At 34.7% G+C, this 72,089-nt stretch overlaps 1 protein-coding gene across 1 annotated transcript; it reads left to right on the forward strand.

The window, feature by feature from the left end:
* Nucleotides 1-19,291: 19,291 nt before the first annotated feature.
* Nucleotides 19,292-55,817, forward strand: LOC140448453 (uncharacterized). Its single transcript, XM_072541531.1, has 4 exons — nt 19,292-19,429; nt 34,682-34,730; nt 39,420-39,495; nt 55,598-55,817. Exons 1-4 carry the CDS (start codon nt 19,390-19,392, stop codon nt 55,775-55,777), a joined length of 345 nt encoding a protein of 114 aa, XP_072397632.1. The 5' UTR covers nt 19,292-19,389; the 3' UTR covers nt 55,778-55,817.
* Nucleotides 55,818-72,089: the final 16,272 nt, after the last annotated feature.

Raw genomic sequence — 72,089 nt, forward strand, 5'->3', positions numbered from 1 at the left:
TGCGTCGACGGCTAATATTTTGAAACTTTTTCCTTCATTTGACAAATAATATCAATATGTTCACCTAAAGGCCGGTTTTCACGCTACGTCAATCAAGCAAGCAAGCAATTTAATTAAACCCAGCCTGTGAGAAATGTTCACCCCTAAGAATTACGTTCGGGTGTAACAATTCATTGGAGCGAGGTGTATTAACTCGAGTAAAAACAGGAGTCACTCCACCGCGCTCGAATGCTCCAGACCATCCCTTTCCCCCCTATAGCACTCTGATGCGCGATAGGGGCACAACTATCAGCCAAATGCTCTTCATGTGGAGATCCTGGGTAATAGAACCCCAACATGGTTTCCTAACCGAATTCAAAACTCAGGACAGCGCATTGTCGCTATATTCCTGTTATCTTAATGTGGCTTATCCGCGAACTAAAATTGCTTACTTGGGCCTCAAGTCTCCGCTCTGAGCTAGGCTCAGTTCGGCGACTTGGTGCTCAAGGGGTTGGGCCCTACATGCCCGAGTTTTTAGTGGTTTTTGTTAATATTTTTTTGTGGCTTGCGCCGGTTTTTGTTAGTAGTTTTTGGATTTTTTTGATGGCCGAAGCCGTTTTTTTTTGTTGTTTTTTGGATTTTTTTTTGTAGGATGCCTTAAACATAAAATCAGAATTAGTGCATATTTATATAATAAATTATCTACATAAAATTTACTACGCTGTACTTTACTTACGCTTACTACTACTTTACGCTGTACGTTGCGATTGTCCACAAGGGTTATGAGCTACGAACTATCTTCATTGTGCGTTGTTGTTGTTTTTTGAAGTGTTTTCTCTCTGGTGTGATTGTTGATTTTCTCTCTAGTATTTTCTCTAGTACTTTCTCTCTAGTATGATTTTATTCTACTATTTGTTGTTTGGGTCTTTTGTGCTTCCATCTGTGGAAAGCGTCGTACCTCAATATCTCTCGCAATATGTGGTTGGGGTGGTTCTCTATCTCCGCGAACTTTGTCCTAGCTTTTTCTTTCATTGTGTCGGTCACTCTGATTTGTTGTAGTTCTCTAAAGAGGAATCTTTCTGCTACGTATCTCGGTACGTTGACTGCTTCTCTTAGGCTGTTGTTATGTGCCGCTTGTATTTTCTTTTTTGATGTATTGCATATGTGTCCCCATGCGAGAGATGCATATGTTAGTATAGGAAGAATTATACAATTTATTAATCTTATTTTTGTTTTCAATCTAAGTTTGCTTTTTCTTCCTGCTAGGCCTCTTATTGATGCTCTTGCCATGTTGGCTTTTTGTACTGTAGCTTCTACATGTTTGCTAAATGTTATAAAAATATTTTGGAATATAGTATGTTGTACATGAAAACTGATATTATGTTACTGACTTGCATTTTTGAAAATTTTCGACAAAAATGTCGAAGTACATACAGTCTTGATCCTGCATGGTACTATACCATGCCTGGATTTTCTTGGGATACAATGCTTAAATATACTGGATGTAAACTTGAACTGCTGAATGATATCGATAAAATCATGTTTATTGAGAAAGCTATCCGAGGTGGTATAAGTCAAGTAAGTAATCGGTATTCTGAGGCAAATAACAAATACATGCATAATTATGATCCATCAAAGCCTAGTAAATATGTGCTATATTTAGATGTCAACAATTTGTATGGTTGGGCAATGTCTCAATTCTTACCATATGGGGGTTTCGAGTGGGTCGATACCAATATTAATGTCTTGTCTATTCCTGACGATGGAGATACAGGATACATACTACAAGTGGATTTGGAATACCCAGAACACTTGCATGACTTACATCGAGATTTACCGTTTTGTTGCGAACATCGTGTGCCACCAAGAAGTAAGCTTCCAAAACTTATGACCACCTTGTACCATAAAAAAGAGTACACTTTGCATTATCGCAATCTAAAACAAGCTCTGAATGCAGGACTCAAACTAACAAAAATCCATAAAGTGTTGAAATTCAAACAGAGCGCTTGGCTTAAGCCATATATCGATCTTAATACAAAATTGCGAACTGCAGCAACTACAGCATTTGAAAAAGACTTGTACAAGTCAGCCAACAACGCCATATTTGGTAAAACGATGGAAAACATTAGGAAACATCGCATTGTAAAACTTGTATCAAAATGGGATGGAAGATATGGAGCGAAAAATTTGATTGCTAGTCCAAGATTTCATAATAGAACTGTGTTTAATGAAAATTTAATGGCAATCGAACTTAACAAAACAGAGCTCATTTTCAACAAACCATTGTACATCGGCATGTCAATTTTAGATATATCCAAAGTGTGTATGTACGATTTTCATTATAACTTTATGCTGCCATATATGGGAGTTGAAAATTGTAAGCTAATGTATGGGGACACTGATAGTTTTATCTATGAATTAAAATGTGATGACGTTTACAGAGATGTTATTAAAGCAAATTTATCCAAATTCGATACATCAGACTATTCTGAGAATAATATTTATGGAATACCTCAAGTCAACAAAAAAGTTCTCGGAATGATGAAAGATGAGGCAAACGGTCGCATTATGACTCATTTTGTCGGACTTAGATCTAAAATGTATTCGTTTAAGATTAGTACGACGGATGAGGATCGAAATGCATTGTGGGATAAATACAAGAATAATATGGATGATGCAAATATTGAAAGACTTGCAAATAATTTAGGCGTCACAAAAAAATCTAAGGGTGTAAAATATTCAACGGTAAAAAATGACATTACTTTCGATGATTATGTTAAGTGTTTAAACGAATTTACAACTAAAAGTGTTTCCCAATCAACGTTTCGTTCCTACGCCCATGATCTTTTTACAATAACACAAGAAAAAATTGCATTAAGTCCGTATGACGATAAACGTTACTTGCAACAAAATTCTCATGACACTTTACCTTGGGGTCATTATGAAACCACAATGATTGAGTAAAAACAAAAATTAATAAATGAAAACATAACCAATTTTTTTATAGCTTTATCAATCTCCACACGAAAATGGATTGGCTATTTGTTAAATGAATATGTAGAATGATAATTGTAATTTAGTGAAAATCAACATTTGTAATTATTATAAGTAGAAAATAAAAATTCTAAAAAATATACATTGTTTTCCTGTAATTTTAAGTCTCAGCTTATCTTTTCCAGCGTTGTGAGACATTCAACGTGAAAATAAAAAAGACATGTTTGCATAAATTGCATTTATTTTGATTATTACATAAAATCATTTACAACTTTCATTTTATAATAATATAAATATTCTCTTAAAGCATTACTTAACAAAGTGTCTGTGGAAATTTCGCAAAACGCAGTTAAAGCTTCAAGTGGTCCATATAAACTGCTTCTGCTGCAAAAGTTTGATTGTATCAAATCGATAACATTTCTATAATAAGCATGAAAGTGTAAATTATCCAATAACGATACACGATGACACACCAGACTGCTGTTTACTTCTAGGATTTGGTTGACATCCCTTTCATCTAGATAGTATTCCAGACTATGCTTTTCAATAACAAGGAACTTGGTTGAATCATACACTATTTGTTTAATTTTACAATAGTCTCCACACTGAAACTCGATAGGATTGTAATCATCTTGAGAGCAGCTGTTAAAGAAATCGCTAATCTTCTGCTTAAAAACTCCGATTATATCATCCCACTCGAACGTGTTTAAACTAATTCTTGCATTCTTGTTGTGCTGACACAAAATAATGGCTGATGAGAAATGACGAGCTGGAGAAAGGCCAACTTTGATTATACAGTTGTCAAGCGGAAAGGATGCTTCTAGTAAATAATATGGTTCATTGTTGGCTGCTTCTTCGAATTTCGCCAAAACTCTATCTAATTCAGCATCATAATCGATATCATCTGATGGTGAATCAGCAGCTACCACCATATCGTCTGATGAACTATAACCACTATCTTGAGAACTCATATTGATGAACTGGCAGGAACAACTGGGCATGAGCTTGCAGCATTTATGAAATTTATACTTTTTGTCACCCCCCACTCATTTAGTGTATATCTACGCGGTGTATGTAAAAGTAGATCCTAAATGATATCTTTAACGTTAATCCAACTATTATGGCTACTATCGAATCCCAACCATTGAACATACATCTTATTTCCACGTCTGCTCAGTACTTTCTCTACTAAATATATGTCTTTATTTTTTGTTTTCTGTAATTCTTCTTCGTAGAATGCTCCTTTGATAGGCGCTCCAGTCATATCTTCAATCAAGTATGTTGTGGGATTCGTTATTTTAATTTCAGTAATTTTAAACAGTTCTGTTGTCCAATTCGGTTTATATCCCTTATCGAAAATGTGTTTATTTTTACTAATGCGAACCACGTCACCAACTTTCAATTTTCTTGGACCGGCAATTTTCAAGTGAGTATAATATTTTCGTAGAATTTCCTTTTCGTTAGATTTATTAACATCAATAGGTCTAAGTCGAATTTTGCTGTGTTTCGTGTTGTTGTACTCTTTTGTAATTTGAGGCAAGATATCAATCCATTTGTAAGTTCCATTAAGACTGAAATACTTGTAAAGTTTTTCCTTCAATGTTCGAATAACTCGTTCACATATGGCTGCTTGTTTAACACTAAAGGTATTATAGTGATTAATACTATGCTTTTTCATGAGATTTTGAAACTTGGAATTGAAAAATTCTGTGCCTTGGTCTGTTTGTAAATTTTTCGGACATCGTCGAGTATGAGCGAGAATATCCGAAAATGTTCGAGTAATTTCCTCCCCTGTTTTCGTCTTTAATGGTCGAGTCCACACAAACTTTAAAAAACAATCAATTACAACAAGAATGATCTTGTAAGATTTATTTTGACTGGCATAAGGTCTCATCTCAGCAAGGTCCATTTGCCACAAATCGTCTAGTCCTTTAATGATTGTTCGTCGACGAGGATAATTTTTTCGTGCAGGCTTGTGTAGCTCGTTAACTAGTTGTATCTTCTCCTCGGTAAATGCCATGTCTAGCTTCCAACGATTCGATTCTTTGAACTAACGCTAATTCGTTGTTCCGTTGGCTTTATTATGTAAGAGGTAATCTTCCATTACATTAAGACGCTCATCTAAATCATGTGAATTAAGATCAGCCGTTTTAATCTTTTTTTCTATTTCCAACGTTTTCATCATAATTTGTGCATTTTGGTTGGCGGCATCTGTAATATTCTTCGTCATTTCTTGTTTAAATATATCAAGATCATTTTTAAATTCATGCATTTGTTTTGATAAATCAGATATTTTCGAAGCAGTCATTTTATTCTCATCAGCCAACTCGTTAACTTTTTTACTTAAATTAACTTCTATTTTACTAATGGAGTTTGAGATTTTTTGTTCGAGTTGAGTATCTTTTTGAATTCTATTTTTTTGTATCAAATTAATCTCTTTTCTTAGAAAAGTTTTCGCACGAACAATGCTGTCATCTACATATTTCTTATTGGAAAGATGATTACCTGCTACAGGAGGATCTCGTGTAATGTCTTTATGTACTTCATGTATCTGGTTTTGTAAATCCAAAATGGATTGCTTTAAGCCTTCACGTAGCTTTTTAACAACTTGTTCATTAGAACGGTAATGATGACGACCAAACTTGTCAACACTCATGTTGGAAATGATGTTCCAATAATCCAAACATTAATATATAATATCTGCTTCACGTAATTCGTTGATAATGGCAACAATTTCGTTATTGTGGGATGTGTTTCCTGCTTCTTGGGAAGCAACCAGCAATTTGAGTCTGTCGCATAGTTCGTTTGGATCATCCCAATATACATATTCAATAGGATTATCGTTGTAGATCAAATGAGAATTATCGACGAGCCCTGACCCTTTGGAGCTAGATGGTGAAGATAACGATGTTCGAGGAGACGTTGTCATCGATGATGAACGAGTCGTTTTTGCTAAACGAACAAGACCTTCGAAAGGTTGTCTCTTTAATGCAGTAGATCGAGTTTTCGGTGGCGATTTCTTTGTTGTTTCATCGGTAGGTTTAAATAGCGGTTTAATAATATGATGATATTTTTTCCCAGTTGCACCTTTAAGACGACCTTTGGAATCCAGATGAACTTCTGTACTATTTAATAAACTTTTATAGTGCTTTAAATCTGTATCATTATAATCTTCAGGGTTATCATAGAAAATTAGTTGGTATAGACCTGGCGTTCCCGGCACCCATCCTCCTTCCCCACTACCATCACTGATAACTTGTATACTACCTTTGTTTTTGTTAAAGTTTATTCGTCGTTTACCCAACATCCAGCCAATTTCATCATTGTAAATAGGTCCGTAGTTTTTATCAATTTTATTATCTTTCATCCAAAATTCTTTTATATACTTATGGCTCATTGGAGGATATTGCTTGATCTATTCATCAATAGCCTCTTTCGAAACATTATTAGGATCAAATATGTCATGTTCGTTAACTTGATCGATTGATACTGCATCGGAAAATACATCGTCATCTCTGGCTTCTTTTTTTATCTCTTCCTCCGTTTTCACCTCTTCTTTTTTAACGTGTCTAAGCTTGTTATTAATAGCATGATGCAACGTTTTTGACGATTGCGCAATATCTGTTAGAGGTTTAGCTATGGGCTTAAAGAGTTTATTTAGCGACTCATCTTGTTCTGTTTTACCTAACTTTAATGCCAAATACTTTTTGCGAATGACACGAGCTAGTTCGGCAACTTTACGCTTGCGCGCAGCTACCTCTTTGTCTGACATATTGTTATACAATGCGTGTTTTTCGATCATACCTACAGTTTTATAAACTTGTCGAAACCTTTAAGATATCGTCCGTTAGAAATATCGAAATCCTTAACAATGACGAATGTACCGTATTTGTCCTTCCAACATTCGGAACAAAATTGTTTAAATTGCTCAAATGTCATATCAGGTGATACGTGGTCATCAAAGACGTGTTTCAAATTGAGCTCATCTTGCTTAAACAATACAATAAGATTCGCATTATCACGTAAAAGTTGTTTGCCTGCTCGACTGTATGATTGACATAGGTATGCACAATCAATGTCTTTATGTCTACCCATACAGTAATATTCACGTATTGTTTGTTGTGGATCCGTTGATACGTCATCAAATATGAATATTGAGTTTGGTTTAGCTTTACTTGGGCTTATAACATCATCATTATCTTTAAATGGAAAATAACCTACTTCTTTCACAGACTCCAACACTTCCTTCAAAAATTGATACTTGGGCTGAAACAACGAATTTGAATAAACGTAAACATTTTTGAATTTAGCGCCATTCAGGTCAAAAAGTAATGCCAACATAACATTAGTTTTTCCACATCCGCTTGGACCACATATGATAGCACGAAATGAATGTGGTAGCAATGCACCATGTTTGCTGGTTCTTGTCACGTTGTCGACAAAATCCAAGTTTTCCACTGCTAGTGTCTTGTCTTGTTGAATGACCTTCATCTTGTGATTGAGATGTATTTTGTACACATGGTTATATAAAGACATTTTTCAAAAAGCGATTCATTTCAATGTTGATCGTTCAAGGTGAAGGAGTGTTGAATTCTCTGATCAATAGTCTACCGTTTGAATTGCATGCTCCTGGTTACCAATATCTAGGACCTGGAACTAAATTACAGAAACGTCTAGCTCGTGGAGATCCGGGGATAAATCCGTTAGATCGAGCTGCGGGAGATCACGATCTCGCATATTCCCAAAGTAATTCATTGAAAGATCGACATAAAGCAGATTGGGTGTTGGAAAATAAAGCGTGGGAACGAGTTAAAGCAAAAGACGCATCTTTGGGTGAAAAAACCGCTGCCTGGTTAACTACTACAGCAATGAAAGCTAAACGAAAACTGGGTATGGGTATGAAACGTGGTAAAGGTGTTGGTTCATTTAAGCGACATGTGTTACAGCCAATTATCAAAACATTGAAACGTGCTCCTCCGTCACCAAATCTGCGTAAATCCGCTCTACTTGCACTTGCAGCAGCTAGAACAGCCGTTAAGCATGTAGGTGGGAAGAAAAATGTACGTGTTCCAAGAATTATTCCATTTGAACCAAAATCTGGTGGGATTTTACCTTTAATCCCAATCTTTGCAGGCCTATCAGCTCTCGGAAGCCTCGCTGGGGGCGCAAGCACGATAGCGAAAACTGTTATCGATTCAAAGAATGCTCAAAAGAAACTAGAAGAAGATAAACGTCACAACAATGCAATGGAACATCTAGGCAAAGGATTATACCTGCGAAAAAACGCTAAAGGTGGCTTTGGATTATATTTAAAAAAGGCAAAAAACTTCCGCTGAAGCTACCTAATAGGCCTTTAACCAATGTGGATTTAAATAGATTTGTTAAACTACTTAAAATTTCAAATTTCCGCGGCGTGTTCATGCGAGATAATTTACCACGTAGCCCTCGTAAACATGAATGTGCTATTATTAATCTCGACATTTCCACAAACCCCGGTACACATTGGGTAGCTTACAGAAAGATAAACAACGATATAGAGTACTTTGATTCATATGGTTGCTTGAAACCACCGCGAGAACTAGTATCCTACTTGAACGGTGGAAGAATTTTCTACAATAACGACCAATATCAAAGTTATAACCAAATTAACTGTGGACATCTTTGTTTAAAGTTTCTCTACAATGGAACCATCTAACGATATATTGAGAAGTGCCATTTGCATTTTTATGAAAAATATAACGAGCGTTGTTTGGTATGAACTACCTCAATATATTCGTCGCGCACTAGAAGATTATTTACCCTGCAAGAAAGACTATGATAGACATGAATGGAGTGATGTTTGCGGCATGTATATGGAAAGTAGATGTGTATTTTGTAATGTGTCATATTATGAGAAAAATTTGTAACAGTATAAGAATAAATAAAGGAATTTTTAACATATTTTGCTATTTAATTTCATACACCTATTCAAATGTATCAGTCATGTCTCGATTGTTGACCTTGACAAGTACTTCCAACGAGTTTTCGTTTACTCCTCAAGTACCTCTTGTGCTTGACCCTAATCGACAGTATTATGTAGCAGTGTTGGGATTTCATACATTTAATTCGATTCCAAACATCGATGGCGAAAAGTTTTACTACTACGAGAAAAATGATCGAAAAAAGTTGTGTAGCATCGATATTCCGTCTGGATCTTATGAAATTACCGATATCGAAACGTATATTTATAACGCATTAATCAATAAATATAATTCGATTCGAGATAATGAGTTCATCTTAAGACCCAACAACAATACGCTCAAGTGTGAAATCTTTAGTCAAGATCATGCTGTTACTTTCGAGAAAGATGACAGTCTCGGCAAAATATTGGGTTTCTCATCAAACAGAATATTGGTGCCAGGAAAAATGCATTCTTCGGACCAACCTGTAAACATTATAAAAGTATCGAGCCTACTTTTTGAATGCAACATTACCGAAGGAGCCTTTTACGAGGACAGACCTGCGCACACCGTTCTACATTTTCCGATAAGTGTTGATCCTGGTTTCTCTATTGACGAACGTCCTCATAATCCTATATACATACCAGTAAGCAATAGCATACGTGAAATTGCCAACATTACCGTTAGCGTACTCGATCAAGATTTAAGACCAGTCAACTTTAGAGGAGAGAAAAGTACACTTCATTTGGATTTTAAGGAAACGATATAGATGGGTTTAATTATAAAACAAAGCTCTACGCATCAATATCCATTAGTCTCACGCAAATCTTACAAGCGACGTGACGTGTCTGCTGTCAATAAAGCCTTTCTTGTTTCCATTGGATTACAGCTAAAAGATGTCAAAACGTCAATACATTCGACGACAGGTTCAGGAACCTCAACCACCTATTTTAGATCTGTACTAGAAACCTCAGTTCGACGATACTATTAGAAAAGAAGAATTTCGTACATATACACCTTACATCAAGTCATTTAATAATAGCGACGTTGTCGAGTTTATCATCAATCAATCAGATGCATTTTTTGCCATACACGAAACACTTTTGGAAATTAAAGGAAGTATAAAGAAAGTGGGTACTGGAACTGTTTCGCTGGCACCGAATGCTGGAGCCTTCTTTTTTGATACATGTACATACATCCAAAGTTCACACGACATGGAAATAGTTCGAGATCCTGGTGTAGTTAGCACTATTCGCAGTTTGTTGTGTTACACTCCTGACGATTCCAAGTATCTCAGTACTGCAGGATGGAACTATCCCAATAATCCACATTTATCGGGAGACAGCTTTAGTTTACTGATTCCGATAAAACATATTTTCAACATTTTCAACGATTACAATAAATTAACCTATGGTCGTCAAGTGTTTCGATTTGTTCGAGCACGTAATGATAGGGACAGTATTTTAGTGGAAGAACCTAATGCCACAACAACAACAACAGTGTCTTTAACTGTTACCAGCAAGGAACTGAAGGTCAAACATGTCTTTCCGAATGACGATGTGAAAATTGACCTAATGACTCCGATTAAGAATAATACGCCGATAACCATACCTTTCCGTAAATGGGAACTTAATGAACTACCTTCACTTACGGCTGGATCCCGACGTGAGATATGGAGTGTAAAGACAACTTCAGCTGTTGAACGTCCACGCTATGTCATTGTAGCTTTTCAAACTTCTAAACGAGATGACATTCACGCCAATCCAACGTTATTCGATAACATTAAGGTGTCCAGCGTACGAGTGGTTATTAATGGTGAATATTGGCCTAACGAGAGAATGCAATTGGATTTTGCGAAAAATGATTATGCTATAGCTCATTACAACTATACCCAATTCTTTCCCAGTTATACTCATTCGTCAACAAAACATCCAATCTTGGATTATAATGCTTTTAAAAAATATGCTTTGTTTACTTTCGACTGCTCCAAACAGGATGATACGTCATTTAGATCGGGAACCGTTGATATTAAGTTGGAAATCGAAGCAGATGAAGGTTTTCCTGCAGGCACTCGAGCGTACTGTTTAATTGTCCACGACAGTCTACTCGAATACTTTCCTCTAACTGAAGTTATCAAAAATAGCATTTAACTTGACTTATTCAATCATATCCAATTCAGTATACTATCAGCCATCATGAGGATCGCATTAGTTGACATTCAAGGATTCACCGTAGATGGGTGGTTTGTTCCCAAAGAACTCAGCATTAAAATTGGCTTTAAACATTGCCATTATATATTTAAACCTCCACAACCGTTTGCTATATTAAGTAATCAAGATAAGAAGACTGCTGTGTACTTGGAGAAAAACGTGCATGGTCTTCGGTATTCTAATGGAGATGTTAAATATTCAAAAATAAATAAAATACTGGAATCTAAGTTATTGTATGCAGCTGACTACATCTACGTTCGCGGAGAACAACAAGCAGAATTTTTAAGATACAAATGTTATATGCTTGACGTCTGTCCCATAATTATTGATGTTTGCAAGTTTGATGATTCTCCATACTCCACTGGAGGCTTTGCTCCACATGAATACAACTGCCACGCTACTGGACTATTTTCCTGCTCCTCGATAAATGTGGATCACCTCCGTCAATGGCTGTGTAACAAAATATTACCTATATAAATTGGATTTTTTTAAATAAAAGATTAAAAGTTTTATTTTAGTTTTATTTTAACAGTTTTACATATTTATTTTAATGCAAGATGATTCGCATTTACGATTTACAAGAAATTTTTTAATGATATTAATCGCTATAAAGGCATTTATTACGAATATAATACTTAAGAGTATAATCGATAAACCATATTGATCGATGTCATCATTATTAGTTTTGTACCATTTTGAATCATTTTCGGTGTTATTTGGGAATATTAGCTTGATCTTATAGAATGCTCCTCCTGACTTTGGTATCGCTTTGAAAAATACTGGAAGCTGTCCATAATTCACCACTTCATGATCCATTAGAGTTCAGTTCGGTCGATTACAATCAGTTTTTTCATTATTAAAACATATCGCCTGGTTCTTAACGTTGTTTGGAACGTTTGTATAAAGGACATTGTTAACAATAGCTGTAAGGATGATGAATGAGGTTGTTAGTGGAGGCATCTTGTCGGTTGAATTCTTTTTAACGGGTATTGTGTTGTTTTTGGTAACTTTCTTTCTGACAAATTAAACTCTGCAAATCGTTTTTCAATTGCAGTTCTATCTTCGTACCACTGTATATCGACTTTTAACTTTTGTATTTTTTCGTACAACTCTTCTAATCTACACCGTATGGAAGTCATCGATGAAATAAATGTCTTTCGCTCCAAAAGCCAATATAAATAATATTCTTAATCACCCCCACTACCCTGGTATAATAAATAGAAATAAATGTTTTAATTCTTTATTCAAAACTACTGTTATTTAATTCACTAATTGTATCTTCCTTATAATAATACAAATATTCCCTTAATGCTAAACTTACAATACTAGTATCACAAGAAGCCTCACAAAATGAATATAAAATGTCTATTGGTTGTAAATCGTTTTTGAATGAAGTAGCAATTTTTAACGCATTACAATAGTAATCTAAAAATCTCAGTCCTTCGAGAAAACGAATGCGTGGTAAAATTAACTTTTCATTTCCTTCAATAAGATTTTTAACATCTTTTTCAAATATCTGCAAAGTAACACCAAGTTTCTTAACATTGAGCCATTTAAGTTGATCTGTCGCTTGAGTTTCAATTGCTAACAATTCACAACATTCTGGAGGTTCATCTTCACAATAGCATTGCAGAGGCATCAGGAAAAACTGATTATATTTACGATTAAGTTCATCGATTAATTGGATCCAATCACATATACCGAACGATATCTCATTATTCTCGCTGCTTAATTTAACACCCGGCCCAAATGATCGAGCTGAACTTAATCCAACTAATACTTTTAAATGCTCAAAATTATACAAAGTATTAAGCAGCATCATTTCACTTTTGGCTCTTACTTCCACACTGTTCATGTTGTAATGACTACGTTTTACGAAATAACGCTGTGAACATGAACACGTTTAATTATATCTTCTTACCTCTCCCACGCTAAAACTATGTTGCGCAATATTTCGTAAGACTATTCATTTATGCATCACATGCCGGGCTTAATTATTAACTAGACCAGATTGTGCACCTGCTTCCTACCTCCATGCGAATATATTTTATCTCACATTAAATAATGGAATTGGAATGTGCACGTGTTTCCGGCTATATATCGTGATCGCGTGAGACATTTTTAATAGCCGGCGTATCCGATGATGTCATTATTCTCAGTAGCAAGATCTATTTTATAAAGATTTCAACTGATCATGTAAAGTATAAATTGAAAAATAAACGAATTTTTGTTATTATGGTAATCGATAAAATATATACGAGGTAACTCGTAAAATATAAATTGAAAAAATTTAGAAGTTTTACGCTAATGGTTGTAGGTTTTAATTACAAAAAAATACGAGGAAAAATTGCTCTCTTTGTCTGTCGTTCGTCTTCTTCTCTTTGTCAATTCATAGAACGCAGTCACCGACCAGCGATTGAACATCGTTCTCATTGGTTACGTTGGACGTGTAGCTTCGTTATTATTGGGGGGGCGTCTTTTCGGGAGGAATGGGGGGACTGGGGGGCGTCTTTTCGGGGAATGGGGGGGACTGGGGGCGTCTTTTCGTTAATATTGTGGTACGACTCCACCATTAGTCGATGCACGTCTTTCTCATTGGCCGTTGATGCACACCATTGGCCTCCAACGTCACGAGGATGTCCGCCATTGGTCGAGGACACGTTTCTGTGGCATCATTGGTCGAGGAAAACGTTCTAACGTCACGAGGAGGGTGTTACTATGTCACCATTGGTCCCTCATCGCTATACCGCCATTTCTATGTTATTTATTCAAATTCTAAGCTGTCATTGGTCGCTGGGGGTGTTGCTATTCCCACCACTGACGCTGCTATGCTGCCATTGGTCAACGACACGTTCCGACGTCACGAGGACGTCCACCATTGGTCAGCAAGACATTGGGGGACGTTACTATGCCACCATTGGCCTGCTATTCCCACCACTGACGCTGCTATGCTGTCATTGGTTGACGACACGTTCCGACGTCACGAGGACGTCCTCCATTGGTCAGCAAGACATTGGGGGACGTTCCTATGCCACCATTGGCCTGCTATTCCCACCACTGACGCTGCTATGCTGTCATTGGTCGACGACACGTTCCGACGTCACGAGGAGGGCGTTACTATGCCACCATTGGCCTGCTATTCCCACCACTGACGCTGCTATGCTGTCATTGGTCGACGACACGTTCCGACGTCACGAGGAGGGCGTTACTATGCCACCATTGGCCTGATATTCCCACTACTGACGCTGCTATGCTGTCATTGGTCGACGACACGTTCCGACGTCACGAGGAGGGCGTTACTATGTCACCATTGGTCCCTCATCGCTATACCGCCATTTCTATAATGTTTATTCAAATTCTGAGCTGTCATTGTTCGCTGGGGGTGTTGCTATTCCCACCAGTGACGCTGCTATGCTGCCATTGGTCGACGACACGTTCCGACGTCACGAGGACGTCCACCGTTGGTCAGCAAGACATGGGGGGACGTTCCTACGCCACCATTGGCCGAGGGGCGTGGTCTAGAGACACGAGGTACGTTCCTACGTCACCATTGGTCGAGAGGCGTGGCCTCGAGACCCTAGGCACGTTCCTACGTCACGAGGGGGGCGTGGCCTTGACCCATGAGGATACGTACGCTTGACGATCGACGTGTGACGTCACTTCCGCTCCAGAAGGAACCCTATCTATCTACTTGCAATCGCCTCGTGGACAATTCTAGTGACCAGTTCCTTAACTGAGTTCACTAGGCTGTCTTGCTGTTGTTTCGAGATCAAGATGGTGTTCTCGGTATTTTGCGCTTTTGCTGCTTGTGCATAGGAAGGTCCGCTTGATGTTTGTTGCGGCCTTTTTTGCGGGGCTTGTTGTCTCTGTGGTTGTTTTCTTCCCCAGGTTGGGCATCTGGGGCATCCTCTGAAGTTTGCCGGGTGTTGACCCTGGCAGTTGGCACATTTTGCCTTTTGTTCTCGGGGCATTTGGCAGTTTCTTGTGGAGTGATTTTCTCCGCATCGTACGCATCGAGGTGTCTTAAAACACGCTCTCTGCGCGTGGTGGTACCCCTGGCAGTTGAAACACTGCGTGGGCCCAGTTGCTTTTCTGAGGTCTTCGATGTGAACCTTCATATGCATCAGATTAGTAATGCGCCTGGCTTTTTCCACGTCCTCCTTCTCCAGTGTCAGCACAAACATTGGTAGATTTCTTTTATCACTCTTTCTGGAAATCATATTCTTTATTGATTCACATTCGATATCATACTCTTCTTTGAGAGTATTGAACATTTCTGTAACGTCTGTGTTTGGAGGTAGTCCTCTTAAAACCATTCTTGGTTTTATGTCTTCCTCTAGTGGGAAGGCAATCCACTGTATAGGTGTTTTTTGACTATACTCCTCTATGATTTTTACCATAGACCTATAATCTTCTGGATTTTTCGCTTGCATTAACGTTTCTCGTCCACTTCTCGATAGTCTATTCGACGTTATCACCTTCTTTTTCTGAGCAATGTCTAGTATTACTCCTGTCTGGCTGACGCTCTGTAATTTAATTACAGGCGGCTTTGGTTTCCACGTTGGTTTATCTTGTTTCGTGGTTTGTTCTCCGTCGGTTTCCATTGCTTGTGCTTGGCATGGAGTCGGAGGGCGTGGTGTAGCGCGCGCATCTCTTTCCTGATGACTCTCTAGTTCTGTTGCACTAGGGGTCGCTAGTGGAGGGAAGTCTTCCTTCACGGCCTTCTTCTTGCTGTTTTTGGGTTCTTCTGCTTGTTTTCCCTTTTTTGTATTTTCTATGGTTGTTTTTGTCTTTGGGATTGTTCCCGTGGACTTTTCTGCGGTTGCTTTTGTCTTTGGGATTGTTCCCGTAGACTTTTCCGGTTTTGACGCCTTTTTGGCTTGGGTTTCCCAGGTATCTTCTTTGCTGCTCTCTGTTGAGACCGTTTCTGTTGTCTTCTTGGTTTTTTTATTTTCTTTTCCATTGCTAAGTTCTTGGAACTTTGAGTCAATGTGGCCAATTATTGTTTTTGCGAGGTTACTATCGTATCCTGCAGTTCTTCAATTTTCTGTTTTAGTGCTGCTATTTCGGCGTCCTTTTCTTTCAATATCATCTTCATCTTTGCCAGTGCGGACTTTTCGTCCTCACTGCTCCTCTGTCTCATCCTTTTTGTAGTGGCTCGTTTTTCGAGTGGTACGTCGTCGTCAGTGGAGTACATTTCTTTTTCGCGGTTTCCCTCCGCGCGGTCTTTTGTTCGTTTTTTCTTGGTCTTGGGGCGTTTGAAATCCCCTTCGTGTATGTCCTCGGTGGGGAGATCTTCAAAGATCTCGTAATTTGTGTCCTGGTCTTCTGGGAGGGCATCATAGATATTATAGTTGGGTTTATACCTCGAACTATAACCATTGGGGCTTGGAGTGGCCTTTCGGCAGGGTGGGGATCGTGACCGATCCATAATCGCGTGGGGTGGTAGTCCTAATCTTTGGAGGAAAGCTTATTTTTTTGACCGTCTGACCCGTTGTCAGCAGGGCTTCTGGGTGCTACTCAGTACCTTTACTCGGAAGTTCTCGCACTAGGCAGAACTAGAGTGGGATCCGCTTGAATTTCTTACCTCCCTGACCTTGGGGCCATGTCTGCCAGATGTAATTTCTAAAATATTACACCTCACAGTGTCATCCCAATCGTAGTACAGGAAGTATCCCGACGGGCTAAGCCCGTTTACTTTTTCACTTGCCTATGCCTTGATTTTGGCCTCCGTGAAGATTCGATTAATACAAATCTCCCCGGTTCAGCTTTGTCTCGGCATAGGCTTTTGCCTCTAGTGGCCTCGGCCGCGGCTAACGCAAGTCTCCGCTCTGCCGTGCTTACATTCACGGCACAGACTGATAAGTCCGGCTTCGACTCAACGCTGCAGCTCCTCGGCGGTCTTCAGGTGTCGCTTCTACTGCACATCCGTACTGTTCAGCGGCTGTCTTATTGTACGTTTTGTTGGATAGGACAAATCCTATACAATAAAACGTGGCATGTAAAGAGCAAAACGTACGTCTTGTCGAATCGAAATGAAATCCAAGGTCAGATCGTAGAAATGATGGGAGAAGCATAGTTTTGCGAGAACTGATAGGATAAAACGTTACGTGAAAATACATGTTCAGACAAGTCGTCCGATCTTGACTTATTTGACGACTAGTTCCACTGCAGTTCGTTTCATTTTTCCCAAAAAAAGCCTAATAATGTCAGATTTGCGGCAATGCACTCACGATTTTCTCGGGGAATTTATTGAACTGTATAAAAGTTTTTAAGTAGTTATGTTTTAAAACCAAGTAGATTGCATTACAGATTTCAGGAATTATTTGGCTTAACGCTGGTTTGGATATTATGATTGTGAACTCCAAGTCCTTGACGCTGCGTCCTGTTGTAAGATATCTGAGAGTTGCTGTGAGTCTTTTATGGGGTGTAATGGCTTTTCTCATGTGGTGTCTTATTTCAATATGTATGGTGTTACCAACTCTAGCAATTGGCAATAGGCTGAGGTGTCCATTCGCAAATAATTGCGCCAGTCATCTGGTTCGCTTCTTTTAGTAACGAGACGTGGAAATACTGGCTTCTTTTTAGAAGCCCACTCTCTTGACCATCTTGTCTTTTCCTTCTTCATCCCCTTTTTCCTCAGTCGTAGTATCTTTATAGTTGAAAAAATAAAAGAAAGCAGTCGCGTTTCCTCCATAATAAAAAAAACACTAAACAAACTTCACACAACTCAAGACTCTGAATTAGAAATGAGGTAGAAAACGGAAGTAAAAACGTAGTGTGTATACACTGGACAAAACGTACATTTTGTCGTACGTTTTATATGATCCGCAAAACGTACAATAAGACGTAGTGTGAAAACGGGCCTTAATAGTGAAAGGAAAGATCGGGCGAAAAAAGACTAGGAAGAAAAAGACAGTCGTGGCTAAAAAACATCCGACAAGAACATTACTAAATTTTTGAACAACTAATAAAAACAGTTAAGGATTGAAAAGAGTTTGTAATTGTAGTCGGCAACCTTTATTGAGAAAAGGGCACTTTAAAAAGAAGAAGAATATGGTTCCAAGTTACGTAGACATACTGTATAGTATGCATCTTAATTGTTAATATGAATGAGTCAGGTAAACTTAAATTATCAGAAGAATTTTTTACCAAGTAACAAAAACAAAATTTGTTTAATTTATTTTGTTTGTTTTGTTTTGTTGTTATTTATATGTTTGGTATTTGAGAACTATTTCCGCAATTGATTTTATAGATTGATCCTTACTCGATAAAAGGACTAGATCCCTCTTTTACAAGACTATCGGCAATCTTGTTACCAGTAATTCGTTTTTATGTTCTAGCACCAAAGTTACTTTTTGTGCCTTGCCTATCACTAAGGGGGTGTTTGTAGTAAGTTCCAAGTTGTTACTTACTCACGAATTGTAGATTTCAAAATATTTATTGTTGCTTGGCTGTTAAATGAGATAAATATTAAATTTCTAAATTAACTTGAAATATTATAGGAGTAGTCCCGAAGAATTTTGGTCGGTGCTTGGAGCATTATACCCTATTCCTACTCCTTCATATAGTTTTAATCCCTTCAATAGCATCTTTTGTGACTTGGCGCAAATAGATATTAATTTTTGTGTTTGCTAATCTGTTAAAGTTGATATATTAATATTAAAAGCTTTTTCTTTTAATTTAGCTAAATAAATATAGCAACGGGAATATAGAATATAAGCGTCTATATTCTTTGGTTTTATCCTATCAGTTCTCGCAAAACTATGCTTCTACCATCATTTCTACGATCTGACCTTGGATTTCATTTCGATTCGACAAGACGTACGTTTTGCTGTTTACATGCCACGTTTTATTGTACCTATAGGATTTGTCCTATCCAACAAAACGTACAATAAGACGTAGCGTGAAAACCGGCCTTAAAGCGTATTTCTATTCTATTCTAATATGGTCTTGGTTAAAAATTGTTGATAAATATTTAATATATTGGCCAACCACTCTGGCTTTACCTTAAAAAAAGATAAAAATATTTTTTCTTAAAAATTGACTAGGTGCTATGTGATAAGAGGAGTATTGACTAATAATCCTACTTAAAACCTTTCGGATATTGATAATTATTCGTGCTATTGTATGTAAAATATCAATTAGTGTGGGTATTAATACTTGACTTAAGTATTTTGTTACCTATAAAACTGAAGTTTAATACTTCAATTTCTTAGTATTTTATTCTTTTTATTATTGATTGTAAGTAAAATATTTAACACAAGATGAAATCAGTATTCGTTGTTGTATTCTTCGCTTGTCTTGGTAAGTCTTAATGGCAGATTATAAAAAGTTTATATATTTTATTTTCCTTTAACTTGACAAATGCCGGTTATACCTCAGTATACCTAACAATTGTTAGGATACTCTGGTTATATAGTCTCCACAAAATTCTCAAATAATCTTTGAAAACGATTTCCGGAGTGGAAATCGAAACATTTATCTAGTGAAAAATGTCATTTTAATTACAATCCTTTGTGGCTTAATCCCATATAAAAAAAATACTTAAAGTGGATTTATATTTTTTACTTTCTGTATAAATATAAAAAGTAGTTTAAATATATTGTTTAATTTCTAGTAAGTAGTCTGTTCAACATTATAGCAAATCTGAAAGAGATAAAGTAGCAACAGAGAAAACACTTAAAATAAACTAAGAGATCTTAAAAAGGAAATTGAGAAGGTTAAAAGAAGGTTAAATAGGAATGTCAAACAATAGAAAGAAAAGAAAGAAATTTGAAAAGAGAAGAAAATAAAAAGAAAGGCAACAAGCTGTAAATAAAACAGTACAGAAAAAATAAAATAAGTAGCTAACGACGAAAATAACGAACGTTTAGCACAGTAAGGCAGCTTCGACAGAACTTACTGTCTCCTTGATATAAGAGCCCTGTGTACACCAAGGTTAAATAAAAGGTGAATCAGATGTTAGTTGGAGCTTGTATATATATATATATATATATATATATATATATATATATATATATATATTAAACCTAGAGCTAAGATTAATACTATTATAAAAATTAATATTGAACTCACCAGTCTTCTGTGACAGAAATCTGAATATTGCGCTGAGACTGAGGTTTGTTAAATGTTACGTCTGGTCGCAACTATTGTACGGGGTAGAAACATGGACACTAAAAGCGCAAAGAGTTAAAAATATTGAAGCCTTTGAACTTTGGATATACCGGAGAATGTTGAGAATCCCATGGACTACCAGGGTCACCAATGAGGAAGTGCTGAGAAGAATGGGTCGAGACAAAAAATTGTTGAGAACGATAAAAGTACGCAAGACTGCATACCTTGGACACATACTAAGAAATAATAAATATAGCCTTCTGCAGGTCATCATGCAGGGTAGAGTCGATGGCAAAAAGGGAATAGGTAGAAAGAGGAAGTCATGGCTGCGAAATATTCGAGACTAGACAAACATGACTATAGACAAATTTTTCCACGTTGCAAAAAACAGAGAAGCTTTTAAAAATGTGGTCGCCAACCTCCGTTAATGGGGACGGCATAGGAAGAAGAAGATTAAACCTAGAGCTAAGATTAATACCATTATAAAAAAATATTATTGAACTCACCAGTCTTCCGGGTTGAACCGCGTCGATACCCATTGGGCCGAGCTTTAGATATCCTCCCTGATGTCTTCTTCAGGGATTGTTGGAACTTTGATTCATCTCCAACAATTGTTCGGGAGAAAGCTTATTAAATTTCTTTCCCCGTGCGTGTACAGTACCAAATATTTTAGGACCATGGACTGTAAAAGAGTTTCCTTCGATATAGATAAGCAGACTTCACGGCGATGGTTCAGTATGTGTTTGGTTTTATAGGGGTTTGTACTTAGAGAAAAATAAGCGTAATTAATCGATACTACACATTTAATACCGAGAAAATATTTACAAAGGCACTATTACTAAATAAAGAGTTCGCTTTAATAAATTGTTCATTTTTATACCGGCGTTTTAGGGGCGCGCGACTATAGAGAAAACTAAATGCACTTTTTTACCGCACTTTTGACAGTCTGTCAAATACAGTCCGTTGCTAAGATAAAATTCAACATTTGTGGAAACGAAAAATAAACTGAAATTAATATAAAATGTTGTTTTTACAACATACTCGCCCCCGTTGAAGCGCTGGCTTTAACACAAATAAACAGATTATATTATGCCAAGAGAGCATGCGGAAGAAAAAATACATTACAATTATCATCTTATACTAACTTAAATTAAATCGTCATTGGGTAGAGGACACAATTTTGTAATAGAGCGCTTGAAGACTCCATCTTTAGTTTTCACCGAGGCAATTATTACTCTCCCATCTTTTCCGGGAAAGACCTCAATAACTCTTGCTAGTACCCAATGAAGAGGAGGAGTGTTGTCTTCAATCAGCAACACGAGATCGTTAGGTTCTAGGTTTTTATGAGGGAGAAACCATTTAGGGCGATTTTGAAGTCTATTCAAATAGTCGATAGACCATTTTTTCCAAAACACTTGTTGGAGTTTGGACAAATGTTGCCATAAATTCAATCTGTTTTCAGGAATGTGGATCACATCTTTTTCAGGAAAGGACGTAAGAGATTGTCCAATCAAGAAGTGTCCAGGAGTAAGATACGTAAAATCGGAGGGGTCATTTGAAAGGGAGCAAAGAGGCCGGGAGTTGAGCACAGCTTCAATTTGACCGAGAACTGTAGTGAATTCTTCGAACGTAAGCTTAACATTGCCAAGGAGCCTACGCATATGATGCTTTGCGCTCTTTATAGCACTTTCCCAAATACCACCATGGTGAGGGGCTCGAGGAACTATAGTTTTCCAGCGAATATGAGATGAGGCCAAAAATTCCTTAATAGAACGAGAGCTTTCCTTTTTCTTGAAAAACTTATAGAGTTCAAACAGCTGGTTGCGAGCACCAAGAAAGTTTGTGGCGTTGTCACTGAATATTGTTTGAGGGAGGCCTCTACGGCTAATAAAGCGTTTTAGAGCGAGAAGAAACGTCTCCGTAGAGAGGCCGGAAACGACTTCAATATGAACAGCTCGAGTCGACAAGCAAACGAAAAGAGCAATATACGATTTTAATAAAGGAGCCTTACGAAGGTTGGAAGACTTTATCTGAAAGGGGCCGCCAAAATCTAATCCGACGTGAGCGAACACTCGAGAGGAGTTTAAACGTTCTTTTGGTAGATCTGCCATGATCTGGGTAGCGGGTTTGGCACGAAACTTAAAACAAACCATACATTGGTGAGTGACCTTCTTGACTTCTCGTAGTCCATTTAAAGGCCAATATTTGAGACGAATTTGTGACAAAGTATTTTGAGGACCTGAGTGACAGAGTCTGACATGTTCTCTGTGGAGGATGAGACGAACTACACGATTTTTTGAGGGGAGGAGAAGAGGGTATCTTTGATCAAAGGTAACGTCTGAGTTTCTGAGGCAACCTCCCACCCGGAGCATTTCATTCTCATCCAAAAAGGGATTTAGGGGTAAAAGACACTTATTAGATAGAGCTTTACCTTTCTTAAGCTCAGAAATCTCACTCGAGAAGTTGGAATACTGAAGCATCTTAATAATCTTAAGTTCAGCGTTTTGAAGTTCGCTGACTTCAAGGGTATTAGTTAACTTGCGAGAAAGCGGTTTAGCATTATTAGCAAATCTAAACATATAGGCTAAAGTTCTTACAAACTTTGAAAAATTGGAGAACCTATCAGAAAGTGAGGTGAAGAAATCTATTTGATCATTTCGAGCGTGGAGAATGATTTTCCTTTCTTCAGGCAACTTGGAAGTATACCCCTTTGGGTTGTATTTCAATAAATCCAACCGAAGTTGATTTAAAAATGGAGGACCATGAAACCATAAGGACGAATTTATTAATTCAGAGGGTAGCATTCCTCGGGAGAGTATGTCGGCAGGATTCTCTTTGGATCGTACGTGCCTCCAGTGAGCATTAGGAGAATTATCTAAAATTTGTGCAACCCTATTTGCTACAAATTGGGTCCAACGAGAAGGATGTGAACGAAGCCAAGCGAGAACAATTTCTGAATCCGACCACATATTTATAGAGTCTAATTGAGATAACTTTTCTTTAACAATATTAGCAATCTTTGCTGTGAGTTTACTACACAATAGAGCACCCATGAGTTCCAATCTTGGAAGGGTCAAGGGTTTTAACGGAGCAACGCGACTCTTAGATGCTAGAAGGGAACAAGACACCTGTTCTGATTTATAGGTCACACGTAAGTAGATACAAGCTCCATAAGCCTTTAAACTTGCATCTGAGAATGAGTGAATCTCAACACCAGTGATTTCTTGACTTAAAAAGAGAGATCTAGGTATACTTAAGTCCTTAAAATGAGAGAGACTGCTAATAAAACTTAGCCATTCATGTAACGTATCTGCGTCAATGGTATCGTTCCAACTGATTTTGGAAATCCAAATCTTTTGCATTATAAACTTAGCGACAACTGTAACGGGATTAATAAGACCTTGAGGATCAAGTATTTGGGCAATCATTGACAGTACTTCTCTCTTAGTGTATGAGTTCTTTAGGGTGAAATCTGGAAGAGAGATTGAAAACGTGTCAAGAACAGGATTCCAGCATAAACCTAAAACCTTATTAGAGCAATTATCTGGAGCTATGACATAAGAAGAGTTTGAAGAGAGAGAAGAAATGTTTTTTAGAAACGAGTCCGAGTTAGAACACCATTTATGTAGAGAAATACATGCTGTTCCAAGTAAACTAGTTAATTCCTTGTGAGCTTTGAGGAGAGTTTGCTCATCATTAGCACCGTAGAGAATGTCATCAATATAACAATTATTTTGAAGAGCGTCACTGGCCAGGGGATATTCAGTTTGATGAGTATTTGCCAGTTCCATTAAACAGCGAGTACTCTGAAAACTGGCGCTTTTAGTTCCATATGTAACTGTTTGCAATTCCAGGCACTCAATATCTTTTTCCGGGGAGTCACGCCAAAGTATGTTTAACAGAAAGGTTTGATCAGGATTGATTTTAACCTGTCTGTACATCTTTTGTATATCAGTTGTGAAAACAAAGGAATATAATCGAAAGCGTAGCAAAATATCAAAAAGTTCCGGTTGAAGAGTGGGACCTTTGAGTAGGATATCATTTAACGAGTAACTACTAGAGCTTTTCATCGAACCATCGAAAACAACCCTAAGTTTTGTTGTTAAGGATTCTTCCTTTACTACACAGTGATGCGGGAGAAAATATTTATTTTCTAGATTTTCATTAGTAAGAGAGAGAGGGACTATTCTAGCATGTTCGAGAAAAAGATATTCACTAATGAACGACTTATATTGAGCTTATGTATTTTCATTTTTTAAGAGCCCATTTTCTAAATTAATAAATCTCTTTAGAGCTACTTTAAAAGATTCACCTAATTTTTTATGCGCATTTTCGCAGACAAGTGGTAGGTTTACTTGAAAACGACCCGAAGGTAAAATACGAGTGGTTTTATTAAATATTTGTTAAGCCAATTCCTCATCGGGGGTTAATTTACTAACGTGGGGAACTTCTTCAATTTCGAAAAATTGTTGTATCAATTTATCTAAATTATTCTCTTCGGATTCGGACTGAACAAAGAGAGAAACATTTGACTGAGAAATAGCCAAGTTTGAACTCCGATGAAAGACATGAGGGGGAATAGTACCAAAAATAACATAACCTAAGTGGGTATTCTGAAGAATGGGAAGATTCTTTCCTAAACGAATGAATCCATCAGTCAATAATTCGCTATAGATGTCGCCAGCTACACATCATTCAAATTCGACGTGCAGTAAAAGTAAACAAAACCAGGCTATGCTACGTAAGACTCCATAGGCGTGCGGTTTTGCTTTAATATTTCCTATCAAATTAATAAAACAGTATGTACAATTAAAGATTTGTTTACTATGAACAACGAAGATAAAATATACAATGTTAGTATTATTTTCAAGGAAATTCAAAATTAGCTTCACTACTGTAAAATAAAAAGAAACTTATGGTTTGACAAAAATAATAAAGCAGTAATTGCAACGTTGTTTTGACACTTAAACGATCGAAATCGCAACATCAAATACACTTATTTTTTAAAGTAAATTGTGTAAAATCAATAGAAAATGACTAATTAACATAGGCGTCGCAATTCTCACAATTTAAACCAGCGTTAACTTTTGTTTTTTTAGTATAATTTTTTTAATATAAAATTTTCGTTTATGACAAATGTTTTAAGTTGCTGCATTGGATTTCCTTAAAAACCATACTAACATTGCATATTTTATATTTGTTATTCATAGTAAACAAAACTGTAATTTTACATATTGTTTTAATAATTTAATACGAAAGCAAAACCGTATGCCAAATTTTGATTTATTGACTAAGAAGGCTTCTGGCTGAGTACAAAATAAACAACTGATCAAATCCTATCACGCGATATAGAAAATGAAAGGGAAGGATATAACGAATATATTAAGATAGAAAATCAATTACACATCTTAATAGATTCGTTATATCGTCCCTTTTCATTTGCTATGTCGCATGTTAGGTTTCGATCAGTTGTTTATTTTGAACTCAGCCAGAGGCCTTCCTTAAGTCAATAAATCAAAATTTGTCTATAGTAAATTTATTTTCATTCATAGTGCCTTATGATATCTCGTACGTAACTATATGTTCTATATAATCAAGATCCTGTGTAGTGCCATTTTGGTAGTCGCCATGTTTTTTTCTATCTTAATATATTCGTTATATACTTCTCGTTTAATAAATATCGACAACCGAGTTGAAGAAAGCAGATATTCAAAAGTGGCTGCGTTCAAAAGTTTTGACAATTCAGTTCTAAAAGTCGAGCTTTTGACTATTGTGAATAAACATAAAAAAAAACACTATTGTAAGCATATTGTAGATGAAATGGGTAAAGAAAAAAGAAGGTATTCACAGGTACTTGAGGTAGATTCTGAGTAAAATAATACCTAAGTTACACTTTGAGTTTTTTGTTTTATTTATTACTCAGATATGTTGAATGTTTTTATTTTTGACAAGATTTTTCTGACCTTTGCATAGGTTTTTGCTTTGAAATTTCGGTTTCCTTAAACCAACGAATGGAGTGCCATTAAGAGCTCAGTTCACGAGTGGTAACTCCGTTTCAACCTTAAATATTACGTTTAATTTTAAAACATTTTTACACATTTAATGTAATTGTATTTTAATTCCGTGCATTACAATAACGGATTCACGTTATTATGTTGTTGAAAAACCTCATTCTAACATGTTTATTCAGTTATTCCTGTGAACAACTTATGCTACGATGTCTACTTCATATTTTCATATGTATTTCATAATACAGGAAAATATAGGTTTATACATCGTTAAAATCATGATGTGGGAGTGCCCCTCGTAACAATCATACTGTTGACGGTTTATTTATACTTACTGCAGCTCTATCTTGTATTTAGTGTAGAAATGTTTAGAAAGGTTTTCGAAGCCCCGCCCATTGTAACGTCAGAGGTGAGGTAGTCCATTAATAAACACAACTGACCGTTTCCACTAAACAGACTCGAGTTTCAAAAACTCGGGACTCGAAAAACAAAACGAACTGTTTCAAAATACGCCAGTCTTTAGTAAAATTTGTGAAAAGTTGCTATTTTGTTTTATTTGATACGAGTTTGTGTTTTGTTTTGTTTTTATTTTGTCCGTTTGGTGGGAAACCGCCATTAGATATTACATTTAATTTTAAAACAATTTTTACATATTTAATTTAATTTTATTAATTCAATGCATTACAATAACGAATTCGCATATTATGTTGTTGGAAAACCTCATTCTAACATTTATTAATTTAATTTTATCTTTGTTATTCTTCTGATCATAAAATATAAATGATAACATTTATTATAAATATAAATGAATAAATTCAAGCACTGTAATACCCTGACGCACGCCCTGGCTAAAATATTATCACTAGAACAACAGTGGTCCAATTAAGTTATAGCAATTCTTCCGCGTACAAGGACTACTAAATGATATGGTATGCTGAGTTTCGTATACGATGTCTATTTATATAGTTTATGAGGTGGATATTATGTACGTTTATACATTGTAAATCGTGATTTGGGAGTGCTCCTCGTAATATTCATAATGTTGATAACGTGTGTTGGTTTGTTTACTGCTACTGCATCTTTAAGATAAATTTGGTTTAGAAGCAAATCAATTTTACCGGGAACAGAGTACGAGGGATCTGCGAGAGTGAGATTAGGTGGAACATTTATTTTGCTTCTATCTAGGGTAGCTTTAGGAAGCCTACAGGTTATACTATCAAGTACAGCAAAAGAAGTTTTGAAACTTCTATCCTTCACATTATAGGGAAAAAATTCTATGTTAATCATTTGATTTGACATTGAGGTGTTTTCGGATATGGTTGATATCTGTAACTGTTTAAAATAAGGGGTGAGGTTTAACTTCTCAACCAAATCACGAGAAATGAACGAATGTTGACTCCCATTATCTAGGAGCGCCCTGGCATGCATAGGTCTGCCATCTTTAGAATACACTGTCACTAAAGCGGTAGCCAACAATACATCAGTTTTAACTGATAAAGCAGAGAGAGAAGTGGCTGTATGAGAATCTGCAGTATTTTGTACTTCTAAAGGAGGTTTGAACGATCTGGTAGAAGCTTCGTTTTGGGCATGAGCATTATAAGAGGGCGGAGTAGATGTGTAAGCAACACGACTGGAAGAGCCTTGAGAATGTTTGGGAGCTTGAGCGTTGCGATCAATAGAGAAATATTGCCTATTCGTGTTCCTAGAGGAAGAGACATTTTCAGAGGTACTATGCAAGAGCGAGTGATGTCTTTTCTTACATATACTACATGAGCGTGAAGAGTTGCAATCTTGAGAAAAATGTTTATTACCCAAACAATTCCAACAAAGTTTCTTACCTTTTACAAAATTTAATCTTTCCTGTAAAGAGAGACATTTAAAATCATTACACTGATAAATTTTATGAGAATTACTTTTACAACATATACAATTAGTATCCGAAAACGAGTTTGTTTGTAAATTAACTGATGAAAACAAAGATGTTTTTAATTGAGGTTTATTAAATTTTTTATCATTATCAGAAACGTTTAATTTTTCTTGTATATCACATTTTTTCTCGAGAAAACTAAAAAACTGTGAGAGAGTAGGTAAAGCCTTTGAATCTATTTCATACTCAAATGACCTATGCGTCGCGAAATCTAATTTTTGTAAAAATACTTCGATCAATAGTAAATCCCAATGTTCGATAGGTACAGACATATTTTTAAGAGCAAGTAAAGTTTGTTTACAAAGAGTTAAAAATTCTCGTAATGATTTTGCGTTACTTTTAGCTAAAGATGGAGCCTTTAACAATTTTTGGATGTGTAAACTAATCACACGCGATTTATTTTCGTATCAATTCTTAAGCGTGTCCAAAGCGATCCGGAAATTTTCTTCTACAACTTCTATATTTTCTATCAAATGTAAAGGTTCATTTTTTAAGAAAGATTTCAGATATATAAATTTTTGCACATTGTTTGGCTCCACATTATTGATTATTAGCGTTTCAAATAGCTGATAAAACGCGTTCCAATCGGCGAAGTTTCCTGAGAATACCTGCATCGTAATTTCCGGCAACCTAACCTTAGCAGTGGCTACAGTTCGTGGAGTATCGTTTGAGATGAGCGAGTGGGAGGGTAACTTTAAAGCTTCCATCTTATGCTGCAGTCCAGCTAGTGTAGAAAAGTATTTTTCCTCCATCAGTACCCTGTCTTCTGTTTCAGAATCGGTTTCATCGATTTCTTCAATCTGATCCATCACGTCTTCATATTTCAGATAACATGTTTTCAATTCGGTGTGTCTGAGTTGAAACTGGAGACCGTCAGTTTCTGCATCTGCGTTTTCTAGTAACCAGTTCGCTATTCTGGTAATCTTGGCCTTCAGTGGTTTTCTCTTCTTCTTGAGATCTTCCATTTTGACTTTAACAAAAGGTACTACTCCAAAAACAAATGCCTAAGGCCGTGCAAACACCGAATTCTTTAGAGAAATTAATGTTTATATTATATACTAATATCTGTATCACACGGCGAAAATAGAGTCAATAATGTTTATATTATAATAACTTGTAGAGCACACAACGAGAGAGTTTATAGTTTATTAAAACGCGATAAATGTCTTAAATTACACTGAGAGTTTACTTTTCAATTAAATTTTTTGCACACGCGGTAAATGTCTACAAATGTCTACTAATAAATTTTTTAAAGAGATAGTCTTTTTGAAAAGCGGTTCACTTTGTGCATAAGCAAAATTATAATATGGAAAAATCTCACCCAATTTGTCCAGTAGTTTACAGCAACAGGCACAAACACCAGATAAAATTCACTTCTGTCCTTTTGTTTTAGAGTTTATCGCGACACATTAGTCTTTTCGAGGGTCTTTTAATCACATTTATATAAATATGCAAACCTAAGAGTAAAGTACAAATAACGCGATCACCAAACACAAAATCCGTCGAGTTAGGACCAAAAATAATGTTGGAACTTTGATTGATCTCCAACAATTGTTCGGGAGAAAGCTTATTAAATTTCTTTCCCCGTGCGTGTACAGTACCAAATATTTTAGGACCATGGACTGTAAAAGAGTTTCCTTCGATATAGATAAGCAGACTTCACGGCGATGGTTCAGTATGTGTTTGGTTTTATAGGGGTTTGTACTTAGAGAAAAATAAGCGTAATTAATCGATACTACACATTTAATACCGAGAAAATATTTACAAAGGCACTATTACTAAATAAAGAGTTCGCTTTAATAAATTGTTCATTTTTATACCGGCGTTTTAGGGGCGCGCGACTATAGAGAAAACTAAATGCACTTTTTTACCGCACTTTTGACAGTCTGTCAAATACAGTCCGTTGCTAAGATAAAATTCAACATTTGTGGAAACGAAAAATAAACTGAAATTAATATAAAATGTTGTTTTTACAACAGGGATGCTTTGGTGTCTTTTCAAACTCATCTGAATGGTATACATCCTAGTATCCAGTTCACGATGAAGATGGAAACTGATTCATCCCTACAGTTTCTAGATGTTTTCATAAAGAAAAACCAATCCCAAGGTTTTCATTACTCTGTCTATCGAAAAACCACACATACCAATCGTTACTTGCATGCCAACTCTCACCATCCATCTTCACAAATTAATTCAGTCATTAATACCCTCGTCTCCAGATCAATACGCCTTTCCGATGATGCAAGTAGATCCGCTGAGCTCTCTTGTTTAAAACAAGCCCTCATCCAAAAAGGTTACCGCGAAAATCACATCAATAGGAGCAACCCCAGACATCAATCTCCCACTCAATCTCAATCCAAAGACTCAGACCCTTATCATAGAAAACTTTTCTTCCTTACATCAAAGGTGTCACTGACAAAATCGACAAAATTCTTAAATCAAGAGGAATAAAAACAATGTTTACCCCCCAACAAAAACTTTCATCTCTTGTCCGATCAATCAAAGACAAAATTCCAAATGAACAGCACGGAGTTCCATTTCTGAACGCAATTGCGATTCAATTTCAGCTCTCGGTCAATACCATCTTCATACAGGTCACAAAATTGATTTTGAAAACTCCAGAACCCTAACCCCCATCCGCTTCTATAAACCAAGAATTATCCGAGAAGCCATAGAATTAGAAAAAAGACCAAATTGCCTTATGCCTTAATAAAAGAGATGCCCACCTACGCCATACGGTAACCTTCTACATGGAGACCTCTCACAAAAAAAATATCGCCCCCTCGATCCTCGAATCAAAATCCCACTGTCGGAAATGTTCGTGCCAACTCTCGTGCCAATCCCCACCCTAACTCCCACCTAGGCCACGTCACCATCGACGGTATAAATGAACCGTCTTCTGGTCCCAGTCGTAGTAGTGAAGTGACTAGTGAGTGTAGTAGTGTCTGGGGGCTCGGGAAACTAAGACCTGAGGAAGACATCAGAGAGGATGTCGAAAGCTCGGCCCAATGAATATCGACGCGGTTCAACCAGGAAGCAATAAAACTAATTAAATTATATAGACAATGTAAATTTTAAACAAACTAATGCCTAAATGAACTGTTCTCCACTATATAGATGTTAATCACCACTCAATGTCTTCGTTCTCAGCCTCGGTTATCCTTGTTTTTGTGAAATTCATTTTTTCAATTATTAGCTTCCACCAATTTAAAATATTTTTCTTCTTAATAGCATTTATATTTATTCTTCTTTTTAATATACCAATATCCAATCACCAAATATATTATATAATTTTAATTTTCAATTAATACTTTCTTCCATTATCCAATCACCATTTATATATAACATAATTTTTAATCTTCAATAATATTATCTTTATACTGTTTCTTAATCTTCATTGAACTTACTATATTGAACATCTAGACCTTCTGACTGACTATCTTGAACTTACTGAACAACTGACTTCACTAACTGTAACTAACTGTGTCTGTCTTCTTACTAATTGTCTGACTGCTTACTGACTGACTGACTGGCCTTATACTGACTTCATAGTAACTGTCCTGACCCCCTTACTGACTGACTGGACATTTTGAATCCAAATCACCGAGTATTTATACCTTTTCAATGTTCCAGAACCATCTGGCAAGAAATCATATTCGAATTGTTCTATATATGAATGTTCTCGAAAAAGTATATCTTCGATCCAAAGACATAACCATATTCGTGAAGGTTCTACCGTAAACAAAGGTTAAATTCTGTATTCTAGAGAATTCTTTACTTTTCTATCGAGAATTTTATTGACATTTAGGCTTTTCAGATCAGAATATAAAATTCTATATAAATTAAACAACCTAAATTAATAAATTACACTACTTCAAATCCGTAACTATATATAAACTAAACATTTTAAATTAACAAATAACCACTTTATATTCGCAATCATCACTTGAATGTCATTTTCAGAGTATATTTGATTGCCTATGCACATGGCTCACTTAAATATATTTACAATATTATAATTATTAAAAAAAAAACTTTTTACACTTATTATATGCTAATTTCTTAAGAATACCCTCATATAAATAATTTTTATAGTATATAACTTATTAAAATAACAAAATACTTTTTATATATAACATTATCTAGTGTGTAACTTATAAATTATTTTCTTCAAACACATTTCAATATATACATATATATATATATATATATATATATATATATATATATATATATATATATATATATATATATATATATATATATATATATATATATATATGTTCGGAAAGATTTCCCGGTTAATACTATTATAAAAATTAATATTAAACACTAATATTAAACTCACCCGCTTCCTGGTTGAACCGCGTCGATATTCATTGGGCCGAGCTTTCGACATCCTCTCTGATGTCTTCTTCAGGTCTTAGTCTCCCGAGCCCCCAGACACTACTACACTCACTAGTCACTTCACTACTTACTAACATTATCTAGTGTGTAACTTATAAATTATTTTCTTTAAACACCATCTTTCTTTCTCCTATGTTAATAGCATTTCAATATATATATATATATATATATATATATATATATATATATATATATATATATATATATATATATATATATATATATATATAAGTATTAGGATTAAGTATGTTCTCACTGCCTTCTCTCTAGAATGTGTTGGTGTACGATCTTACACAAAACACATATTTTGGGTTTTCAGTATATTGAGTTTTCAAATATAGATATATATATATATATATATATATATATATATATATATATATATATATATATATATATATATATATATATATATATATATATATATATATATATATATATATATATATATATATATATATGGACTTCTATAATAGTTTTCTAGCCTTTCTAAACAAAGTAGAATAACGTAAATGAAAATATAGAAGAGTATAAAACTATTAATCGGATACTTAAATGCTAAAATAGGTAATAATATTACAGGGCATGATCTAGTGATTAGAAAGGAGTGAATAAAAGAAAACAATGATAATGAGCTCGTTATGTTTACACAATTTGATAGATTAATTTTTCTAACAGAATGAGCTTAAAATCGGCGGAAGCTTTTAAACATAAACTAATATACTGAAAAAAAAGTGCCTGGGAGGAAGATATAAGACGAAGCTGCTTATAAGATAACAGGAACCTACAAGGAGCTGATATGAGGATAGATCATATGCGGGTTAGAGCCAAAATAAAACAGAATATAGCCAGAGGTAAAACCGGAAATCCAACAGAAATAATATATTCGATGTCAAAGTTTTAAAACAAAAAAATTTAAAAAAATAAATTCACTGAGAGACTAGCTATAAAACGAACTGTGCTTCAACATAAGAGAGTCAGTCGAAGAAATGTGAAATTATTTTTAAGTAAGTGATGATAAAAATAGCCAATGAAACAGTAAACATACTTTTAGTTTACTTACTTTGAAGAAAGGATAAAAATTATAAAATTAATAATGCAAAAGGAAAGATTGAAAGAGGCGAGGATACTTGAAAGGAAATATAGTGATAAAATGTAGGAGTTAAGCAATAATATGTGAAAAAGGAGTATCAGAAAACGATTTACGAACCCAATATATGAAACTTAACCGGTAAAGCATGAAGAAATATAAGAAATTTAAAAGACAAACAAAGAAACAAAATCAAAACTTAAAAAAATATATAAAGATAGAACGAATGCTCCAAAGAAATATATACGCAAATAATAAAATAAGAGAAGTGTTAAAAGAAGATAATAAATTAGAGGAACTAAATGTAAACATTGAAGAAACTGACAATATACCTATTGACTCAATGAAGGCAGATACCGAACAATTAATAGAAGTATTATAAGTGTTAAGGAAGGTATAGATTGACGAATAATTATCATCAATAACTATCACCTAAATATAATAATTAATATTTATCCATTCTAATCACATGCCTGCAATAGTAACGTTTCATTGTTTCAGTAATTGTGATAAATTCATATTTCTTTCTCATTCCTCTTATTATGAAAGATATAGATTCAGATTCCCCGGAGAGATCACAGATGGAATCACTGTGTTATCGGTTTCACTGGTTTATGTCTTGCACTGTTTCTTATTATTAAGGTAAACTGGGTAGTGAGAAAGGAAACTGATGATCGGGCGGATGGAAAGAAAATGAAGAAGTGGATAAATTTACATATTTGGGATTAATAATAATAAGGGAGGGTGCATGAAGAATATACAAAGAGAATACTCTACAAGCACACCGTACCTTCAACGCATATCAACAAAAGTAATATATTGAACACAAAAATTAAAATTTTTAAAAGAGGCCAAATTAAATTTCAATTAATAACAGAATTATTTTATTAATTATGGTAAACTTAGTGAATGGATTTAGTGTACGCAGTCATATAAACCCAAACAAACAACAATATATCGATTATTTTACTTATGTACGTAAAATAAAAATTACATCTATTTTGTTGTAGGTATTGCATTATCAGCCACACTTCTAAATTCAGAACCAACACCAGACCCGTAAGTAAAATAAATTAAGCATTCAGTTATTAATATTAAACATTTATTTGAGACATAATAATACAAGTCAATTTAAAAACGCTTTTATCAGGACATTATCCAAGATGAGTGGATTGGCTCTATAATAATGTAAAAATAATTTCAGAACTGTTTTTTTCACGAGGTTTGGTTTTATCTTAGTGATGTAGTGTATGTTAATACACACTATATCATATAGTCATTATCTAGATCTCCCCAACTTTATTTATTTGTAGACGAACCACTGCAGACATGCAAAAAAGTAGATACATTATAAGTTAGAAGAGTTTGGGAAAATTATTGGAATATATTTTCTTTTGAAGTTTCACTGAACTAAATTTTTATGACGGTTGCAGAATTTAATGAATTACTTGTTTTTTCATTTAGATAATAATTTGGCTATCATGACCACACATTTTTAGCATAAAAGATACACAAGATACAGAAGTTAAACCAAGAGAGCAATAATCAATCATTCACCACACCACAATAGAAACAACAGAGATAAACTGCAAGGAATGTAAAGGTAAAAATATATAAAAGAGGCAGTGGGCACTACCTACTTGAAACAACATTTACCAATAGACGAAACCAACTAAAAAGCAAAAAAAATAAAGCAGAAACCCACAGTCAAAACTAAAAAGAATGAACTACAGACAGAAAGAAACAACAACAATGAGATTCAAAGAACTGGAGATGTAGATAAAGACGCAAATGAAGGAGAAACAATAGGAACAATTGCAAAGGTGTGAAATAGATTTAGAAACGGGATAATCAACATAGCATGCCAGGTATGAACTACAAGAAATAAAGAAAGAGAATAAAGGACAGCATAGTGGGGTGAATATGTAAAAAAAAATAAAAAACCATAGCAGGAGTAGATACTAGACAAAAAAAACAGAAGTAGATATGAAACTTGCAAAAGACAGAGAATAAATGTTAAGCAACTAGTAAAAGATGAGAAAAAGAAAGGTTTTACACAACATTTGGAGAAAAATGAAAAATAAAACAGAGAACAAATGTAAATTTTCGAAGAGCTATCAGAACCATTCGAAACAATAAAGAAAGTATGTCAAGGATGTTTGAGTCCGATACTTATCATAAATGTAATAGGAAAACATAATAGCACCCTGGGAAAACGACTGTCGAGGAAAATTGAATTACTGCGTAGGGACATTGGACAAATAACGGAATATATACGAGGAATAACAAGTAGAAAAATCAACAAAAAAGCTAAAGAAATATTGCTTAACACTCTAATACATTCATGACATGATCCAGAAAATAACCTACCTCAACAATATCTGGACACACTAAAACAAAAAAATCCCTGTTTATTGGAGAAGGCGTTATACAGGAAACTTAATTCCACTATGAAAAATAAAAATAAATCATAACCAAGTCAAGAAATTCACGAGTTTTGGGGAAATCAACTTTCAACGCCAGCTACTAATAGATGGATTGAAGACACAACAAATAACTGTCAGCATTACAATAATTGCCCTTACTAACCATTTACCACTATGGTTATAATAAACGCCATGACTCAGTAGGAAAGATTATCTACGATTATCTACCAAGAACTAGCTGACAAACTGGGAATTCTCCAAACAGACCATCTTCCTTATTAATAATACGTCCTTGACACGATGCTTGAAAATAACAACTATAAGCTATACTGGGACCGCACTGTGCTCACAGACCAACCAGTGGCACATAATAGACCGGATCTCATACGTGTTAATACACTTATTAGGCAAACAACACTTATTGATGTGGCGATACCTAACACCAATAATTTGCGTGTTAAATACAACGAAACGATTGCCAAGTACAGAGATCTAGATCTAGATAAATCAGTAGATAATGGAGAATGGAAAGTACCCAGACAGTACCTATTATTCTATCTACTACTGGTGTTATTTCCAAAAGCCTTCTAGAGAACATAAAACAGCTAGGTCTAAATAAACATCTCTATAAGGCCATGCAGAAAGCTGTACTTCTCACGACGTCCAGATGTGTATGAACATTTTTGGGATATACTCCAGCATACCAAGTTACCTAGGGATTGATAACTTGGAAAGAGTCCCACCAGAGCTCAATCCTTTTGATACCGTAGTTATCTGGAATAAGTGAATTTTCCTCTTAGAGGGAGTGTGAGCCATTTGGCTAAATCTGCTAATTAAATGATCTGGATTAAATCTGGATTAAATGATGATGGTAAATGATATAGACATATTATTTAAGAAACATTTCTTCGATTTCATATTTTTGACAGAGGTCAATAAATAACCCAATAAACACGGCAATACGGTAAAAATCGAACTGGGACACGTCGAGGTAGAAATAGTGGTCCTAATAGCCGAGTTCATCCTGGGCATCGATATTATGTCCGGTATTGGTTTATTGTAGATGTCAGAAACAGGACCTTAGTCTTCGAGAATTAAAAGAATTCAACTGTCCATCCCTAGAAAGCAGCAAAATGAACTAAATATGTTAGTAGCAGAAGACACAAAGATCCCCCCTAACAGCGAATAGAGAGTGGTCGCACTAATACATCTGGTGGCTTAATAGTAATGCTATTGGAACCAGAGAAGCAGGGCCATGAGAGGATCATTGTGACTAGATCTTTGGTAGATAAGGATAAGAAAACCGTTCCATTAAGAATGGCCAACCCAAATGACAACAAGAACACCTTTAAAAAAGGCCAAGTACTTGGAATATGCGAGCTAATAGTAAGAGTGACCAGAATAGAAGAAAACGTGCCAACAACTAGCAGTACTTACCAACTTTCCACTGAACTGTAAAATCTAAAGAATTCACGGAATCATCTATCCCAAGATGAATACAGAGAAGCAGACGAGTTCATCAAAAACGAAAGTGGCATCTTCTTTAAATGAAAAATAACTGGTCGTCGCAACGACTTAGTCCAACATTGGATAAACACTGACAACTCCAACGCCATAAGGCAGGCACAAAGACGTCTCCCATTTGCAAAACCAAAAGAAGTTTTTGCTATTCTTGAAGATATATGAGAGAGATATATGAGAGAGAGAGAGAGAGAGAGGAGAGAGAGAGAGAGAGAGAGAGCGAGAGAGAGAGAGAGAGAGAAAGAGAGAGAGAGAGAGAGAGAGAGAGAAGATAGCATTTTCTGCTGGAAATAGGCTCTACCATTTTAAAGTGATGCCATTTGGTTTGTGTAATGCACCTGCCACGTTTGAACAAAGAATGGAGCTAGAACTTGGGGGACTTACATGAAAAACTTGTCTGGTATACCTCGACGTCACCATGGCCTTTGGCAAGGATTTCGATGAAAACCTTGCCAATTTGAAAGAAGTTTTCACCAGACTTAGGCACGCTCTTACGCTCTGGACTTAGGTCCAAGAAGGGAATCACAACGAGACTTAGGGGAAAACTCTAACAAAACATTACCGGACTCTATGGGAACAAGTTGCTGTTGATATTCTGGGACCATTTCTATTAACAATATCAAGTAACAAGTATCTGTTATATTTCCAGACTGATTATTTTTACAAATGGGCAGAAGTAGTTGCCCTACCTAACCAAGAAGCAATCACAGTTGGCGAGGCCCCGCTTGTGAATTTCGTTTCCCGACATAGGGTTCCACTTCCGCGTCATTCTGGTCAGGGGCGCAACTTTGAATCGGAAGTTTGGAAGACCATGATGGCTTTGCAGGGAATTAAGAAGACCAGAACGACACCGCTTAATCCCCAGACCGACTACTAAACCATCAATAACCACCTGTCCCTGTTTGTATGTAAAAATCAGAGAGGCTGGGACAAACTGGTACCTATGTTTCTGCTAGCCTAACCGAAGCTTCCAACATGAAGCAACTGGTTACACTCCAGAAATGTTATTGACAAGTCAAGAGATGAAGCTTCCCATCGATCTCCTACATGTCAATCTACCAGACGAAGAGGCGGAGCAAGAGACACACCACGAGTATGTCAACGGCCTAAAAGATTAACTGGTTAAGGTCCATAATTTCGCCAGGAATAAGCCACAACTCGAAACTGACCGAATTAAGGTTAGGTTCGAACAGAAATCCACTCCCGTTAGCTTCAAGGAAGGTGATGCAGTTTGGCTCTACCAACCAACCAGAAGGATAAGTCTTAAGTTGCAGCGTCCCCGGGAGGGGCCGCCGTATCTGTTACTAAGAAGATAAACGACCTTATATACAGGGTGCAACTAACCCCACGAAGTAAGCCGAAATTCGTCCACCTACATAGACTGTGTCCTCATGAAGGACCAAATCTGCCGACCTGGTCCATTTAGGTATTGTTCGGGGCGAACAGCCTGAAAGAAAGGAGAGCTGTAATTAGACTGTAACTACTGTCCTGTAATATCCCAAAAATTGTAACTAGCGTTCTGCGTTCTATTAATGGTTTATTTGCGATATCTTCCTGGAATTTTGGTTCAAAGTGCTGACCCGACTTTCAGTGTAATAGACACGCAAAATCTAGAAATTACGATCTAATTATTTAAGGCGGTGATTCAAGTTTAGTTTTTGTAACGTAATATACGTTAATTATTAATGAGACATAATTTGTTATTTATATAGTGAGTTAAAATAGTTGTTGTTTTTTTGTGATTGAGTGTTTAAAAATAAATTTAAAAAGTTCGTATTCATATTTATTTGTATCTTTTTAGAGATAATTTAGTCTGTGGAGTTTGTTTTATGCTTGGTAATCTTTTTAGAATTTTCAAGGAAGAAGGTATGTCTAAGGTAAGAACTAATCCATAACTAACTTATTTACGAGTTTTAGTTTATCATAAAATTGTTTATCACAAAAATTTCAATATATTAGTTATTGGAACACTAGAAATACATCTAGTGATCCAATACAGAGTTATAGGAAAATTAAGTGAAATTTTGTAAAAAGGAAGATATATCTTTTATTTGATGTTCTTTTTTACCTTTTATTACTTTATAATACGCATACCTGTGTTCTAATACCCTGTACCAGCTTATACAGGTTTAGTAGATGGGTACCATATATTTTTGGAGTCAATTGGTAGCCTGGAATCTAATGTCTTGCAGTCATGCAAGATATGATTGGCGGTTTTATGTTCTCTGCTACAGAGTCTGTAACTTAATGTCTGTAACGTAATGTGCCCTTTTTCTACGAAAAAGTGCCATTACATTCAGGTGTCTCTTGATTGGCGCATGCCCAGTAATGAAGCCTATTCTGACTCTGAGGTGGTTTCTGCTTGTTTTCTATAGAACTTTCAGCCGTATTCGCCCATCTTCTTCTTCTTAGCCTTCCGTCGTCCATGTTTGGACATAGGCCTCTCCCAACTCCTTCCATCGGTCTCTATCCTGAACAACATATTTCCAATTTGTTCCGGCTATTCTTTTAATGTCATCAACCCATCTCATCTGTGGTCTTCCTCTTGGTCGTTTACTTTCGTAGGGTCTACAATGTTGTATTGTAGTATTCCAACGTTGGTCTTTTTGTTTGGCAATTTTTGTTGTTATGTCCTCGACTTTTGTTTTGGATCTTACCCAGTCGTTCCTCTTTTTATCTGACAGTCGTATACCTAACATTGCTCTTTCCGTTGTTCTTTCTGTTGTGGCTAGTTTATTTATGTTTGCCTTGGTTAGGGTCCAGCTTTGACATCCATATGTCATGATAGGAAGGATACATTGGTTGAACACTTTGCTCCTTAAGTATTGGGGTATTTTTTGGTTTTTAAGTATTCAACTAAGTTTTCCAAATCCTGCCCATGCTAGTCTTGCTCTTCTAGTAATTTCCGCACTTTGGTTCTCTTTGTCAAGTTTCAGGATTTGGCCTAGGTAGATATATTCCTGGATTTGTTCTATCTCACTGCCATTTATAGTTATACTTCTGGGGTCATCTGTGTTGTTACAGTATGGGACTGTGGAATAGAATTCCTACCCACCTGGGGTACCTTCTGCGTTTCTCTTGCAATCAGACAAATAATGTCAGTCCAATATACATGTGTTCAACCGGGTACATTTTTTCAGTGAGAGTTAAGCTACGGTTTGTTAGAACACTGCGCAGCGTACAGCAGAATCTGGTGTACTCGACTCACGGCAGTTTTGGTTGAGTTGGTTTGTTAGATTAATTCGCATAAATATTCTGTCGCTCTGAAAACAAGTTTAGAAATTAGTTTCACATTTATTATCTCAAAGGTTGTACGTTTAAAAAAATGAATTTTCGCAAACTTAACGCAATAATTATATTACTTCAAGAAGAGGAGGAAGCAGAGTTGATGACGTTAAATTTAAATAAAAGAAATAAAAATGTGAACGAAATTTTTTCATGTCTTAATACAGAAGGTGCTTTTAAATTAACAGTCGAAGAAAGATTCTCTCAAACAGAGGAAAAATTTCGAGAACATTTTAGACTTTCCACGGATTTGTACTAGATCCACTAGTCTTTCATCTTCCTCGGGAGAAAATTTAGTAGACATCTTTTAATTATTACAATAATAATAACTATATAAAAATACAATTATAATTTTGGTATAGATGTGTACGCTGTGAGCTCAGCTGAACGTTTGGGTCCAAATCAAATCGCAGTTGATTCCAGCGAACACCGTCGAAGTACACGGCTATCGGTTTGCAGTACGCGCAGCTCTGCAGAACCTAACAAACCGTTCTCATAGAGAACCATTTCTTTGATTTTAACGAACGTGCGCGGTGTTCGACTGACTGTGAGTTATGCTTCGCTCACTGTTCTTACCAACCATAGCTTTAGGTTGCCTTCGGATCCAGGCTTTGTATAGCCTACGTTCTGCTGGTAAATACATCAACTCTTTCATTGCTGTATGCAAAAGTCTCAAACAAAGAAGTGGTAAGACGAGTTGGACATGACAGAAAGCTTATGAATGCAATTAAAATAAGAAAAAACATCGTATCTGGGCTACATACTTCGAAACAATAAATACTCTCTTCTGCACGTCATCATGCAAGGAAGAGTAGAGGAAAGAAAAAGCTTGAGAAGTAAGAAGAAAGCAAAAGGTAGGGAAGCGTTTAAAGAAGTGATCACCAACCTTCGTTAGAAGACGACATAATAAGGTGAAGATATTCTCGGTGACCTGCAACGGACACCAGTGTGACATTGTTATGTTTCGCCAGTCTATCGAGTTCCCCTCAGCATTCCTACACTAGCCTAAAGTTCGACACTCCTCATGTTTATTTTTCTTGTGTCGTGTTCATGTTGATGATGAAATATTGAACTTATTTCATAATGCTAACACTGACCAAGAAACAAATTCAAGATAACATCGCCAACATCAACGCGGCGAGCATGAGACTTTTGTGGGTCCTTTTATTCCACTCCTCTGCATTCCCTATGCATACGGTACACTATCAGTAAAAGAAATGAACTTCGGTATAAATGCTTTATTCTCTCATTTTATTAGTAACAATAAGGATCTACATTTTAGTATTCATTGAAGTTACTGTATACAAAATAATCTGTCCTTGTTGACAGGCAAGTACAAAATTCTATTAAAAAAAAAACTTAGCTTGTGGTCTGCGGGCTTCTTCCGGTGCTGTCCTGGGTTATTTCCAGCTCAAGATCTTCTTCGTGAGGCTTCAGTTGGTAGTTTTCATTTGTTGTCTCTGGAACTGTTGTTTGCGAAACTGCTGGGTTTTTTTTTAAAAGGATGGATCCATCTGGAGAACTGCTATTACATATTATATTATATTTCCTTTATTTCTGGGAACTGGTACCTATTACATATTTCCTTTATTTTTGGGCAACCGCTACTATGTATTATTTCTGGGAACGAAACATCTTAATATCAGGGCCACGCCCTTCTCCTGGGTGCCAACTAGGAACGCATTTTCGTTACACCTACTTGGCGACTGGAATCGATAGAAAATCACTCAATGGGACCAGCGTGGTATTTATAACAGCAAAAGAAATTACCTGAAGGTCAGTATTAGCTGATAAGGAAGCAGAAATTTCTATTGAGACTGCCAAACTTTGAATGTTTTAAAATTACAAAAAATTAACGACTTGATAAATAATTTTGCTTCGGAATAAAATATCGTATAAGAATGACTATTTTACGGGAAATAATGTAGGGATTCAAAATGAAAATGGCAATAGTATTTTCTCAATAAATACTATTCGGGATAATGGAAATACCTTTTGAAATCCGAATCGAGTCTCACTATGTGCATTATAAAATTGAAAATGTATTATACCGGGCGGACACAAAATGTAGATGGACCAACTAACAAATATTTTCTAAAATGAAAATAAACACGGCTAAATGAGAGGACCTCTAATGCAATGTGGGTATTTGAAAATTGATTCTAAAAAGTAGCGGATTTGCACGCTACACACCCCCCATCTCGGAAAAAAAAATTTACAAATTTTGGAAATTTTTTTAATAAAACAAATAAAGAAGATAAAAAAGACGAAGAAAATATGGAAAGAAGAAGAAAAAATAATTGAAATTAAAAGTGAAATTAACAGCCATGGAGGAAGAAAGAGAACAAAAACAAAACGGAATAATATATCGGAAGAAGATTCAAAATTCTTATATAACAGTATCCTCAGGAGATTGCAGAAAAAAAAATAAACAAAAAGAAAAAAGATTAATCACCACTAACTAGATTTAAAAGGCATTACTCATTTGCAGCACTATCAAGTGAATGAGAAAAAAAAATGTAAATAGATTCACCAATAATTTATTAGTAAATACAAGAAAAAATATAGTATAGTATAAATTGCAATAATAAAAACCCAAAAATCCCAAAATATTAAATAAATATTCACTACATAAGTACATGTATTTATCAGTAACCTAACGTAATATAGCATTACCATACAATAAAAAAATATTTTCACCGTGCACTAAAGCAACACGACTCTAAAATGAAAATTTGACCATCAGCACAATGTAATGGAAAAATTCCTAGATAATATTTAAATAGGTAAGTGCTCTTCTTACTGTATTTAAAAAACAGGCCGTCCATAGACTAAAGCCTCAGGGAAACATAAATGATACATCCAGTATCCATTTATGCGATAGAGTAGCATTCTTGCTCACTCTCAAGTGTAAATTAATGTTCCTAACAAGGATACATCAAGTTGAAGTGTCTAACGACCACTTCTTATAATAAAGACTGTCACAATCGTCACAAGTCTAAGGATTCTCTACAGATATCCTAAAATTTACTCATTCTAACTGAACTGGTAAAGGTAAGCATATATATAAAAACTGATACCCATTATAATACCAGTACAGAATAGTGCATGAAATTTATAAATTTACCACTTATTTCTAAGCAAGTCAAAAATTGAGATAACTAACACTAAACACGTGAGAGAACAAAAACAATAACGAATTTAACAAATTAACGATTTAGAAAACCTCGCTTTGAAATCTATGTCTTGATGAATATGTTTTGTTGTTTAAGAAAATTATAGTCTTGGTGTCCAGATGGAAAGCAAACAAAGTGGATAAAGCTCATAAATATAAGAGACAAAACCAGTATCAACAAGAAGCCAGGCGCCAGCATTTAGATGAAAATGAAAAAGTAGTAAGCAAGATTACAAGTATACAAAAAATTCGCAAGAAAAAAAATAAAGCATATTAATTCCTGAAAGGAGTGATCGTGATTACACAAGAAGAAAACTATAGCATAATGCACTGAAAATCCAAAAGAATAATACGCAAGAGGGTGTATGGTTTTAGCAAAAACCAACAAAAATGACTCCAAAACGCCATGAAATTACACTCAGAGATCTCAATCGAGTATAGCATAATAACATTTGAGTTTCACACAGAAAGAGGGATATAATTTTACGCAAAAATACATCACAGGCCTAAGCACAGTGAGAAAAAATATATAGTGGACAAATCAACCACTATAAATAAAGCGAGTTAAACGTAACCGCTAAAAAAAAACGTAAAATATATAATAAAATGGCCAAAAATAAAAAAAAAACTAAAGCATAATAGCATGGAAGCTATACATACATGTACTAAGCAAAGCTATTCAAGTGTAAACTGAACATCAAAGTACTAAGCGAAAACTACAAGAACAAGCAACTACGAGAACAAATCAAACCAAATACAAATTTATAATTTCAAGCAAGATTGATGAAATCAAAAAAGCAAAGAGTAACTGGCAAAATGTTAATCCGCACAAAAAATTAAGTTACTGAACTATCATCATCAGAGTTGGTAACATCTAACTTGATATCTCTCACATGAAAGTTTCCAAGATCTACACCATTAACATCTTTAAGGTTGTAGACTAATGGAGAAATAACTTTATTGATAATACATGGTACAAATTTCGAAGCTAACTTAGCTGAGAAATTATCAACAGCTTTCGACTGAACAAAATTCTTTTTCCAAACCCTATCACCAACATGAAATTGTACATCCCTTTTCCGGAGATTGTAACGTTTAGAATTTGCAACATGAGCCTGACGTAACCTTTTCTGGACCATTGCAAAGAGAGGGGATAACTCGTCGGCAGGCCTAGGAGTAAATAACTCGTTGTTAATTTTTAACGCATTATTCGCTCTTTCCTCAATGATGCCAAAAAAGGATCCGTCAGTTGGGATGTTTCTGGCGAAGGTCAGAAAAGAAGGAGAAAACTTTGTAACTTCGTGTTTGGCAAGACGGATTGCCTGGGCTATTTTGAAGATTTCTTTATCCCATTCTTTATGATCATCATGAATAAAAGAACGAATAGCTGTAACAATGGTTTTATTTACCCTTTCAGTAGGATTTATCTCAGGAAAGTATCTAGCGTTATACCATATCTTTTGAACATTACATTTGGACATGTAGGTCTTTAAAGTCTTTGGAAATAAATTGTGGACCATTGTCAACTGCAAAAATCTGAGGGACGCCAAAAATGAGAAAAACTTGGTTTTCTATGAACTTGACAATACCCTTAGATGTTGCTGAAGACATGGGATGTACAAATATAAACTTGGTAAACCAATCTACAACCACTAGAAGGTAACGGTTACCATTTTTTGACCTTGGGTATGGTCCTAACAAGTTAGCAGACAAAAATTGAAACGGGAAATTAATATCTCGATATTTTCCAATCTTCCCTGCAGGCGATAGATTAGAAGACTTTGAACGGCAACATATTTTGCATTTAGAAATATACCTAATGACATAAGCTCTCATTTTAGGCCAATAGTAAAGCTCAGAAACTCTAGCTAAGGTTTTAGAAATGCCTAAGTGTGCAGCTGTAGGCTCATCATGATACATTCTGAGAATATCTTGTCTGTGAGATGTGGGACCAAAAATTTTCCATTCCGGAGAAGCGTCTGAGAACTTAGAGTTTGAAAAAACATGTTTGTAAATAACATTACCTTGCACTTTAAACGAAGGATACAAGTCGGGATTACTAATAATTTTATTTAATAATGAACTATACCAAGCATCTGCTTTTAAGTTATTTAAATTAAGAATTGCAATATTTGAATACGTTTCAGGAATCCTTGATAATGAATCAGCCACTACATTTAATGATCCACTACGATGAACCACATCGAACTTATGTGACGACAATTTCATAACCCACCTAGCCAATCGTGGAGAGGGGTTTTTCATTGTAAAAAGCCACTGTAGAGAACTGTGGTCTGAAATCACAGTAAATTCAGTACCTTCGATATAACCTCTGAATTTTTCAATCGATAAAAGAATTGCAAGGAGTTCTTTTTCGGTAGTGCTGTACTTACGCTGACACTTGTTTAATGTTTTGCTAAAATAAGCAATTTGATGTTCAAATCCATCTTCTTTTTGAAAAAGCACGCCTCCAACACCTAAATTACTAGCATCACAAGCTAGGAAAAATTTCTTGCTAAAGTCTGGGCTTGCAAGGATCGGAGCAGTGGTTAGAAGATCTTTAACCTTAGTAAAAGCTTCATCAGCTTGACTATTCCACGAAATGGGTTGACCTTTCTTTTTACCTTTTAAAAGATCTGAAATCGGAGCACAAACTGTACTAAAGTTGGGAAGAAAACGACGATAATAACCAATCAAACCAATGAGACGACGGATTAGAGTAGAAGTTTTTGGAACGGGATACTCGAGAATGGATTGGACTTTCTCTGGATCAGTTCGAAGACCATTTTCATCAACTATAAAGCCAAGAAATTTCAATGAGGATCTACAAAACTGGGATTTTTCAAAATTAATAGTCAAATTGGCAGACTTGAGTTGCCTAAAAAGGGACGAAAGAACCTCCATGTGGGTTTTGAAATCTGGAGTGACCACTATAATGTCATCAATGTAATAGAATACATAAGGATCCAATTTTGGACCTATAACATTGTCCATTAACCTACACATGGCTTGGGCACTATTGTTTAGACCAAAAGGGAGTACATTAAAACAGAATACCCCGCGATTTGGAACAGCAAAAGCAGTCTTAATTTTAGAAGATTCATCTGAAGGGATTTGATAAAAAGCATGACGTAAATCAATTGAAGAAATGTACTTTGCATCTCTAACTTTAGAAATAATAGAGTCAATGAGAGGCATCGGATAGCTATCTGGAACTGTAACCGAATTCAACTTTCTACCATCAAAACAAATTCTATGCGTGTTGTCCTTTTTTTTAACAAGGTACAAAGGATTCAGCCAAGGAGTGGGAATATTTAAAGGTTGAACGACTTGAAGTTGTATCAACTCGTCTATGCCAGCATTCAAGATTTTCATCATTGCCGGAGACAATGGGTATTGACGTTGTTTAATGGGTTTTGCATCACCTGTGTCAATATGATGTGTATAGAGACTGGTGCGCCCAATTGAATCCGTAGGGGCTATTTCTTTATAAAGCTGCACCATAGAATCAAGCTGTGCTGATTGCAACGGAGAAAGACTCATCCTATTTATTATAGTATTTACTACACAAGTCGAAAGTTCAGATGAATTAAATGAAAATTTTGCAAAATCAATCTTAAGTTCAAACTTCGAAATAAATTCCATGCCTAAAATTAGCTTATGGGAAATAGAAGGGACAACTAAAAATTTTAAAGTGTGGACAGTACCTAACAAATTCACTGGTAACTCTACAAAACCAATTGTATTCTGAATACTACCATCAGCAGTAGTCAACTGAATGCAAATATCATAATTTAATTGCAAGTTAAATTTTTTAAGTAAATACAAACAAGGAAAACCAATAATAGAAGCATTGCTACCACTGTCTACCAGTGCTGAAATATTTTCATCATGGATAGCGACCGTAATGTAAGGACGGTTATCAGATTCATGGACATCCAATAATGGGTAAGCATGTATATGCTTTGAAAAATTTTCTGCGTCAGAAAACTGTAGCCCTAAAATTTCATTAGAATTTTTATTAACCGAAGGAGCAATTGGAATTGGAGAAAAAGAAGAAGAAGACGAAGAGACAGAGGCATGAGAAATTGAGCCTTTTTTATTGAATATTGTTTCAGGATTTGAAAGAGGGCAAGAAGAAGAAGAAATAGAGGACGATGATGATGACTCATCAATGTTTATTTCACAAGTCGCGAGAGGAAAAGAAGAAGGAGAAGACGATGATGATGATGACTTGATAGGGTTCATTTTCAAAGACGAAAGAGGATGGGAAGAAGAAGAGAAATTTAGAGGACCGACTATGGCTAAAGCAAATTGATTTTCCATTTGCAGAAAATCTATCACCATAAATATCGTCATAAAAATTATTTTCCATATTATTTCGAAATTGAGAAACCCTAGGCGAGTGCTTATTTTTGGAAAGATGACAATTTCCACCATAAAAAGAATTTTAGGAAGTCAAATTATTAGTAAACCTACCAGAACGCTTAGTATTTCTATTGCTAAAGTTAACAATAGCACATTTACCTTGTGATTTTTCTGCATCGGGAAAATTAGAAAAAGTAGAATTCTCACAATCAGACATAAAATAACTTAAATTTGAACTACCAAACGAGTACGGCGTATAAATACTATTAGAAGTATAATTTTCATTAATATTATTTGACTTTTCACAGTTTGAAAAATTATGTTGCGCAACCTTACTACATATATCAGGGATTTGACCATTAACGCAAAAGTTATTTTTATTTGAAAAATCATAATTGCAATTATTATTGCCTGACAAATCAGTACAAATATCATCGGAATTTTCCGGAATACCAAAATTAGCATGGGTTTTCAATTTCGGGACGTTTCTGGAGCGTCGATGTTTGCCCCAGGGCGCACGTTTTTTGAACATTTCGGGCAGCTATTAATGGAGACTTCGCTTCTACCACACCCAACACAAAACAAATTTTTGGGCCGTCTACACTGGTGGAATGTATGACCCTGTAACCTACAATTCCAGCATACTAACCTGGAATTTCTTGACTCTGTCGTTCTATTCTGCAAACCTGCATTTGCAGCTGGTTTTAATGTGATTGCTAACGCACCCTCAATTTTTCTACAAAGCGAAGCTAACTCCCCTACAGAGCGAACTTCATGCAAAACTAATGCTTTTACAAAATCAGGCAACAACCCCCGCCTAATTTCTGCCACCATCTCTTCCTCCGGAATTGGTCTGGGAAGACGATGAAACAATGACTCAAAATTTGAAATAAATTGCGAAACAGGCTCTCTAAACTGTTGCTTTGTCGACCGGATTTTGTCCCAAAGATTCCTCTCATAATCCACAGGGAGGTACGTCTCCTTCAAGGCACTGACTAAATCAGCCCATGATGTGAAAGACTGGCGTACAAAATGATTGTGCCACCAGGTAAACGCTGGACCCTCAAAAAGGTCTGATGACGACAAAAACAAATCCTGATCCGTGCAATTTCGCGAAATCTTTAATGTTTCCAATTTTTCGAGGAAACCAACTAGATTCTCCTTACCGGTAAACTTCTGTAGATCCCACTTGTAAACAGGAATTGATTTTGGGATTCCTACCTGTGGCAATCTAACAGGCAAAGCGATTGGTGTTGAGGCTGGTGCCTCTGCAATATCATCCTGCTGAGGTGTTATTTTCTCCTCTAATACCCCTTCCAACATTGACAACTTCGTCGTGAGTTCCTTTTTGTCCTTTTGCTCCTGCTCCGTATTTGTTTCCATACGTCGCAGACGGTTGGCAACATGACTTAGGCGATCAATAAGTGCCTTATACTGTGTCGACTTGCGGCTACCAATGAAACCTTCAACAATCTCAGCAATATTTTTGACAGACTCTGAAGTTTGTTTGAGATTTTCAGCAAAATCCATGTCCACGTTAATGGAAGAAGTGCTTCGATTTGAAGACTCCTGTGTTAGAAGACCACGTAATAGTTGTCTTCTCTCATCAACCGTTTTGGGAACATTTTGACCTCTAATTTCAATCTCGTAAGACAATTCACTGGCTTTAAGATGGTTCGGGTTAAAAGGCAAAGGCATTGTGAAAAATGTGTTGAAGAAAAACAATCAATCAGCAAAAGAAAATCCCACCTTAGCGGCAAAAAAAAAACAACGACTAATTTAACCCTAATAATACATACACGTATGTTTATGATCAAGATATTAAAGTAAATGAATTACTGAGTTAATATCAATTATTAAAAATTAAAATACTTTAAATTTATGCAATTTAGTTATATCAGCGAGAGACAAATTACTGACTATGAATTAATACGTTATCAAGCAAAATAAAATGAGAAGTTATAAAACAGATATACCAAAATTCACCCAATACTAACAGTGCACCACATACCAAAGAAAACAGAGAGTAGAACCTAAGTTGGGGCGCCAATTTTGTCGTGTTCATGTTGATGATGAAATATTGAACTTATTTCATAATGCCAACACTGACCAAGAAACAAATTCAAGATAACATCGCCAACATCAACGCGGCGAGCATGAGACTTTTGTGGGTCCTTTTATTCCACTCCTCTGCATTCCCTATGCATACGGTACACTATCAGTAAAAGAAATGAACTTCGGTATAAATGCTTTATTCTCTCATTTTATTAGTAACAATAAGGATCTACATTTTAGTATTCATTGAAGTTACTGTATACAAAATAATCTGTCCTTGTTGACAGGCAAGTACAAAATTCTATTAAAAAAAAAACTTAGCTTGTGGTCGGCGGGCTTCTTCCGGTGCTGTCCTGGGTTATTTCCAGCTCAAGATCTTCTTCGTGAGGCTTCAGTTGGTAGTTTTCATTTGTTGTCTCTGGAACTGTTGTTTGTGAAACTGCTGGGTTTTTTTTTAAAAGGATGGATCCATCTGGAGAACTGCTATTACATATTATATTATATTTCCTTTATTTCTGGGAACTGGTACCTATTACATATTTCCTTTATTTTTGGGCAACCGCTACTATGTATTATTTCTGGAAACGAAACATCTTAATATCAGGGCCACGCCCTTCTCCTGGGTGCCAACTAGGAACGCATTTTCGTTACACCTACTTGGCGACTGGAATCGATAGAAGATCACTCAATGGGACCAGCGTGGTATTTATAACAGCAAAAGAAATTACCTGAAGGTCAGTATTAGCTGATAAGGAAGCAGAAATTTCTATTGAGACTGCCAAACTTTGAATGTTTTAAAATTACAAAAAATTAACGACTTGATAAATAATTTTGCTTCGGAATAAAATATCGTATAAGAATGACTATTTTACGGGAAATAATGTAGGGATTCAAAATGAAAATGGCAATAGTATTTTCTCAATAAATACTATTCGGGATAATGGAAATACCTTTTGAAATCCGAATCGGGTCTCACTATGTGCATTATAAAATTGAAAATGTATTATACCGGGCGGACACAAAATGTAGATGGACCAACTAACAAATATTTTCTAAAATGAAAATAAACACGGCTAAATGAGAGGACCTCTAATGCAATGTGGGTATTTGAAAATTGATTCTAAAAAGTAGCGGATTTGCACGCTACACTTGATTTCTCTTGCCCACTTCTTCTTCTCATTGCGCACTCTTCTCCTTTGGAAGGTTGGCGATCCAAATGGCAATTGTAGTTTTGGAAACTGCTGCACGAAAGATCTCGGCGGATGAGCGGTCGAACCATCTCCTCAGGTCTTTCAGCCACGAGTTCTGGCGTCTTCCTACTGATCTTTTGCCCTGTACTTTTCCTTCCAGTATAACTTGAAGTAATTCATATTTTTCGCCTCTCAGCACATGACCCAAGTATTGCATTTTCCTCTCTTTGATTATTCTTAGTAATTCTTTTTGTTTATACATGCGACGAAGTATCTCAACATTAGTAACTCTTTGTACCCATGGAATCCTCAACATTCGTCTGTATATACATCTCAAAGGCATATATTCTTTTTTCTATTTTAGAGTCCATTGTCTAACTTTCACAGCCATACAGTAAGACAGAAAAAACGTAACATCTGATCATTCGGATTCTAAGCTGTAGACTAAGGTCTGATCTTGTAAAAAATGTTTTAATGCTCATGAATGTTTTCCTTGCTTGTTCGATTCTTGATAGGATTTCTTTTTTTGGATTACACTGACTATTGATATTTGTTCCCAAATATTTTATGGAATTTACCTGTTCTATTATTTGACCCTTGGCATACACCTGTACGTTTATTGGTGTCTTTGAAAATACTAAAGTTTTAGTTTTGGAAACGTTTATTATATTTTGTAGTTCTTGTGCGTAGCTTGCTATTAAGACGGTATCATCAGCATATCTGATGTTGTCTATGCTGATTCCGTTAATCTTGATTCCGCCTTGGACTTCGTCTAATGCTTCTCTGAATATAGACTCCGAATACAAATTAAAGAGTGATAAGACACAACCCTGTCTCACTCCTCGTCGGATTTGTATGTCTTCGGATGTTGTGTGCTCTTGCCCACTGCAACATTGCAAAAATCTCTATTTGAAATATAGTAATATATTCTCCTAGTGGAATAGAAATTTTTACCACTACCGAATTTTCTTGCGCCAGATCCTTCTGCAATTTTTGGATCAGTCTGTGTACCAGTTATAACCCTGCAGACCTGGTCGAGTGTTATGATGCCTCTCATGTGCAAACGTCCATTTGGAAATGTATTTTGGATCTACTCGTATATCTGGGTATTAGATGGTTAGATCGTAGTAGTTGAAGAACGAATCTGATCACATACTGAGTCTGTGATCAGATTATACAACTGTCTATAAATTGCCCATTGACCACGGCTTGTCTTTGTGTTAATATATATGTTGATTGTGTGTGTGTGTGTGTGTGTGTGTGTGTGTGTGTGTGTGTGTGTGTGTGTGTGTGTGTGTGTGTGTGTGTGTGTGTGTGTGTGTGTGTGTGTGTGTGTGTGTGTGTGTGTGTGCGTGCGTGTGTGTGTGTGTGCGTGTGTGCGTGTGGGTGTGTGTGTGCATTCTAAGTAAGTATTGTGTTAAATTTTATTAAAAATTTTTATCGATCTTGAAAATTCTACTGCGTCAGCTATATATTTAGATTCTCCTAGTAGTTCTTTTAACATTTTTGGAAGGTAATAATGTAGTCTTACTTGCGCATCTTGAGCAGTCAATCAAAATGTGTTGCCCGGTCACTTTACTTTTACAAACTATACACATTGGTTTCTCTTCTCTTTTAAGCAGGAATTTATGAGTTGCAACTATATATGTCCTAATCTGAGACGTGATATGGGGACTTGCTGTTAACAATTTGAAGGCCAGAAGTTCTAAGAAGGACGGAAGATTTTGTTTCTATTAATTTAGTGTTACTTCTATTCTATATATGTTGCCAAATATTGAGCAATTTTGTTTTTAAGTAAGATTTTAATTAAGTCTAAATACTATAATCTATACTTCTTGAAGTAATTTTTATGTGGTTTCGAAATTTCGGTAAGGGTTGGGACAAGTCCTCGGTAACAACTGGCTAAACCTAGGAATGATTTTATATTAAATTTGTATTGTTCTTTGGTTCCAGAGAGTTTTTATGCATATTATTTTAGCAGGATTTGTTTTTACTCCATACTATGTTATAAATACTATGTCATATATAAAAAGCATCTTTTATTATGGATTCCTAAGAGGATGTTGTCCTTTACCCTTTGCAAAAAATAGCAAGGAAATTGATTAATACGAATATCATAAGAACGAATTCCTAATGTCCATTGCCAACTTAAAATGCTGTCTTCGGGATATCTGTTGGCTCAATTTAATTCTGGTGAAATCTAAACGCTAAATATAATGATGAGAAATATTTAAATTTTCCTAGTTGGTCCAATTGGTCTGACATTTTTGGTAGTAGACAACGGTCTCGTACTGTAAGTTCGTTTATGTTTTCGTATGTAAGACCTAACACTGGTGTGACAATTATTATTTTGCTTATAGGGGGTTAAAAGGGGGACTGAACAATTAATGGGCTTGGAGATAGGTTAAGCAAATAAATTAAAACGTTTACGAACGACTACTCGAGTTTTGGTTGGAGAGCAAGGTCGTGGATAAGAATTTCTTTTTTTTTGGGACTGGGAGAACTAACTTCGAAAATAAAATCAAGAAATACTTACAAATATGTCCTGGTCAAACACTAAATAAGAAGATTTCTAAACTATTTAAAATTAAGAAGCCGTTTTAAAACAATCTTCTTGCTGCTTAAAAAGAAAAGATTAAGTTATTCTTTCCTAAAAGATGTTTAAGGGTGAATATTTTTTTAAACAAATATTTTTCTAAACTCATGTTTATTAAATTACATGTTCATTTTTATTGTACATAAGCAGTTATTACAAAAAATATCTAACTTTATCAACAAACATTAAATTGAACCTTCTCACAAAACAGACTTTAAAACTATGGTTATGTACCTACCAAATGATAAAAAAAGTTGCACTAACTGATGTTGAAATGAACTTCCTAAGCTTGTCTGAATGATTAATTAATTATCAAAGGTTATTTTTTTTTAAAAGAAAACTAAAATATGACAATTAGTTGATACATAAAACTTACATGTATTTATAAACTTTTTAAATTGGCATGAGAGCAAATCTTATTGTATTAACTTATATTACTCGTTTCACTGGTTCATTATTTCTTTTTAAATTAAAACAAAAATTTGTTACCTTAGATTTCAGTGTCCCACAAACTTCAAACATTCAATACCTTACCTTTGGAAGACACAAAATGGATGGAGGCTGGACAAATTTTGGAAGGAATTAAATCAGATACTCGGCTGCCCATTTTCCACTTAAAACCATGTCGGCTTACTTAGCCCTCAAAACGCTGTTATCAAATCCCTTGTTACAGGATACAGCTTACAACGAAATGGTGATTAACTCACTTTACAAAGATTGCCACATGGCATTTTGAGCTCAAATCACCTTCTTTTCACCAAAACTCATGCAATTAAGCGATAACTTTGCTGGTATTTTTAACCTTTATGAAAACGAACATTACTACTCAGTCACTGTCATTCTTCACTCTAACTACTAACATCGAAATCCCGATAACCAAATTTGGACTTCTACAATGAAAGCGCCCGTTTCTTACTGCGCTCCATCGCGAAGTGACATCATCACCCAAAATCGTTCCCTTGTCCGCAAAAATAGAAAGAAGATTCTTCCCGCGTAAATATCCAGGCGGAACCAAAATCAAACGAGAAAGTAATTTTTTTATTATAAACATTTTACAACTGTTATATAATTTAACTCCTTTCCTTATACGGTTATGTAAGCTAGATTATTTCCTACATTAATTATGATTAAATCATATTTAATAACATACTGTAGAAATACTCCTGTCTTTAAAAAGTACTACTAAACTATTCACCTAAAATACTTGCATAAGAAAATGACATTTACCAACTATCTTTAAATTTAGACATAGGTACTCTATAATTTTTTTATTGATGCATATAATCTTAATTTTTGATTTTTTGTTTTAGGAAATAGTAAGACCTGAAAGAGATTTTGTATGTGATATACTGTTTGGAACTGATGAAACAAAGCAAATATGCTTAGACTCATTTGTAGAGGAGGTTGATATCTTTTATGAAGTTGATAGGGCCACAGTAAGAGAAACATGCATCAAGATGAAAAAGTGTGAAGTTAATAGACGTTATTAATTCTATTATTTTTGTAAATAAAGATATATTCTTATTTTTATTAGTTTTTGTTAATTTGTGTTATCAAAAAGCGCTGATGCGAATAAAACAGAAAGAAGTAGTCTAACAAAAAATAAACCAATTTGAAACACAAATTATGAAATATATATATACATATATACATATATATATATATATATATATATATATATACATATATACATATACATATATATATATATATATATATATATATATATCTACGGCATAAAGTGGACTCCGCCCATGTTAAAATTCAGGTTCAAGTGAGCTCCATGGTCAAGTGACCACCGATATACGGAGCTCACTTGACCATTCCATAATATTTGCTCTGTCGATTCGTCAACATGTATAGTTTCATAATTTTTAAAAATTTTGTGGAGCCCCTAATTACGCCTGTATCATGAATGTATATCGCTTAGTTCACGTGTATATATTATAGGGGTCGTTCAGATCTTTTTCCGTGTATATTGGAACCATAAGTATATCGGTTTAAGTAAGCTCTGATAGTTTGGCAACTATGGGATTAAGCCGTTTATTTCCAGCGGATATTCTAAACGGTTCATATGGACTCCTTACTTTTGTTATCATTCATACGCATTACAGTATGTAACAGATATGTGTACTACCAAATACCTGTTTTTAGTAGGTACGTGCTTTTCTAAAAATAGATTTATAGATACAAAAGGATTTCATTACCAAGTTGGATGTGTTTTTTCATATGCGAAAATTATCTAATGTATTTTGTTAACGTGAGTATGTCTTTATACGTTTTATTTAAGAATCCGGTTAATAAGAACTTCTTTTATTTCATCCATTGTTTCATGATATCTTATATGCAGCTTTTTATTATTTTATTTCTTTTATTTTATTATTTTATTTTTTTATCTGTGTACTACATATAATTCTGGATAGAAGGTTATCTCAAAATAAATATTTAAGTACTAAAATAGATATTTTTTGTTAAAATGGGTAGTAGTGCACAAAAAAGGGAAGACTGATTAATTTATCTAACACGAATTATACAACTTCACCAATAGTACATATTTCTGAATGTTTTATCTCTTATTTAGGGGTAATATGTAATCAATATAAGTTGAGTTAGTGTCAAATTTGCAATGATCTTTATAAGTAATAGCTTACTGACTGTACTTTACATGTTCAGTTCACATAAATAAACCTTGTCCCTTCAGAAAAGAGCGATTCGAATGGTAAAGTTTACTAAGAAAGCGTAATAAGTCTTGTACCACCCCACATGCACACAAGTTAACCGGTGTTTGCAGGCCAGAGTCCTCCTGGCAGATTTAAGAAAGATAACTACCATAAGGAAGTTCCTTTCGAGGGATCAGATGGCGAGGAGCAGCTTATTTTTGTTTGTATATCTTGCAGATTTGTTGATATAGCCATTTTTTTCTTGATTTTAGTCATAAAATGGGCTGATATTCGTGGAGTGGATGTTACGAATCTGGACTTTGTTTCTTTTGCTCTCTAGCTAATTATCTTCGGATATTAGGTGGATTGATAGCTACGATATTATAGAGCTTATGTATGGATGTGAGTCTTAATATTTGCTGAATTTGGCTGACTAATTTATAACTCAATCTACGTGTTAAGTATGTGTTGGTGTCACTTATACTATCAAGGTATATTAGGCAGCAGAAGCATAGAGTTCAAGCATCTACGTTTTAAGGGTGGAAGGATGTGCTTCACATTTTTAGCTGACAAGTTTGCAGAGAATATTATTTTCTGGTTCTAGTTTGGCATTTGATTTTAAAAAAAGTACTGTGAATGACAAAGTGTGATAGAAACTATCTTCAAGCTATTTATAGCAAGTCCAGAGTTTAAGGATTTCATGACACTATTGGTTCAGGTATATATTCAGATTTGTGAAAGTGTCTCTGTTAGGGACATTGAAGGAGCACACCTGACTTTTTTCGGGGTTTGGCTTAAAATTGAGTTATAATCTATTTTTAGGTATGATTTAGATTTTCTCCACTTCACCAACAAAAGTTTTTGGCTGTGCAACAATAGATAATGTATCGTCTACATAATAAAAGTCCTAGTATTTACTGGTATGAGTTGTGTAAATGTTATACAGAGTAGGTGCCATTACAGGACCCCAAAGAGACAGTTATTCTACGTTCTCCATCTGCTATTCTTACCATTGAGTGATACGAAAAATTTTCTGTGTAGGCATACGCGGATAATACAAGTGAGTTTATTACCTCAGTGGATATTACATAGGTTTTTGGAGAAATACCCTATAATTTAAGGTGTCGTAAGCGGCATTAAGATTAACAAATACCACTCCTCATACCTGATATTTTTCGTACTTCTCTTTGCTGTGTTGGGCAAGATTTAGTATTTGTGATGTATATGATTTAACCTGTCATATATAGCCACTTTTTTTTTAATTTGAGTTTTTCTTCTATTATCGATTTATATTAAGGATCATGTGCAGAAGTATTTTGTATAGCTGACAAAATAAATAGATATATTGGCCGATAGCTTTTGTGGTCGTTGGAGTTTTTGCCAGGTTTAAGCAAGGCAACAACTTTGTCTTTGCTTTGCTTGTCTAAAGACTTTGGATATTAGCCATTGTTGTATTTTTGGTTCAAATTTTAGAGTTAGTTTTGTGCTCAGATCCTCAGCCAGGAGCCGTAATATTGTTCATTATATACGTGGATAGCGGATCCAAGCTCAACATCGTTGAAAGGTTCTCTCAGCTGACTGGTTTTGTTTTCTTTCATTATAAGTTTTTCTTTGCTTCTTTGCCTGCATTTAATATGTAATTTTCAGCGATCAGCTTAATACCAAATACCATAGGATTGGCCATCTATGTGCTTCCTGCATTTTGTTAAGTGCATATGTAAAGTGGAGTGTCTTTATCTCTAGATATACTCTTAATATTTATACACATAATTAGAATAGTTATAGACCAAAAATATCCTGGCTTAAAAACCTAAGGGAATGGTTTGAAAGCAGTAGTGCAGAACTTTTTAGAGCGGCAGTCAACAGAGTCCGTATAGCCATGGTGATTTCCAACCTTCGATAGAAGATGGAACTTAAAGAAGAAGGTGGAAAATAGCATAAACTATCTACGCAATAAATCCCATTAACCTGTTAGTAATGGATAACCAGATATATTTAAAAAGATTAAGTGCCTTTCTTTTTATTTTGGATTTTGAATTTTGCATAACTAGAGCAAGCGACTAATTTTTGTGTATTAGTTTTGCATCAGTAGACCAAGCGCCTCTTGCGAGCGTTTTAATGATTGTGAATCGAATATTTGGCAACATATTATGTACATAAACGTTGTTAACAATGGTGACGTTGGCAACTTGTTGAGGCGTTTAGATTAAGAAGTAGTGGCAGTTATTGCTTAAATTTTTCTATAATAGTCACATTACAGAAGAGCTAACACAGAAAGAGAATACCTAACAAAAGACATAACACTAAGTAAAATGTATGAATTGTATATTAAAGAAGCAGATAATGACCTTGTTAAATTTTCGTTTTACAAAAAAATGTTTTTAACACGATTTAATCTTCAAAGAAAAAAGTTGAAAAAAGTTACTTGTAGTAGATGTGATTGTTTCGAATTAGAAATTAAAAATTGCGCAGATAACGAACAATTAAACAAGTTAAAAAAAGAAAAAATGTGCAATTAGAAGAAGCTGAAAATGCACAATCTAGAAGAAAACTAGACATGAAGATAAGCAACTATCAACCAGAAGTGGAAACCTTTTGATTTGATTTAAAGAAAAACTCTTCCCCTTCCGAGAATTCTAATAAATATTGTATATTATAAGCGTCAATTATGTATTTACAATCTTGGTATCCATAGCGCCAAGGATAACAAAGGTCATTGTTATATTTGGATAGAAGGTGAAGCTGGTCGGGGAGCCCAGGACGTAGGCATTTGTCTTAAGAAACATATTGAAGAAAATGTTACTTCTGCAAGACATGTAATTTTTTGGTCAGACTCTTGTGGCGGCCAAAACCGCAACATCAAAATAGTTTTGATTCTGAAAACGATTTTGGAAACTCATCCTACCATTGAAAAAATTACATTACGCTATTTCCTTCCTAGTCATAGTTTTTACCCAATGGTAGTGATTTTGGAGATTTTGAAAATGCCCTAAAATTTCAACAACGTTTATATATCGTTGATGATTAAATAAACGTGATGAAAAAATCCCGTAAAAAGAAACCACTAGTAGTTCACAGAATGAAAAAAAAAAAAAGAATTCGTTGGAACAAAGAAGTTAGAAACGATGATTACAAACCGTAAGTCAGACATAGAAAAGAGTAAGGCTGGTTTAAAACAAGAGAAATTTAAATAAGAAAGGATATACCACTCATTATTTTTATGAAAACTTAACACTAGTGAAGTTGAAGTAAATCTTTACAAGGATTTTTAAAAAGGACGGCCTGTTGCAATGCAATCCGTAAGTAACCACTTGATTCCTCTTTGGCCCACAGGCAAGCCACTTTTTGTGCCTAAGCTTAACGACAATCTTTAACGCACCTAATACCAAATGATGCAAAACCTTTGTATTGCTCTCTTTTCAGAAACAATACAATAGAAGACGACATTAAAAGATTTTATATTTTTGATTAATTTCTTAAGTAATATAAAATATTCAAAAACAACAACTATTTTTGTCATACCCAAAAAGAAATAATAGCTTGTGGCCTACCAATAATTCACTAAAAGTGATATTTTAGTTACTCATCACTAGACCAAACGACCTCCATGTCGCTTGGTCTACTGATGTATAACACAATTACACAATGTGGCGAAAATCGTAAGTCGACCAAAAGACTTTTTTTTTGTTTTTCTTTAATATTGGACAAGTTACTATTTCTCACTTATAAGAAACATAAAAAACTGTATTCGAAAACAAAAAATTACGACAATTGTAACATATAGTGAATTTTAATAGAGTGAAAACTTTAAAGTCAAATATCTCAAAATCATATTTTGGCGCTTGGTCAAGTGATGAATTACGCCGTCCATATACAATTACGAGACAATATTCATATGCTGTGGACAAATCGTCATATTTGCGTTATATTGATATGTATACGACAATCAGCTGTAAAAGTCATTGCCTTTTTTTTGCCGTATCATATTTTAGCATAGTCTTCTGATTTATTTTGTAGTATGTTAACTAAACCGGTTTAGTTTGCGTGAAATGAATCCACAATTCGTCTAATAATATTATGTTTTTAAAACAGTTGTGTTTTTATGCTCATCCGTTCACTTTTTGTAAAGCAGTCTGTGTAAATATTAGGGATTTACTTATATAATCTTTTTGTATATATAATTTGTTTATTGATTTTGCTTTTTAGATAAAGTTTCATAATTATAGTCCTCTTGCTTTTATTATCTATGGTAATACATATACATACCCAATTCGAAAGGGAGAAAACCAGCGGTTTCTAGATTAAACATAGACATTCTTCTCTCTATCTCCCTCTATGTTATATAAAGATCATCGTCATCGCATAGTCAAAACACAGCAAGATTCTATTGCCTTTTCTTCTTTTTGTCTCCTCATTTCTATTGTAAACTAAGCCACGTAAATGACGTTTTAAAAATTTATGTCAATATTTCTGAAGTGCCTTTCCTGGGATAATTTTTTTAAGCCTAGTTCGTTTGGTTACAAGTAATTGATTTGATAGCTTCCAACAGAGAAGTATTGATTGTAGGTAGAATAGCAAGTGTTGATAAATATGATGGGTCGGTAGGTAGTCTCATTATTCCTAAATCTGATCATATGTTACCTCCATCCTTCATTTGTAGACATCGTCTCGTGGCATTCTCCCAATTTAACTTGGTAATGCAGTTATTGAGAGAGCCTTTGGATATAGCTAGCTGAACGTTGGAGTTGAGATTGAGTTTCTTGTACGACATTGCTATCTTTATATATGTGTTTGACATTGGCATTAGTTCCGTTCGTATTGGTTAGTACTCGGACCTTTGTAAGTCGGAAAATACCTCTGATGGCTTTTCTAGCAATCCTGATTCCTCATCTAATTAATACGTTCTTGTCACATATCCACACATTAGCACTGGTTTAATCACTGTTTTATATATCCTGCTTTTAGAGATTCGTATTAGACTTCTGGATTTAAAAGTGTTATAAGGGTTATATATACATCAATTAGCTACCTGAATATTCCCTTTTATTTCTTATGTGACAACGTTATCTACGATATCTAAAACGCTGCAATGTTTCAAAATGATATGGCTTTATCGTATGGCGTTACGTTATGTCCCACTCTACATCCTCTCTTTTGTATGTTAAAGAACATTTATTTGATTTTTTTATTAGTGACTATTAGACGGTTTTTTTGCTGCTAATAGCATTATTTTATAGCATTCTAATATTTAATTTATGGATTAAATCCAGATAGCAAATAGATATTCTTCACTTTCTCGAAGAAATATTATTTTAATATAACACACAAAATTAATAAATTGCCAAAACCTTCCTTGCATATTCTGTTCACTTATGAGGGGCAGCAATATCAGTACCAAAATAAGGCGTATAGTCCTGGACTGGCTAATTGTTGGATAATAGGAAGCATGAGTCTAGCAGTTTTATTGCTTTCGGGACTGCACCAGGTATCGGGGAGCAGAAATATCATTACCAAGTTAATGCATATAGGAATTGTTGCTCGAACTTTATTAATATTAACATCATTTAATCTTCGCTTATCCACTGCTGGGCATAGATCTCCCTCATAATTTTCCATCTATTTCGATCTTGTGCCTCTTGCATCCAATTTCTATGACAACGTTTTAGATCGTCAGTCCAACGTGTTGGTGGACGACCTCTGCTTCGGTAGGCATCATCTCTTGGTCTCCATTCCAGTATCCGCTTGTCCATCTATTATCTGTCATTCGAGCCACGTAACCTGCCCAGTTCCATTTCAGTGTTGCTGCTCTCTCTACTGCATCAGCCACTCCGGTTCTTTGTCGTAGCTGGCGATTTGGGGTCTTGTCTCGTAGTGAAATGCCCAACATAGCACGCTCCATCGCCCTTTGACACACACGGATCTTTTGAACTGTTCTCCTTGTCATGGTCAACGTTTCCGCACCGTAAGTTAACACTGGCAAAACACACTGATTAAACGTTTTTCTTTTAAGGCATATTGGTATATCAGACGATTTGAAAATATGTTTCAGCTTGCCGAAGGCTGCCCAAGTCAGTCTTATATGACGGAGAAGCTCAACGGTTTGGTTATCTTTTCCTATGCGAATCTCATGACCTAGGTATTTATAGGCCATTACCTGGTCTATGGATCTTGTTCCTACGCATATATCTTCGCTGACTACAAGATTTGTCATCATCTGGGTTTTAGATATATTTATTTTCAATCCCCCTTCTATCGAGGAAAGGTAGAGCTGATTTAAAAGTTCTTTGGCCTCATCTATCCTATCAGCTATTAGTACAATATCATCTGCAAACCTTAGATGGCTAAGCTTTTCTCCGTTTATATTTATGCCCTTGTCGGTCAGTTTTGCCCTTTTACATATATATTCCAAGAGCGTAGTGAACAGTTTCGGTGATATGGTGTCCCTCTGGCGTACTCCACGTTGTATCGGGAATTTCTGGGTTTGACGATCACCCACTCTAACACTGGCTATTGCGTTTTGGTATATGTGTTTAATTAAACACATTATTAAATAACACTATATTTCCTAGTAAAATCATCATGACTTTACAATAAGACAAATTTTCGATTGTTGGTTATGGAAATATCATGTACATACCACCGGGTTCCCTATGTGGATATCCAGCAAAATCCTTATACTCATGATACGGGAAACAAAAAACCAAAGATGAAAATATGCACCAAGAAACACTGAGTTATACAACAGTCGAATAAAATATAAATTCTCGATTCAAATATTCAAAAAATTAATGAACATCTTACTAAAATAAAAATGAGGCCTATTTAAGATGTAATCCATTAACGGGCCAACGTACAAAGCACTCCTAGCATGTGCTAATGATATAGATCTCATAAGAAACTCTCCCGTCCGCAAAAATCTTCAATAAAGGGAAGAGAGCACGAAAAACGTTTTACTTAAAATCAACGAAATGAAAACCAAATACAAGCGAATCAACAGAAGAGACCAATTTAATAAATCTTGATAAAATATTAAAGTTAACAACTACAATTTCATTAATATGGAACACTTTAAATATTTTAGATAAATAATCAGGGTTAATAATAATGTCACTGAAGAAATACAGATCATAATTTAAACTTTTTACCTATTTTAATACATAGATGCGAATCATGGACAATGACTAAAACAGATAAAGAAGAACTACGAATATTTGAAAGGAAAATAATAGGAAAATTGTTTTAACCTCATTATCATATCGCTACAAATCCGTATAGAAGAAGAACACATACTGAATAAAGAAAGCTCTTATAACGATATTGTTTAGGAAAATAAATTGCTTAACGTAGATCGGACACATGCATAGACGCCAAGATGTCAAACTTGTAAAACTGGTATGGAAGGAAGTTAGCACAGAAGAATGCCACTTGGGCGTCTCAGTATGCAATGAAGAGAAAACATCCAATTATATCTCAAAAAATTAACATTGTGAAGGTTCTTCTTTGAACCCCATAACAAATGGATAATCTTTTACTTTTCATTAAAAATTTAAATTTTAATAAGCCACGTAAATAACGTTTTAAAAATTTATGTCAATATTTCTGAAGTGCCTTTCCTGGGATAACTTTTTTTATTCTGGTTTGTTTAATTACATGTAATTGATTTGATAGTCCCCAACAGATGAGTATTGACTATAGGTAGGATAGTAGGTAGTTGAACAGGCATGTGTTGATAAATATGATGGGTCGGTAGATAGTCTCATGACTCCTAAATCTGACCTCATGTTACCTTCCCCCTTCATTTGTGGAAGTCCTAAGGACATTTTTTCTCTTGGGGCATCCTCCCAATTTAACTTGGCAATGCAGTTATTATAAAGCCTTTGGATATAGCCAGCGCAACTTTAGCATTGAGATTTAGCTTCTTGTACGACGTTGCTGTCTTTATATACGTGTTTGACCTTGGCATTATTTCCGTTCGTTAATGGTTAGTACGCGGACCTTTGTAAGTCGGAAAATACTTTTGATGGCTTTTCTAGCAATCCTGATCTAATTAATACCTGAGTTTCACGTACATTGTTTTGTCAGCGTTCTCGTCACATATTCACACATTAGCACTGGTTTAATCACTGTTTTATATATCCTGATTTAAGAGAGTCGTATTAGACTTCTGAATTTAAAAGTATTATAAGAGTTATGTATACATCAGTTAGCTACCTGAATATTCCCTTTTATTTCTTATGTTACAAAGTTATCTACGATATCTAAAACGTTTCAATTCTTTAAAATTATATGGGTTTATTGTTACGTTATGCCGTTCTCTACGTCATCTCTTTTGTATGTTAAAGAACATTTATATGCTTTATTACTGACTATTAGACCGTTTTTTTTTAGCTAATATCATTATTTTATAGCATCCCATTATTTAATTTATGGATTAAATCCGGATAGCAAATTGATATTCTTCACTTATGACATTCTGCAATTATTGTTGGATAGCCCAAAATTAACGAAGTAAGTCTAAAACGTTAATCACAAAAAACTTTTATTATCCAATAACTTCGAGTCTTTATCGCGGTTAATTAATTTCTTCCTTAAAAAAAAACGTTTTTTGGCTTATTTCAGATACCCCTGAAGATGCTCTAGGGAGCGAAAGTACTTGGGCAAGATTTAATTAATAAAACTGTGCTCGATATCTGCCTTTATTTTATCAAAGTTCATTTATTCGAGCATTCAACCTTGTATCTATTTTTTTTATTGTGTTTAAGATATGATTTAGATTTTTTTCCACTTCAGCAACAAAAGTTTTTGGTTGTGCAACAGGAGATGTATTGTCTACGTAATAAAAGTCCTAGTATTTACTGGTACGGGGTGTGTTAATGTTCTATTATCGGTAAAATTATATTAAGGATTATGTGCAGAAGTATTTTATGCTCAGAAGCTTTGTGCTCAGATCTTCAGTCAGTAACCGTAATATTGTTCATTATATAGGTAGATAGTGGATTCAAGCTCAACATAGTTGAAAGGTTCCCTCAGCTGACTGGTTTTGTCCTCTCTCATTTAAGTTTTTCTTTACTTATTTGCCAGCAGAGATAGCACTTTTACATTTATTATGTGTTTTTCAGGAATCATATTAATACCAAATACCCTAGGTTTGGCCCTCTATATGTTTCCTGCACTAGAAATACGTCACATTTGTGCTAAGCACCCTTAATATTTATAGACCTAATTAGAATAGTTGGTCCTAAAAAGGCCGATTTGACAAAAATCATATTGAACGGGTGATTAGCCGATTAATTAATTGTTCATTACCCAGGGTACGTCCGATTGCGGTGGTCTTATTAGTACTTAAATTTTCGTAAAGGCTTCTCTTTTGAACTCCATAATAAATGGCTAATCTTTAACTTTTCATTAAAAATTTAAATTTTACATACTGTTGATGTATGTTTTACATACATACAAGAGGTACCTTGTGGACAACATGTGCTTAATTAGGAACGAATTGAGATACATAATCAGAAGACGACAAAGGAAAATCTATATAATATATAATAATCTATATAAATGTATACCATTTTTAACAATGCATATTTATAGCGCATTTCCAGAGCCAACGTGCTAATTGTATGTAAAATGAAACTTTTTAAGGTTTTTAATGTTTGTATGAAAGATGAAACCGTATGAGACATAACCGTGAAATTTATATACCAACCTATAAATCTCTTTTAAAAGAATACTGACACCTACACATTATCACAATACTACATATCATAATACTAAGAAATTTGTTATTTTAATCTAAGAATAGGCTTTATAATTTACGAGAGATTTAATTTAATGTATGTAAAATTTTACAGGATCCGGTATAGATATATATTAGACATTCTTATAGATTTTTTAGATATAATTTTTTTTTCAACACTGAAGTTAGTCAAATCTCTGATATTTCTCTTCCAGATTTTGTCTTTCTTCCCAAGACTTTTCTTCCCTCTACTCTTCCTTGCATGATGACGCATAGAATAGAGTATTTATCGTTTCGAACTGTAGCCCAGATACGATGTCCAGATAGACAATTCGTCTTAACGCTTCTTCGATTGAGACTTTAACAGTCCAAGGAATTTTAAGAATACGCCTATATAGCCACATTTCGAATGCCTTTAATTTTTTTACAGATTTGGCTGTCAGGGTCCAAGCTTCTACCCCATATAGCAGTTGCGACCATACATAACATTCGACGATCTCAGTCTAATAACCACACTCAATTTCTTATTTGTAAACATTGACTTTTATCTGTTTAGTTTAGTCCTATCATTTTGCTTTATCTGTTAATGATTTCTATAAGAATTTGTAAATCCTCTATATTTTCTGTCATAATTGGGGTTTAGTCTGCAAATTTTATGTTATTAATGATGCTCACTCCATTCCTTACTTCTTTCCCATAGTGTCTCCTAAAATATTAGTTGACAACACACATCTCTGGCTGACTCCTTTTTGAATTTCTGCTTGATTTGTCTCTCTATCTTTCACCCGCATGACCGCTGTTTGATTTTAGTAGATTTTTTAGTAAATTAATATCTTGGTATCTAGGTGTATGTATTTTAATGCATGTATGGGCTTACCAGGTTGAACTATGTCAAATACTTTTGAAAATCTATATTAGATATGAATACGTTTTCATTATAATCTCTGCATTTTTGTAATAGTACCACCATTGCGCACAATTCCTCTTTTGTTCCCAATCCACTTCTAAATCCAAACTATGTGTTGTCCAATTGTTCGTCACATTTTTTATTGACAGACGATTTAATGTTGTTATTAATCGAATGACATTTGTGACTTTTATTAAATTTTGATAATCGTCGACAAATCAAGTCTTTTAGTGACATATTATTCTTTTAATTTTTACTTCTCATTTAATGTCTATCTTTTGTTAGTTATTTTTAGAGTAAATATATGATGACTGACATTATTCCCACTTGATTCTTTTGTTTCAGTTATTGCTCTAGCCTAATTTGACATTTTCTTTCTTCAAATCATCAAATTTTCATGGTTTGTTTATATTTCGTTATAGTAAAATTCACATTTTCCACTAAGCCTAACATAAGAAGCAGCAGTGTCATCAAACCAAAATAATCCAGTTGTGCATTATGTTTTTGCTGATCGATTTACAAGTAAATTTTAACAAACACATCAAATTGATCATCCTTTTTACTTTCGTATACGATCATACTTATCCAAATTAAATTTTCAATTTTCAAAAACTTATGATACCTCCTCAATCCACAACCCTGCGCCATGGACAATATCTGTTCCGGCTATCGACATCAAAAAAACCTAAGAAATCAGAGATATCGTCAACCGTCATTAAACAAAAGTTTCGTACACTATTAAACAGATATGGCAATACCTACAGCGTATACACCGATGCATTAAAAAATGAAGACAGAGTTGGAGCAGCAATTTATTCGGAAGACATCTCAGTTAGTTTCCAATTGTCGTCAATTACAACCATCTTTTCGGCTGAATTATTTCCAATTCTAAAAGCACTATCGTTAATACAAAACAAAAACCAAGAAATATGTATAATAATCACAGATTCTCTAAATTCATTTTCCTCACTGACTCAATTATACTGTGATAACCCCCTTCTACTTCTTAGTAAAAAAGAACGTAAAAACATTTCAAATAAGAAAATCCAAGTTCATTTTTTATGGGTACCTTCTCATGTCAGAATTGAAGGTAACGAAGTTGTAGATAAACTAGCTAAAAACGCACCAAATAACCTAATGTCCGAAGAAAGTAACATATTGGTACAAAACGATTTAAACTATAAACTTATACTACAAAAAATAATTCAAAAATGGCAACAAACTTGGAACAACACTCCATCAAGGCTATATGAAGTCAACAAACATCCGCATCTTTGGAAACCAAAAATAAAAGACAGAAGACTGCCCTAGAAGAAAATACAGATACTAAAAGAATAATTTCTTATCTTAAAGACTGTCAACTTCTTCATATAATTTAAAACATACATTGTAATACACATACATATTATTATTATTAATTATGAACCAATGTATATACACTATTTGTATCAACTGTAACATTAATCTAAATACGCTAATGCCTCTGCGTGGTAGATGCGTTTAAAAAAAAGGTATTTATATTAGACTATAGATTATATTAGATTTATATTAGATTAGATATTCAGTTTTGTGAAAGCGCCTGTCTTAGACAAATTGAAGGAGCGCTCCTAAGATTTTTCGGGGTTTGGCTTAAAATTAATTCGTAGTTTATTTTATTATATTTAAGGCAATCATTTAGATTTTTTTTCACTTCAGCAACAAAAGTTTTGGTTGTGCAATGTATCGTCTACATGAAAGTCCTAGTATCTACTGTTATCGGTTAATCATTTGTGTAAATGTAATACAGTGTAGGTGCCATTACGCTACCCCAAGCGAGACCATTCATCTGCGTTCTTCATCTTACCATTGAATGATACGAAAAATCTTCTATTCTGTAGATATACGCGGATAAAACAAAGGCGATGTCATGCAGCTTTGGAGAAATGTTCTCTTATTTAATATGTCGTAAGTGGCATTTAGATTGACAAATACCACCCCTGATACCCGATATCTTTCGTACTCGTTGTTGCTTTTTGCAAAAACAGGTACGTTATTACGTACGTTAATAAGTATTACGAATAAAAATAAATAAGCAAGAAGAATATAAGTGATCTATATTTAAACTAAGTGACAGAAAAAAGAATATTATATATACATTTACTTCTAAATTAGAAATTAAATTTTGATATGCCTGACAACGAAAGATACAAAAACACAATTATATAAAGTTGAAAATAATAATAGCCTGTACAAGCGACAAAGCATTTAAAACAATAAGACCGAACATATTATATGTAATTGTAATAGATATGTTGCCGAGAATCAAGATACCCTAAGGAACCCAAATATTTCTTCTTTTAGTATCTGCTATAAGTGTATCCATGTGTTTATGTGTATCTAAAATATAGTATATAGGATATTCAATTCCCTACATTTAAAAATCGAAATATTGAAATAAGACTCTAAAAAATTGGAATTTTAAGAATGATTTATAAATTGTTATAATTTAGATTTTACTACTCCATGAAACATATATTTTATACGTCATAAACTGTGACAATCGAAACATCGGAACGTTCATTTATATAATAAATATTTCAGTGCCAACGCATTTAAAAAAAATACTAATAAATAAAAATGAACTCTTGCCTTTTCCAAGTTTATAATAGACACTACTTAAGTTTAAAAATAATTAAAGCAAGTAATATAAATTACCACTCTAAAATATTTAACTGCATTAACCAAGTATTTGTGAAATTTCTCGATGACTAAATTGATTGATATTTAAATAAATTTGAAGTACCAAAATGTACCTGCTGTAAAATTTGAAAGTCTACGACTAATCAAATTATTGGCAGCATCGCAAGAGTTTAGTTGTGTACGCGAAGGTATACATACGGATCCCAAAAGTGTTTTAACCTATTACAGAGTTCACTTAATCCTACGTGTTGCTCGGAGTCTACATAAAGCGCTACGCAGATAATAATATACACGGTGTATATTCTACTGGAGTTAGTATAATACCGTTTTAGAACGGAGCTTACATTAACCGCTAGATGTATATATATATATATATATATATATATATATATATATATATATATATATATATATATATATTGATACGATTAGGGTTTATAGAAAATAATTTATAAGTTATATACTACATAATATTAGATATTTGGTTGTTTTAAATAAGTTATATACTAGAGAATTTTATAAAAATATATTTATGTGAGGGCATTTTAAGAAATTAGCATATAATAATTGTAAAAAGTTGTATTTTAATGTTGTAAATATATTTAAGTGAGCCATGTGCATAGGCAACCAACTATACAGTGAGTGATAGACAGATTTACTTACTCTCCAAGTGACATTTTAGGAAATAATTGGGAATATAAAGTGGGGTTATAATAATATATTGTTTGAAATGTGTATTTTATTAAATTAGAGTGTTAGTTACTAATTTGAATGTTTATTCTGATCTGAAAAGCCTAAATGTCAACAAAATTATCAATGGAACATTAACGAATTCTCCAGAGTGCAGAGTGTGACCATTGTTTACGGTCGAACATTCTGGAATAATGATTATGTCGGTGGATGGAACAGATATTTTTTCGAGAACATCCATATCGAAGAAATAGAACGAAATTGGAACATGATCTCTTACCAGATGATTCTAGAATATCCAAAAAGATATAAATACCCGTGATTTGGATTCAAGATAGCAGTTTTTAGTCAGAAGTCAGGCCAGTTCATTATGAAAGTTAGTAGATACATTTAGTTAGTGAAGTAAATTGTTCAGAATTTTCAAGAAGTCAGTCAGAAAAGTTTAGTAAGAAATATGAAAGTTAGTTGGAGTCAGTGAATCAAGTACAAATAGTCCAATTGTTTAATATAGTGAGTTAAATGAAGATTAAAAATTATGCATATAATTTAATGCACATTTATAATTATACACAAATAATTATTGAAGATTAAAAAAAGTATATTGGAAGAAATTAAATTATATTATGGTTGGAGATTAGTATAAATCAACTTATAATAATTGGATATTGGTATATTGAAAAGAAGAATAAATATAAATGCTGTTTGCTGGTTTGCTTGGTGGTGTATAAATGCTGGTGAAGAAAACTATATCTTAAATTTGTAGAAGCTGATAATTGGAAAAAGTAATTTCACAAAAACAAGGATAACCGAAGTACGAAGACATTCAGTGATGATTAGAATCTATATAGTGGAAAACAGTTCATTTAGGCATTCAGTGAAAGAAAGGTACAAAATTTTGTTAATATAATTTAGTTAGTGTCATAACAATTTCAATTTTGAAGATAGTTTGTTTAAATTTTACATTGTCTATAGAATTTAATTAGTTTTATAAGAATATCAATTTAAAGATAGTTTATTTTAAATTTACATTGGCTAGGTTAGATATATATGTGTGTTTCATAATAGTTATAATAAAGATAATTTAAAAAAAATACTTACAAGCTAATTCTTTGAGAACCGCGATAAAAACC

This window comes from Diabrotica undecimpunctata, chromosome 8 (genome assembly GCF_040954645.1).
Source record: "Diabrotica undecimpunctata isolate CICGRU chromosome 8, icDiaUnde3, whole genome shotgun sequence".
NCBI lineage: Eukaryota > Metazoa > Arthropoda > Insecta > Coleoptera > Chrysomelidae > Diabrotica > Diabrotica undecimpunctata.

What these genes read in the sequence shown, in the direction of transcription:
- LOC140448453 (XM_072541531.1), top strand. Translation starts at nt 19,390, where the DNA reads ATGAAATCAGTATTCGTTGTTGTATTCTTCGCTTGTCTTG. An exon ending in TGTATTCTTCGCTTGTCTTG is followed by an intron (nt 19,430 to 34,681) that starts GTAAGTCTTAAT and finishes ATTTTGTTGTAG; the next exon opens with GTATTGCATTATCAGCCACA. An exon ending in AGGAAGAAGGTATGTCTAAG is followed by an intron (nt 39,496 to 55,597) that starts GTAAGAACTAAT and finishes TTTTTGTTTTAG; the next exon opens with GAAATAGTAAGACCTGAAAG.